Here is a 72,089-nt window from a genome sequence, read left to right as displayed (position 1 = left end):
TTTTGCTCAATTACATGGCAGTAAATATGGCAGTCTAGGTGATGTGGATGAATATCTACAAAAATATAAATTGCCTAGATTAACAAAAGAAGAAATAGAATACTTAAATAATTCCACATCAGAAAAAGAAATTGAATAAGCCATCAAAAAAATCCCTAAGAAAAAATCCCCAGAGCCTGATGGATTCACAAGTGAATTCTATCAAACATTCAAGGAACAACTAATCCCAATTATACCCAATGTATAACCCCAGTTATACAAACTATTTGACATAATAAGCAAAGAGGGAGTTCTACCAGATTCCTTTTATGACACAAATATGGTACTGATTCCAAAGCCAGGCAGGTCAAAAACAGAGTAAGAAAACCATAGACCAGTCTCCTTAATGAATATAGATGCAAAAATCCTAAATAGAATACTAGCCAAAATACTCTAGCAAGTGATCATGAGGGTTATTCATTATTATCAGGTGGAATTCATACCAGGAATGCAAGGGTAGTTCAATATTAGGAAAACCATTCACATAATTGACCATATCAAAAAGCAAACCAACAAAAATCACATGATTATCTCAATAGATGCAGAAAAAGCCTTTGACAAAATACAACACTCATTCCTATTTAAATCACTAAAAATGATAGGAATAAAAGGGACTTTCCTAAAAATAATAAACAGTATATATCTAAAACCATCAGCAAGTATAATCTGCAATGGAGATAAATTAGAAGCATTTCCAGTAAGATCAGGAGTGAAACAAGGATGCACATTATCACCTCTATTATTTAATATTGTACTAGAAACACTAGTAGTAGCAATCAGAGAAGAAAAAGAAATTGGAGGTATTAAAATAGGTAATGAGGAGTCCAAGTTATCAGTCTTTGCAGATGATATGATGGACAATTTAAAGAATCCTAGAGAATCAACTAAAATGGTAGGGGAAATAATCAACAATTTTAGGAAAGTTGTAGGATACAAAATAAACCCACATAAATCATCAGCATTTCTATATATCTCCAACACATCTCAGCTGCAACAGTTAGAAAGGAAAGTTCCAATTAAAATCACTCTAGACAATATAAAATACTTGGGAATGTATTTGCCAAGCCAAACATAGGAACTATATGAACATAACTACAAAACACTTTCCAAACAATTAAAACTAGATCTAAATGATTAGAAAAAATATTAATTTCTCATGGTTAGGATGAGCTAACATAATAAAATGACAATCCTACACAAATTAACTTATTTAGTGTCATACCCATTGAACTACCAAGAATCTTTTTTACTGAATTAGGAAAACAAAACAAAACCAAACCAAAAAAAGTTCATTTGGAAGAAGAACAAAAGATCAAGAATATTCAGGGAAATAATGAAAAAAATGTGAAGGAAGGTGGCCTAGAAGTACCAGATCTCAAACTATAGTATAAAGCAGTAGTCATCAAAAGGATATGTTACTGGCTAAGAGAAAGAAAGGAGGATTAGTGGAATAGACTTGGTGTAAGTGACCTCAGCCAGACAGTCTATGATATACCCAAAGATCCTAGCTTTTGGGGGGAAAATCCACTATTTGACAAAAACTGCTGGGAAAATTGGAAAGAGAGTATGGGAGAGATTGAGTTTGGATCAACATCTCCCACCCTACACCAAGATGAATTCAGAATGGTTGAATGACTTGAATATAAAGAAGGAAACTATAAGTAAATTAGGTGAACAAAAAATAGTACACTTGTCAGATATTTAGGAAAGGAAATTTTTAAGACCAAGCAAGAGTTAGAAAAAATTGCAAAATGTAAAATAAATAATTTTGATTACATTAAATTAAAAGGTTTTTGTACAAACAAAACCAATGCAACCAAAATTAGAAGGGAAGCAACAAATTAGGAAAAAATCTTCATAACACAAACCTCTGACAAAGGTCTAATTACTCAAATTTATAAAGTGCTCAATCAATTGTACAAAAAAATCAAGCCATTCCCCAATTGATAAATGGGCAAGGACATGAATAGGCAAATTTCAGATAAAGAAAACAAAACTATTAATAAGCACATGAAAAAGTGTTCTAAATCTCTTATAATCAGAGAAATGTAAATCAAAACAACTCTGAGGTATCACCTCACACCTAGCAGACTGACTAACATGACAGCAAAGGAAAGTAATGAATGTTGGAGGGGATATGGCAAAGTTGGGATACTAATGCATTGCTGGTAGAGTTGTGAATTGATCCAAACATGCTGGAGGGCAATTTGGAACTATGCCTAAAGGGCACTAAAAAACTTTCTGTCCTTTGATCCAGCCATAGAACTGCTGGGCTTGTACCCTAAAGAGATAATTAGGGAAAAAAGACTTGTACAAGAATATTCATAGCTGCGCTCTTTGTTGTGGCAAAAAAATTGGAAAATGAGGGGATGCCCTCCAATTGGGGAATGGCTGAACAAATTATGGTATATGTTAGTGATGGAATACTATTGTGCTAAAAGGAATAATTAACTGGAGGAATTCCATGTGAACTGGAATGAGCTCCAGGAATTGATGCAGAGTGAGAGGAACATAACCAGGAGAACATTGTACACAGAGACTGATACACTGTGGTACAATCGAATGTAAAGGACTTCTCCATTATTCACAATGCAGTGATCCTGAAAAACTCAGAAGGATTTATGTGAAAGAACACTATCCACATTCAGAGGAAAAACTGTGGGAGTAGAAACACAGAAGAAAAACAACTGCTTGACCACATGAATCGATGGGGATATGTTTGGGGGGTGTAGAGTCTAAATGATCACCACAGTGCAAATGCCACCAATATGGAAACAGGTTTTGGTCAGGGACACATGTAAAACCTAGTGGAATTGTGCCCCAGCTAATGGGAGTGGGTGGGGGAATGTGAGGGAAAGAGCATGATTCTTGTAACCAGGGAAAATATTCAAAATTGACTAATTAATTAAAATTTTCAATAAATAAATAAAACTATGACTATTATCCTTATAATTCTGAACTTTCCTTCAAATTATAAAATAGCAAAGACTAACTGGTTGAGTCTCAACAAGAATCAAGTTAGGACTCTGAGTCTGTTAAGACTTAGAGTCCAAACCAAAGACTAGGTTTTTCTTTGGTCTTTTTAGAGTTAAATCAATCTATAAAAACCACAATAAACAGGCAACAATGTTTCCAGGTTGGGAAAGGAAAACACTGAGCTTCTTCAGGTCTTTCCCTCAGACAGAGAGGCAAAGATGTTACCTCCTCCAGCCCTGAGGGAGAGTCTCTGAAGGGGTCTGAGAGTGCCAAAGACCAACTTCCAACTGCCAGAGAGAGTAATTGAAGTAATTGACACAGAAAAAAGATTATAACTGTCAACATCTGAAATCAACCCTCTCTTAGCTCTGCTTCAAACTCCAATTCTTTCTCAAGCCAGCCACTTTACTTCTTATCCCTAAACTAATAAAATAATACTCATTTTCTAATATCATCCTTACAAAGTTTAGTTCCATTCCTGGGGTGGAGGGAGTACTATCCCTTGTTTGTACTGTGCTAGGGATCAGTTTAGCTGTCTGAATCTCAGAATGAACACTCAACAGACTTGAGTTGCCTGGGATGCTATGGGGGAGTTTGTAGTTATTCAGTTCAGATTCTGTACAATCCCGCAGAGGCTGGACCTTGTTAAGGTGAGTTCTTCCTAATATGGCCTTCTCCCAGCTTCTGTTCCAGTTAGTTTATGCAGGACTACTTTCTTACCAATGCCACTTGTTCTTTATTGTATTGTTATCTGTATTGTATTGTTATCATGCTGAAGCTGGATTGAACCAGTTGTGCTCTTTCCCCTACCACTTGAGTTATAGTATATGCAAATTCTCTGAATCATGTTCAGAGTTCATTCCTTGAACTCCAGTGAAATGTGTCCCACTACTGTCTCTTGACATTGTTCTTGACTCATTTACTGCTTACCTCTTTTTTTGGTTGGTTCCACCACTCCAGCGTTCATTTGAGGTGTTTTTGTTCTCCTGTGGTCTCTTGGAGGGTGGTTGGTCGGCTTTGGATGTTTCTTGCTTTGCCATCTTGGGATGATCTGCCACTGCCACTGAGGTGTCTCCTGCTCCCTAGATACTATTCTTTAGAAAATAGTCAAGTTAATTTCTGCTTTTAAAATGTACACCTATCACTGTTACATGACTGGAGTAACATAATTTTATATAGAATATATATTGAGCATTAAATATGCTTTTTTAAAACATTAAGAGCATTGTATGATTTGGGCCACTTAAAGTATAAAAATATTGCTGTGTAATTTGGAATAAGCATTGGATTTTGGAGTCAGAGGATATGAATTCAAATCTAATTTCTATCATTATTTTTGTGTCTTTCAAGTCACAACTTTTCTGGGTCTCAGTTTCCTCATCTGTGGAATGATAGAACATGAATTAGGCAACTTCTAAATTCTCTGTCAGCTCTAAATCTCTGATATGAGCTCCTATGGTGGTCCTGTGATCTAATGTGGTTCACCAGATAAGGAAATCTGATCCAACTCATAAATGTATTTGCAACTCTGGAATTGATAATGATTTAATGAAATAGAAATAAATATAGTGTACTATATATTAAATGCCTATGAAGCAGGGGTTGAATCCCAGGAAGATGCCAGCTCTGTGAGGGACATCCTTCTAAGTAAGGAAATCTGAAAATCAGCCATTTCAGTTAACAACATGTTCATTGTGTGTTTGAGAAGGATATCTGAATGTAGATACTTAAAATATAATCAATATTGATATGTAGGAAGGAATGGATTCTAGGACCAAATAGGGGTCCATTGTCAACTACTTATATTGGTTGTGGGTTCTTAGACCTGAAACTGATCTCCCCAGAGTAATAATGATGGCTTCCTGACATAGAAATAAGCTTTTTCTGTTTCTCAAGGGTATCAAAGAGTGCTCAGTGAAAATTCAAGAGACCCCAAATCTCTTCTTACTCTAATTAATGACAACCATGTCTCCCCCCCACCCCTTTTCTATATTTGCCTGAACCACTTTGTTTTTTCTTCTGCATTTGTTTCCTTCCTTGTTTTCTAAGTTGATGCCTTTTGTCTAGCAGTGGTGTCCTATGATATCCAATAGCTTGATTTAGTCATATTTAGTGGTATTAAGGGAGCAAAACATTCTGAAACTTGATCCAGAGAGTCATCATTTTATAATGTTGCCTATAGAATTACTATGCATTCATTGAATTCTTTCAGTCCCTTGAGATTATTACCTGTAATATATAGAGATGCACCACTGAGGGGCAAGTAAAATATTTTAGGACTATTCAGTGTTATAAAACTACTGAAAAATAGAATGAATACTTTCTCTTATGCCATTTTAACATCTATAAGGACTAGATTATGCAGAATGTAAAACCATAGTTTAATCTCCAATCACTTCTGGTAATTAAATACCTTTGAATGGAACCCAGATTATGCAAACTTCATACCACATTCCATTCTATGACAACTGAATCAAAATGAGAATTTTTTAAATTTCTTTTTAGGTGGTCAGAAAGGAAGGAAGAAAATGAGCAGTGGAAGTAGAGTAAAGAAGGGTTTCTATAGAATTATTTTTTGCCTCCATTTCCATTTGGTCCGTTCTATTCCTTAGGAAGTTGTTTTCCTCAAGGTATTTTGTGCTTCTCTTTTCTTTTGGCCTATTCTTATTTTTAGAGGGTGATTTCTTCAATGAATTTTTCTCAGCTGTTGAGTATTGTGTGTGTGAATTCTCCTATTATTTGTTTTTTTTAACTTCTTTTCAAGTTCTTCCAGGGGTTCTTTTGAGGTTGACATCTGTTCACACTTTCCTTTGGGGCTTCACATGTTCCCTTTTTGGCATTGTTGACCTCTTCTGAGTTCATATTTTGGTTTTCCCTGTCACTGAAGTAAATTTTTAGGTCAGTGTTATGTTTTTTTTTGTTTGTTTGTTTTTGATCACTTTTCTAGTTGCCCCCTACTCTTTCTTCCTTCCCTTTACTTTAGCTATCTGTTGTCATTCTTCTCTGTTCCACTGCTCTAAGCTTACAGAGTACTTTTCTCTGGTACTTGGGGTAGGCCTAGCTACCATTTTTCACAGGGTATCTGCTGGTTTGCTCTATGGAGGTTTAAAGGTGTTTTAAATAGCTATAGCCAGTACCCTGTGTTACTAGTTCCTTTGTTATTTTATGGGCTGATCTGATTCTTGCTCTGCTTCCTCCATGTTGCTGCTAAGTGGTTTATGCTGAGCAGTTCCCTTTCTCTGGGCTCTGCTGCCTAAGGGAATTTACTGCCACATGGGAGTTCATAGATTCCTATAGTTCAGCCAGTCCTCCTCCCTGCTGACTTGTAGCCTCAGACCACTGCTGCCAGGTGGCAGTTTGTTTCTCTATCTTCTATACCTTTTATAGAGTGGCTTGGACTTGGCTTATTCCCATTCTTTAGCTTCATTGTGTCTGGCAGAGTTGCAGCATGTTGGACTACTCCAAATTCTGCTGGGTTTTGCCTATGCTGTGCTTCCTATGCTACAGTGAGATATGTTCCTTCAGATTTCCTTTGTTTTAAGGTAAATTATTTTCCTCTGTGTATGTGTGTGGTGTGTGTGTGTGTGTGTGTGTGTGGTGTGTGTGTGTGTGTGTGTGTGTGTGTGTGTGTGTGTGTGTGTGTGTGTGTGTAGGGATCAGAGAAGTGGAGCATTCTTTATTCCATCATTTTAGCTCCAAGCATGTAACTCCTATAGAAGTAATCAATACATTAACTTATGCCAGTGATGGCAAACCTATAGAATGCATTCCAACAATGGCATGCAGAGCACTCTCTGGGCATGCTACTCCCCCTCCCCCAAGTGCATTACTAGAAAGGCAGAGGGACTTGGGCAGAATTGTTCCTCTCCTCTCCATTGTGCCTGACAATATTTTTTTCACATCTCCTGCCTCTCTAAGCAACAACCCAAATGGGAGCTCAAGGCAGGTAAGGTGAGCAGCTCATAGGCAGTCAAGTTGGAGGGAAACAGAGCATTTGGGCCATTCACCACCCCCTCTTCACCAGCTCTGAGGACATTTTTTCACTTCACCCACCCTCTGCCCAACAGTCCAATGACAGCACTTTCTCCCTCCCTTGTGTGGGGTAAGAGAAGGGGCAGGATGTGCCCAGCACTCAGAGGTGATAGGGGTTGGGACATGACACACAGTCTCTAAAAGGTTCACCATCATTGATTTATGCTATAAGATTATTTGATGAGTGGATATATTAAAATTATTATATCTGCTATTATACTAAAAGCCCCTTTGAGACAGGTACCATATCTCAAAGATTTGAATTTTCAACCTATTCCCAATGTCAAACCCAGTTTATTATATATAATAAGTCATTTTAAAATTTTTGCTAAATTAAGTCAATTGAGGAAATGCTGCTTCTATAGTATTAGGACTTTTCTAGAAGATTTTAAAAAAATTTTAATAGAGTCTGCAAGGCTGTATATCCCTTAATCCTTTTTTTGTTGTCCATATTAATCTCTGAATATGTAATTTCTTCTAAATTTTTCAAAATATTTTTGTTACTTGAGTAATGAGAGCACTCATTAATCCAAATCCCTTCATTCCCCAGTTCTCAGAGGTACCAATGTAACTTTCAATATATCCTACAGGAAAGTTAATTCAGTAGTTGAATTTTTTTTAACTTTAAACTCCCTAATGCTAAATGGCATCATTTACATACAAACCATAGCTGATTAATGCCAGAGAATTAATTTACAACAAATTAATTGTTTCTGACAGCTATAGTTTTTTCTTACCCTAAATGTGTCCTTTGGCTATGAAAGGAACATAGAGATTAAATTGAGAGAAGCTACAATGTAAAGATGAATAGCAGTAAAGTAACCCAGAAATTCACAGGAGACAAAAATCCAAAAATAAAACTCCTGCCCTAGATGACTCTCTACTAATGGGCAATATATGAGCAAAAGTAAAAGGACTTCATGATCCCTTTAAATGATTAATAGTATAGGTATCACTAAAACTTCGTGGGGTGAGGTACCCTCCTACTCTCCATAACTAGAATATGGTTTAGGAAGAGAATACATTTTTCAAAATGAATAAGACAAGTAAAATAGGGAACAGACTGACAACCCATATATATTAGTTAGATATGTTCTCATAATGAAATATAGGAAATAAAAGAAGGAAGCATAACAAAAACGGTAGCAATATTGCCTTCAAAGTATATTAAAGACTACCCAAATAGAAAGATAATACATGAGAAGACTTGGAAAGTGAAATACAAACTTGGACACCTACTAAAGTGCTTTGTTTCCTTTCTATCACCCTGAAGCAAAGAAATCAATCATTTTCTGGTTTAGGCCTTTTCTAGACTTTTTCTGCTCCTGTAAATAGATGATTTGCAGCAGTTAAACTTTGTTAGAGAATAATGATAGTCTGAATAGATAACGATATTTTTTTTTCCATTTCTACCTTTTTTGGCTTAGCATTTTATTTAAAATAGTTCAGGTTGGAGTTGTTTCTATTACATGGCAAATTGTGTTGTTTTTATATTTTTCCATTGGAATTAATTTTAATATTTTATCTAATAAGTCATTCTAAATCAGGGTTTTTAACTTGGTGTTTTTTTTTTAATTAACTTAATTTCTCATATCTATTTCAACACAAAATCTGAAATGTAAGATCATTAAATCAGGTGAATCTGGTTATGATCAAACATGAGATAAAAAGATTAAACATTGATATTTTAGACATCAGTGAACTCAAATGAATTAGAACCAGTAAACTTAATTCATTTAATCATTATAAGTATTAAGTATTAGTATTGTAGTCTCTCGGTAACCGAGGATGACCATTGTCTTTGTGCGTTTTTGTGCACAAAGACACCTGTGCATGAAGATTTAAGTGGAAAATTCATTGCACAGAGACAGTCCCACTCTCTCTCGGCATTGGAAGTCTGGGTCCAATGGCACGAAAAGTCGTTACACCTGGAGACTTCCTCAGCTGCATTGGATGGCCGTGTTGTCCTTTGTGCTCCAACACGCCCTAAGCACTCCACAGTGCTTTGCTGCGTCGCCCTCTCAGCCTTTGAACCTTCTTGTTGGTTTCTTCCGTCTGTTCAGCCGAAGCAGTCTTCACATGCTGGGTGAGCAAAGCCCTGGTTCACCATGGGTCGGCGACCTGATGGCTACCCTCACAAGGTTTAGCCATCCTGTCGAAGCCATTGCCCGGGGTGTGGCCACTGCCGCAAGCTAGCAGCTACTTGGAGCCACAAGTGAGAGCTGGGTGTCAGGTGGGAGTCAGAGGCTGGTCATTATACAGATATTATTATTGTCAAGAATACCTTAGGGTGCAGCTGGGTAGCTCAATGGATTAAGAGTCAGTCCCAGAGATGGGAGGTCCTGGGTTCAAATCTGATCACAGACACTTCCCAGCTATGTCACCCTGGGCAAGTCACTTAACCCCCATTGCCTAGACTTTACCACTCTTCTGCCTTGGAACCAGTACACAGTATTGATCTAAGACAGAAGGTAAGAGTTTTATTTAAAAAAAAAAGAATACCTTAAAAGAAATGTAGTATCCCCCTTAGTCAATTGAAGGGTAAGAAAAGCAATACTGAGATACAATCTCAAAAATGATCATGATAGCTATTCAAATTCAAGGCAGATAATTCAAGATTCCTATGACAAAAAGCATTGCTCTAACTACTAATGGCAGAGGCCAAAGTTAATCAGTTCTATGAGGATCTACAACACCTTATAGAAATAACACACAAAAAAATATCACATTTATCATAGGAGATAGGAAATCAAAAGATAATTGGAATAGTAGGCAAGTTTGGCCTTGGAGTACAAAATGAAATAGGACAGAGACTAATAGAATTTTGCCAAGACAATTCTCTGGTCATAGCAAACACATTTTTTCAGTTAAAATGGTGACTACACATGTAAAATGATTGCCACATTAACTGCAATATAAGATAACAATAATGATAATAATAATGAAGACAGTTAGCAATTATATACTACTTTATATGTGACAGGCACTGTTCTAAGTACTTTATAAATATTATTATTTGTTCTTCACAAAAATCTTGAGAGGTAGAAGCTAATATTATCCAAAAATTACAGGTGAGGAAACTTGCAGGCAAATGTTGAGTGATTTGCCAAGGTTCACACAGCTAGTAAATGTCTGACATTGTGGGAACTCAGGATTTCTTGAATCCAGGTCCAGTGCTCTACCTACTATACCTTGTAGCTGCTCTAAATATTTTTTTTTGCTTAAAAAAGGCTTTAGTAGACTTCAAGCTTAGTATGAATTGCATAGAAGACAATCTAATAGTAGACTGTACTGAGATATAGCATCTAAGACTTGGAAAATGATTGGCAATTGTCTTGTTTCCCTTGCCCTGGTCAGATCATATGTAGTGTACAATAATTAGTTTCAGACTTCAAATTTTAGAAAATATATTAATATCCTAGAGGAGGGGTTTGTAACCACTTTTGTATTTTTTTAGAATTTTGGTGAAGACTGTGGACTTCTTTGCTGATTTTTAAAAAATTCAGAAAATCTAATACATGAAGTTTCAGTCATATTGAGGAATCAATAATATTGGAATCAATTATATTGAATAAAGATATAATTTCTCCCATCCAAATCAATGTAAATCCCCTTTCTAGAATCTATCTATGACTGGTAATCTTTACATCCCCAAGTTAAGAACCCTCTTCCACAAGAGTCAAGGTCTCATTGTCGCATGCAAATTGATTTAAAGAAAAGTATATGTTCAGCCTAGAGAAGACAAATTGAAGAAATAATGTACTTGAAGGGATATTACATTAAAGAAGGATTATACTCATTTTTTTGACTCTGAGGATAGATCTAGAATCAAAGGATAGAAGTTACAAAGAGGTTAATTGAGATTTAATATAAGGGAAAATTCACTTATCATTTAAACTCTTCAGTAGTAGAATGAGCTTCTTTATAGAGGTGGTAAAAATGTTTAAGAATAATTCAAGTTTGGGGGTGGAGCCAAGATGGTGGCATAGTAGCATATGCCTTTTGAATCTCCTTCCAAATGATCATTACAAAGTGTCTCAGAAGGACAGAAATCAAAACCAGATTTATAAAAGGGCTTTCCCACTGGATATAGCATGAAAGCTAGGAAGCAAGTGGTAATTCCCATTCTATAAGGTGATGAAACTGCACCAATCAAAGGGTAAGCTGACCACCCCTCCCCTACAGAACATATCATACCAGTTAGAGCAAGGGAAAGAGAAATCTCCAAATTCTCAGGGGCTGGCCAAAAGCACCACAGGGCAAAACACTTTAAAGCACAATACACAAAAAAATCACAAATTTACCTGCCCTCACTCAGGCTTCTGAGAGGCATGATAATACCAAGGCAGAGCCCTATGAGACAGAAGTTAAGAATGCAATGACCACCAACATACAGATATTTCAGTCCTCTGGAGGCAAAAGGAGAAAGCAGTAACAAAACAACAACAACAACAACAACAACAAAAAACAAAAAACAAACAAACAAAAAAATCTCTTGACACTGGAAAATTTATAAAGAGAAAAAGAACAAAATACAGAAGCAACAGCAGAGAGTGAGAAATAAACAAACACAACCAAACTTAAAAAAAATATAAATATATATATATATATATATATACATATATATATATATGTATATATATATATATATATATATATATATATACATATATATATATAAATTAGTCACAAGCTCTGGAGGAATTAAAAAAGGAGTTCAAGAACCAAGTAAGAAAACTAGAAGAAAAATAGGAAGAAAAGTGGGGAAAAGAAATGAAAGTAATACAAAAAGAAAATAACAGATTAAAAGACAAAATTCCCCAAATGGAAAAAGAGGCATAGAAATCAAATGAAGTAATAAGTAAATTGGAGACCAGAATTGACCTGCTGCAAGCCATGAAAAGGAGGATAGACCAAAGTGAAAAGGAAAATCAAAAGATGATAGCTGAAAATCAGTCTTAAAAGACTAGAATTGGACAAATAGAAGCTAATAATCTCATGAGACAGCAAAAATTAATAAAGTAAAATCAAAAAAATAAAAAAATAGAAGGAAACATGAAATATCTCATTGAAAAGACAACTGACCTGGAAAACAGACCCAGGAGAGACAATTTGAGAATTATTGGACTACCTGAAAGCCTGGAACAAAAAAGAAAGCCTGGGCATCATATTACAAGAAATTATTTAAGAAAACTTCCCTGAAAGACATTGGACAAATCCATAGATCACACACACACACACACACACACACACACACACATTAAATCTCCAAAAGACAACACAAAGGAGTGTTTTAGCCAAATTCAAATGCTTCCAAGCCATGGAGAAAATACTGTCAGAAAGAAACAATTCAGATATCAAGTAGCCACAGTCAGGAAGCTTCCTCAATAAAGGCTTGGAATATGATATTTAGGAAGGCAAGATAACTTGTCTACAACAAATCATCTACCCATCAAAACTGACTATATGCTTTCAGGGAAAAGTATGGGCATTTTATAAAATAGATTTCCAAACATTCCTAAGGACAAGACCAGAACTAAAGGGAAAATTTGATGTTCAGATACAAAATTCAAGAGTACCATAAAAAGGTAAACAAGAAAGTGGGAAAATATAGTTCAAGTTTGACTAGATAATTTTTAAAGTCCATTCCAACTCAAAGATTCAGTGATTCATTCATTTTATTTATTTTTCTTTTAAAGAATTGACAGACTTGGTGATATAGAGAACACTCATAATATTGTGTGCTGTGTACAGCAAGTTCCCATAATCATTTCATAGGATAGAAAGCCTAAATAAGCTGCTAACCTAGAAAAAAATAGTTTACAACTGCAAAACTGCTAACTTTTTACAGGAGTTATGGTCTCTGTGAAGGCCAAATATTGTTTAGAATTCTAGTATAACTAAGTAGGTTAATACTTCTTAACCTAAATAAATAATAGCAGTCAGGCCAGGTATGAAATTTTCAGCTGAAAGAACTACAGGGAACAATTAAAATTAAGCCTACAGACTACAAAATGCAAAATAATACTTAAAATGCAGATTTTCTGGATAATTAAGCACACTGCAAAATAAAATTGACTGAGTAATCTATAATCATGCCCTGGGATTAATAATACAAAAGGCTGAATGAAGTACATGGTTTGACTTAATAAAAAAATGTTTTTAGAGTTTAAAATAGCAAACTTATTTGAATGTTCTAAAAATAATTAAACATTTACTTGCTGTGATTCTTTATGACTCGTTCACCTCAGCCAAACTGGAAAAGAGCTGAATTCATATCATCATTCCTTTGGTTAGCTCGTGGCACAGAAAATCACTCCATTTTAAATTCACCAATGGTGCATGGATGCTTTCCCAAATTTAGCTTAAGCTTGTAACTTTTAGATATTTATTCCTTTTCTTATTACATATATATGTATATGTATATGTAAATGAATGAATTTACCACATCATACAAAATTTACTTCTAATGTTGGACTTCTGCTCTCTCCCATTTGAATGTAAGCTCCTTGTGAGTAGTTATTTTTTCATTCTTTACATTTATTTGATTGCTAAAGCCTTAGCACAATGCTTGACACATAGATTCTTGTGAGAGTGATTGGTTTATAAATTCATATCAGAACTTGCTAACTGGAATATTTTTTATGTGGGTGGAGGGAAACTTGGAGGAATAGGCAAACATATTCCATTCATTTTTTAACATCAGCATGATTTCTACTGGGGTGACTCTCATACCTGGCTTTTCAGCCCTGATCTCTCTACCTCAAACTCTAAACCTGTGGGCATTGACAGTTAACTTCTGCATTTTTCAGGGGTTCCCTTATTTACAAAAAAAAAATTTATTTGTAGCTTGGCATTTAAAGCTGTACATTATTGTTATGCAAGTCTCTAATGTTTTATCCACCTCCACCCCCACCCAAATTTCTTCTAGACAAATCATTATATTTCATCCCATAAATATATTCTACATTTTTCATCTTTACACGAAGGCAATACATAGAAGACAGTGGTGACCAGGGAAGGCTATTTTGGACTCAGAAATCACAGAGAAGGTGAGTGGAACCATTTTTTGCATCCTTTCTTCTATTATATCCCTACCATCATAGAAGGAAGTAGCAGAGGCATAGATTTCACCTTGATATATTGAAAAATTTCTTGACACAACTGTCCCAAAATAGAATCTGATATCTTAGAAATTTGTGGGCTCCACATCACTAGAGGCTCTCAGGCAAAAAAGCAGATAATTGATTGTCAGAGATGTAGAAGGGATTCTTGGTGGGACACACTTTAAATTCAATGTTCTCTGAAGATTTTTTCCCTTGTTAAAATTATGTGATTTATACTTCTTTTCTTATACTTTTATATTCTTTTTTCTACTGCAGTGATTGATATGCATACTAGAACTCTTCTATTCATTTATAGCTCTGTAATGGTAGAGATCATATCTTTTTTCATCTTCCTATTCCTTCAGTTGAATTAACTTAATTCAACTATAAAAATTAAAATTATATCTTAATAATAGAATATTATATTTAGGAGGTTTATTAAATGATCATTAGAAGTCAAGGAATAAATAGGATACAAAATAAAAACCATTTACCTATAACTGGTTAGCCATTTTCAAAATCCCCAGCACCACCATCACTACTGACTGCATGCCAAAGGAAGAGGCAGGCAGGACTGCCCACTGGATATTTATTCCCTGTCTACAGGAAGTATGTAACAACTGGAAGTCAGTGAGCTCCTGGGAAATGTAGGTTTTTTTAGCATAACAGATTTTTCAATTATACACAACTCAGCAAACACTTATTAAGCATAACACTATTTGTCATCATGGAGGTAGGTGCTAAGAAATAAGAGATTAAAAATACATAGGCCCTGCCCTCAAAGAGCTTCTAATAGGTAAGTTAGAACAGGTACACAGAGGTAGCTGATGGTACAGTGGAAAGGATTTTTTGACCTGGAATCAGAAAAACACATATTCAAATATAGCCTTAGATACCCTCTAGTTGTATGGCCTTGGGTAAGTCATTTCACCTCTGGCTACCTCACTTTCTTCATTTGTAATGTAGAGATAAATATAGACTTTATTATATAAATGGATATTTTGAACCCTAAACTTCATTCCCTAGAAGGCCTTTGTATTTCCCAGAATAACCCTATAATCTCTCCTGTGTCTTCACATTGGCAAGATAATGTTGTTGGTATTTAACTGGCAGTAATGCCACCCACATCCTCTTTTCTTGCATGATGTAGCAAGTATGGTGGTAAGATAAGCATGAGGATTTTAAATGGGCTAATCAGCCATGGGCACATATCCTCTTTATTCCTTGATTTCTAATAATCCTTAATAAACCTCATAAAATATAATATTTTATTATTAGAGATATAATTTTAATTTTAACAGTGACTGTATGAATCTATAGAGGTGATTGCCATCAGGCCCCAATTTTGGTTTTTTAAATGGGCAGGATGGGCATGTTATATTCATATTTACAGGAAATTGTGATGCCCTGCCCACACTACTTTACTCCCCCACTCCTAACCATCCCACCCCTTCCCCTTCTCTTACCTACCCCATTGAAAATGGAGCAAGAAGCCTAGAAACAGGAACACCAGATAATTCAGGTAGAAGTTTATTTCTGTAAAGGGAAGTACCCACTTTTAATAAAAATGGGGACATGATCTCAATAAGACACCATAAACATTTGAACCCTGAATATTTAAAAAAATTTAAGGAAGACCTTCCCTCATTTGGGGAAGAAGCAATATTAATTATTAAACAATTGGAGAACATATTCAAAACTTTTGACCCCACTTGAATGGATGTTGAAAATTTATTAGAAAAAATTTCTGACAAACAGAGAGAAAAATGAAGTCATCCCTCTGGCTAATCAGAAGCGAGGTAGGGGAGCAAATTATTGGCCAACTGAAGATCCACACTGGAACCCCAATGTTGAACTAGATTACACAAAACTAAACCAGGCCAGAGAAGCATTATTGACAGCCATGAGAGCTTGCTCTGATAGACCTGATTCATAGTCAAAATTTGAAAGAAACCAACCAGAAATTTATGAGACTCCCTCCCAGTTTATGGACAGACTTATTGATGTAGGAAATACATATATGGACTTTGATTTGTCCAGAGAAAGGAACATTAGACAAATACATAGACAATTTGTTGAGAATTGTTGTTCAGTGGTAAAAGACTACATTAAAACTAGCTGTCCCTCTGGAAACTACTGAAGGTGTTTGAGCAGATGAGCAACCTCATCAGACCAATGCATTCCAAAGCTGATTTTGGCAGTTCTGTAAAGGAGAGTTTGGAAAGGTGAGAGATAAGTAACAGTTAGTCCAAGCAAAAGGTAATAAGTACTTGATCTAGGATTACTTAATGGTGAGGTAGAGTGGAAGTGAGAGATGTTAAAGATATTTTTGAAATAAAATTAATAGAACCTAGGAACTGATTGCATATAGGTGGTGAAGGAAAGCAGAGTCAAAGAACTCTTGGATTTTTCAAATGTTTGTGCTACCAACACAAATGGGTATCCACTTCTAGACTTATTAAGTTTGAGATGTTGATGGGATTTTTATATTGGGGATGTTTAAAAAGCAATTAGAGATATTGTATTGAAGCTCAGGGGAGAGTTTGGGACACTTAATAAATGATAATTGATTTGTATGAAACCCCTTTGGGGAGAAAATGAAGGAATTTTTAATTGATAGATGGTTAGGTATCTTTGGTAGTCCTAAAAGGAAAATGAGCAATTCACACAAATTCATGGGTTGTAATTGATTTATAATTTTGTTGTTTCTGAGTTATTTTTTTCACATTTTAACTTTTAGCCTTTTTCCCTAAAGAAAAAAATGGGTCTTACCAGTACATTTCTGATACTGGTACATACCAGTACAAATAGACTAGTATATTATTATTTGCTTTATGGTATGTTTCATCTCTATACCAGATGATTTGCCACTTGAGGATGATTCCATCCTGAGGCCACCTTACAGAGTTTGTGCCTCATTGCCCTCTTTCAGATCTACTTCACATCTATACCTTGACCTCACAGGTACCCTCCTTATTATCCCTTTCTCCACCCCAGTTTGCCATTCCCCTTTTATGTGTTGTCTTCACCAAAAGAATATAATCTTTTAGAGAGTAGGGACTTTGTGTTTTCTTGTTTTTGTATCTCCAGAGCTGGGCACAATGTCTGGTACATAGTAGGTGCTTTATAAATATTCTACTCATTTATCCTACTTTTGTAAAAATGAAAAGGAGATAATTTTTTTTCAAATGTCATAATCAACTAACAGAATTATACATGCAGAAAATACTCAAATGAATCTTTATAGAACCTATCTATACTTATTTTTCCTTGTGAATATTCTCTGTGTTCTCTGATAAATCCGTTACAGAGGTTGATAAAGTATTCCAGGAGTTATTTTCTCCTAACTTAAGGATAACCTAGAAATGCCCTTGAGTTTAAGAGGATAAGCCACACAGCTTGGTACTCCTTGGATCCATGTGTCCTCATCTTTCACTTGGCTCTTTTATTCCATTACTCTGTTCTGTTTCCTCTCCCTTCCCTTTCCCTTCTAACTCATGCCTTGAGAACTATAATTGTATCAGCACTAATAATGCCTCAGTAAAGAGTGCATCAGTGGAATGTGCTATTGCTCTATTTATCATCTGTAACTTCTTAGAACAAAACTAAAAACAGCATTCATCTCTGCCATCATATTCTATCTGCATTATCTTTCTCTTTTAGAATATAAGCTCCTAGAGTGAAGAGACTACCAATTGTATGGGTATCACTACTTCATTACCTAATGCTTAGCAATCAGGGAGCACTTAATAAATGCTATTTATTAATTCATTTATTCATTAGGTGTTCACTGAACATCTCTTGCTCTTGTCATGAGTCCAACCTATCTTCTTTTTTTGATCATCTTTTCATATTATGACACATTTGACTAGTGTTTGAAGTTCTGTTTTGTTTTATTTTATTACCTGGTCACGCTCAATTCTTTAGAGACCATAGTGTTATTTTTATTTTAAAAAGATAGGCCTTTGTTTATGACAGATTTTTGAGTCTTTAAGTCATTAAGGGAACTTTATAGTTTTCCATCTATGCATACACACAATATGTATATATTATGTGTACTTTATACATACATATATATACACTTTATATATATATATGCATGATATGTATATAGATGTACACATGTCATTTGTATATATTCATATACATATCCCCATTGAACAAGTAGGGACTAAACTAAACAGGAAAATAAGGGGGGTCAGTTGCTTTGGAAAATTGCAAAGTTCCTTTAATGCTATATAATATGTTTTATATGATTTAAATATATCAAGTATATATTCACATGTTTGTATTTGTATATATATATATATATATATATATATATATATATACAGATACACAAATATAAACATTAGTGAATCAAAACTATTGATTAGAGGTTTCAAATACTTGGATTGCCATACTTGGGGAATACAGCTTGCCCTTTCAAATCTGATTAAATATAATTGGGAAATATTTAACAAAATGAATAAAAATACATTAGAACATGGATAATGTTAATACATGAACTTCTAAGTCAATAAGGAGCTGGCAGAGATCCTTAGATACAGTTTAGTGAGCCTTTCTATGTCATTTTTGAAGGCAGTGTTCTAAATCACCCATCCAATTTGTATGTCACATGGAGTATAAGTAGTCTTTATACACTTGGTTTTTTTGTGCATGGATTTTCAGTCAAATTCTTTTAGTTTGATAGAAACCTTCATCATAAGGATTAGCAATGATTGGGACTTGATACAACTAGAAAGTTATCATCAACCAAAAAGGAACAACTAAAAGGTCTCAGCATCGATAGGGAAGTCCTTTTTAATTTGGACTCTGAATACCTTTAGTGATTATTTTGGTTGTTATATCTTGTGTTAGAGACAAGTCTACATTGGTCTATCTTAGAAAAGTTGGTATGTGACCTACATTTTGTAAGGGGGGAAAAAAAGGCTAATTTTATAAAAATGTTGGACTGGATTATATTTAAAATAGGGCCACCAGGAATTTAATTTATTCCAAAGAGATTTATTTATAATTTATTTACAAAATATAGAAAGAGTAAGGTAAGAAAATCAGAGAGAGGATAGGGTAAGATATCCTATTAAGCACTAAGTAATTTACTCCCAGCCCCTGGCTCAATCCAGGCAGGGATAGTTAGTTTTGGCCGGTATTAGCAAAGCTGAGGATCTGGGGAAAACACTCTCAAGAGGCTAGTTTCTCCTGAGGCTAGTTTCTTCAGAAAATATCCAGGAAAGGAGTCAGCCTTTTCACTCACCACGTGTCAGTCCAAAAGGAAGAGGTTTAAGAATAGCCTCACCCTCACAGGAAATTGTAAATTCCTTTTAAAGACATTTTCTTTTCTGTCACTTCCTGTGCCTTCCTCCACTTTTTACATGAACAAATCATAGTCTAAAGCCTTCCTTAGGACTGCCCAGGAGGCAGTCAGTCAATTCTGATTCTTCACCCACTATTGCACACGTAGGTCACAGACCAGACCTCTCCCATTAAATGATTAAATGGGATGTTTACACTTTTGGTGATTAAATCTAAAAATGGGCAGGGGTTACAATTTAATCTTCACAATCAGGGGAGAGTTAAATTTAATCTTCACAATTTCCACCTCTGTTTGGTTGATCACAGATCCCTTGGGTTCATCCTGTACTCCTCTTAAAAGTGAAAATCTTCCACTTTGTTAACTACTAGTCTAAATCTTAAAACACACACAAACACAAACACATACATTCAAAGAAATTGTTATGATTTAGCTCGCCCCGTGTAGGATTTTCATTCTGAACCTTCAAAAGTAAAATCTTAAGATTCAGTCAGTTACCTACAACATCTTTAAGGGTACAAGGCTTGGAAACATACAACTGAGAAATTCACTCCTCAATTATATTATATACTCTCAGACTGTGCTACATTAAAAAAAAATGGAGGGAAATAGTTAACACACTTTTATATAGGACAATCTTTCATAGTTGTGAATGGTTGAGTTTTTTAATCAATCTTCAATATTTATATCCTTAGGTACTTTTGCCTTTCCAAATAAGTCACAGTTGCATCTTCCTTAGGACTTGTGTTATCTTTCTTATAGATTCTCCCAGTTTCTAAATAAGTAGTGTCACCTGTTATCACCATTTTAACCAAAAAATCGTGGGGAAAATATCATTTTATCTTGGCTTCTATTTCCATACTAAATCCCTTCCCTCGACCTGCAAACCTAGATGGCATGAGAAAGTGTAAATGGTGCATGTCAGTGTTAACTGCTCTGTCATAACAATCTGTGGCATGAATGCTGATCAAGGAGGAAGGGATGTGGAGAACCACCATTTCAGATATTACTTGAATTCAGAGTGTATGATGTGCATAAAATACAACCTAGATTTGGTGGTAACTTTTGAACAATTAAAATTTGGGGTGACTTGTTTGTTTAATGAAAATATACTGGCAAATGGAATATATTTCACAGTATCAGAAAGGTAGCTTAATTGCAGCTGAGTACATGGCTTTAGCAAATTCTGTAATTCCTTTTAAAGATCTCAGGGGTATCTTTCCTTGGGCTGCCTGGGGGCTTATCGGCATAGCTCCATTAACATTATAATGGGAAACAAGGAACAAAAGTCTTGAAACTTCACCCCTATGAGTCCAACCTTTGTTTAATTAAATGTATTGAGCCAAGCACATAAGCCCTATAGGTGCAAACATCTTGACATCATAGTCATCTCATGGGGAAGACATTTATTCTCATAAGTGTTGTGACATTTATATGCTTTGTATAGCTTAAAAGGGTATGCATAAAATTGGAGGACTTGTAAAACATTGATTCACTAGGCTGGTACAATGCCTGACAGAGGAAACCTTTAGAACTAGATTGGAGAGGTTCAGCCCCCAGCATTGAGCTTTTGTTTATATTTGGTATTTATTTACTAAGACCATAGCAGCCCTACTTTAAAAAAAAAAAAATCACCCACTGCTTTTTGGAGGAAAAGGATGGATAGGAGAAAAAATATCATTATTGAGCTTATAATTCAAATATTTTCTTGACAGCAGAAACCTGAATATTTTGCTAGTTAATTAAGGCAGAACAAGGCAATCATGTTTTTTTTGGTTGCTCATCATTTTAAAAGGAAAGCAAAGAACATAGAAGTATTGCTGCCTCTGTGTATAATTTTCTTTTATTAATATAAAAAAGTTGAAGAGTATTGTACCTTCATTAAAGAATTTACATATTCATTGTAAGTAGCCAAAATGTCTGAATTTGCATTTTTGTTCCACATTTTTAAAAGTTTATTAATAGGGTTTGTTTCTAGATATCTCAGACCCTCCCTTCCTTCTCTATACCACAGAAGGCATCATCCAGCAGACATACATAAATACACACAACCACATACATATACACACACATATAGTATCTTTTATGTTTCCATTTTTTTCAGTTCATTCTTTGGAGGTGAACATTCACAAGTTATTCTTCCAATATTAAATCTGTAGCTCTATATAATGTTCTCTTGGTTTTACCTGTTTCATTCTTTATTATCTCATGTAGTTCTTTTCAAGTTTTTTTTAATTCACCTCTTCATTTCTTACAACACAGTGGTATTCTATCACAACCATGCACCATGGTTTGTTTAGCCATTCCCCAACTGATAAACATCTCTGATTTCCAATTCTTTGCCATCACAAAAAGAGGTGATATAAATATTTAAGCTTCTTTTCCTTTTCTCCTGATTCCCTTGGGAAAGAGATTCCACAATGCTGCTTCTGGATCTAAGGATATACATTGTTTTATAACTCTCAGTATATATATTCCAAATTGCTTTCCAAAATGGTTGGATCAGTTCACAGCTCCACCAACAGTGCATTAGTTTCTCTATTTTTCTACTTCCCCTCCAACATTTGTCAAATTTCCCCAATCTGATGGTTGTGAGATTATACTTTAGGATTGTTTGAATTTTAATATCTCTAATCAGTAGTGATTTAGAGCATTTTTGCATATACCTACTTAGGGCTTTGATTTCTTTATTCAAAAACTGTATGTTCAACTCTTTTGCTCTCTTTAGCGTTTGAGGGATTGTAGTTATTCTTATAAATTTGGCAACATTTTCTCTGGCCACATTTGTTTTATTCATACAAACTCTGCAATTTAATGTATTCAAAATTATTGATTTTATATCTCACAATGCGCCATCTCTTGTTGTCATAAATTCCTCTCTTATTTCTTAATCTGATACTTATGTTTCCTATTCTCTCATTTGCTTATGATATCTCATTTTGTATTTAAATCATGTATCCATTTTTATCTTATCATAGTGAATGGCAGATATATTAGTCTATAACTAGATATTTGACAAACTACTTATCAGTTATCCCAGCAATTTTTTTACCAAATAGTGATTTGTTACCCCAATAGTCTAGATCTATACTGTTGTCAAATGCAAAGTTACTGTAATTTTTTACTATTATTTTCTGTATGTATGTTTTCTTTTCCATTGTTCTGTCTTTCTATTTCTTAGCTGGTTCCAGATAATTTTGATAATTGCTGCTTCATGGTTCTTATAGTCCTCCTTCTTTTATTTTTTTTATTACTTATTTTGGTATTCTTGATCCTTTGTAATTTCAAATGAATTCTGGTATTATTTGTTCTAGCTCACTAAGATAACTTTTTGCTAGTTTGATTCGAATACCATTGAATAAGTAGATTAGTTTAGTTAAGATTGTCATTTTGATTATATTTGTGATGACCATCCATGAACAATTAGTATTTCTCTAATTTTTTATATCTGACTTTATTTTTGTAAAAACTATTTTTATAAATATGTTCATGTAGTTCCTAGGTTTGTTTTGGTAGACATACCCCCGTGTATTTTAATCTGTCTCTGGTTATTTTAAATGGAATATCTCTATCTCTTCTTGCAGGACTTTGTTAGTAATGTATAAAATGGTGATGATTGGAGATACATTGTGGAAAAATGAAGTAGTAGGGCATGAAGTTTCCTCATCCTCCCAATACCCCCTACAAACAACAAAAAATAACTCCACCAAACAAGTGCTAAAAGCAGCAAAAACAGGAGTTAGAAGTGAAGATAAGCAACTAAAGTGGAAAGTTTCAGACTTCCCTGACCTTAGTGCCACTTTCTCAGTCCCTTGGATCGGAAACATTGAAAACAGAATGAAGTCAGCAAAGTTGCTCCTGAGGGCAGGACCAGCAACCTCACCTTGTTTGCTGAGCTGAGAGCTTACATCAAAGGGATGTTGCTGGAAACAGTAGGTGAAGGGCTCTGACAGTTTTGGCTAAGGAGAGCCCCATCCCCACTGGTCAACAGCTGGAGATTGAGGGAGTATCGTAACAGAGTCCACAGCAGCCAGAATCTAAGGGAAAGATCTCAAGCCTTTGCTGCTGACAAACTTGAGGAATAAGGACTGAATGCCTACTTTATCTCAGACTTATTTGTACTGGGAATTTATCACTAGCATAGTTGATACCTATAAAAGGAGATTGTTGAAGAAAGCAAGCCTTAGAACAGGTCAGCCTAAATGGAACTCAGGAGAGGTGATAAGAAGTGTCCATTCCCTTTTCATAGTGGGAATTCTAGACTTTGTCTTCAAAGATTACACAGTACAAAGAAATAGCCAAAAAGAAGACTTTCTTGTTTTTTCTTGGTATGCTTCCAGGCTGATTCATTCTCTAATCTTCACTTGGATTGACTGAGGAGTTGGAGGAAGTCTGGAGAGAGAACTGAACTTGGTACTTGTCACCTGGGGAATTGGATCTAATGGCAGTTCTTGAAATGTAAGAGCTACTGGTTAAAATATTGTTTTATTTTTGGTTGGCTCAATTGCACAACTGTTTAAGATGTTTAATAAAAGTTTTATAAACTTAAAAAAATGTTCAGAGAAAAAGGAGGCAAAGGGAAGAAGATAAGGGAGACACTGGAATAGAATAAAGGAGGAACTAAGCAAAGCAAAGCCCCTTAAGGGACTGAGGGACTAAGAGAAGTAAGAGTAGCTTAAGATAAAGGAAGGCAAAGGGATAAGAATTGGAAAGAATTCTGAAAAAGGAGTATATATCAAGACATAGGGAGATAAGATGAGGGAATAAGGGAGAGACTTGGGATAAGATAAGGGAGGGAATATTAGAAGAAAACCCATATGAGGAAATACAAATGTATAGTATGGGGGATTGCCCAGGACATCTACAGAGTCAAAATAGGGGACTCTTAAGGAGTCACAAGAACAAAAGACTGGAACGTTATCAAAGCAGGGATAATGAACATTTATTGTAAGCAGCACACAAGATTTAAAGCTCTTCTTGAGAGAAACAATCTATCTTCCCCAATCCTCCCAGAATGTGAACAGGGGAGTTAACCTGTTCTCAGGATTTCTTGGAACTGTTTATGCAGCCTTGAACTGAGATTTCTATGTTTTGGTGTACTCAGCAGAAATAGTATGTCACAAACACTTGGGAAGAGGAACTCTATTCCCATGAGGTCATGGAAGGTTCACTGCAGGGGATAAGGTAGGGACTTTTGGAAAGACTAACAGAATAAGAACAGAAAAGTAAGGGGGAGGAGGGATAATGGAGGGACCCTTAGAAAACTGGCCCAATTTTGAAGAAGGAGAGCAAAGGAACGGGATAAGGGAAGATTTCTAAGAATGGGTTAGAATTGAGATAACAGACAAAATAAATTGGACATGTTAGGAGGGATACAGCAAGAAGAAAGAAAGAGAAGGACAAAAAGGAAAAACTAAATAGAGGGAAATACACAGCTAATTATTATTACATTGAATATGAATGGGATGAATTCATCCATAAAATGAAAACAACACAGTGGATCAAAACCCCTAAACCAACAATATGTTGTATACAAGAAACACACATAAAATTGAGAAATATATAGAGTAAAAATAAAGGGCTGGAGCAGAATATATTGTGCCTAAGCTAATACAAAGAAAGAAGGGATAGCAATCATGATCTCTGAAAAAGTCAAAGCCAAAATAGATATAATCAAAAGAGATAAACAGGGAAAATATATTATGTTGTAATATACCATAGATAATGAAGTATTATCAATTTTAAATCTATGTGCATCAAATGTCATAGTATTCACATTTTAAAGGAAAAATTAAATGAGTTATATACAAAGATAGATAATAAAACAAAAATAGTGGGGACTTTTAATCTCCCAATGCAGAACTAGGTAAATCTAGCCAAAAATTTTTTTTTCATGTCCAGGGGATAAATACAACCTCAAATACATTAAATATAACGGATTTCTGGAAAGAAATTAATGAAAACACAAGAGTATATTTTCTTCTCAGCTGTACATGGCACCTTTACAAAAATTAGGGCACAAAAATATTGTACTTAACTATAATGAAGCAGAAATATTAAATGTAACTTTCTCAGAACATAATGCAATAAAATATTATGTAATATAAAAATGTAAATAAAAACTAAAAATGGTGACTAAATAACTTAATCTTCAAGAATGAGTGGGTTAAAGAAAAAAATATTGAAACAATAAATAATTTCATTAAAAAAGAATAATATAAGTCAAAATACCAAAATCTACTGAATACAGCAAAAGCAGTAATTACAGGAAAAATTATATCTCTAAGTGCTTTTATTAACAAAATTGAGAAAGAAAAGATCAATGAATTGTGAATATAATTAAAAACAAAGCAACTAAAAAAGCACAAACTAAAAATTCCCAACCAAGTTAGAAATCCTAATTTCAATTAATTAATTCAATTAATTTAGACTTTTTCTATGGTTACATGATTCATGTTCTTTCCCTCACCTCCTCCCTCATTCCTCCCAAAGCCAACAAGCAATTCCACCGGGTTTTACATGTATCATTAATCAAGACCTATTTCCATATTATTAACATTGGCACTAGGGTGATCATTTAGAATCTATATCCCCAATCATATCCCCATCAAACCATGTGCTAATTCATATGTTTTGCATTTGAGTTTCTGCTCCCACAATTCTTTCCCTGGATGTGGATAGCATTCTTTCTCATAAGCCCCTCAGAATTGTGCTGGATCATTGCCTTGCTGCTAGTAGAGAAGTCCATTATGGTCAATTGTGCCACAGTGTATCAGTTTCTGTGTACAACATTCTCTTGGTTCTGCTCCTTTCGCTCTACATCAATTCCTGGAGATCATTCCAAGAAATCCTAAAAATTAAAGGTTAAATAAATAAAATTGAATATAAGACAACCATTGAATTAATACATCAGTCTAGGAGTTGGTTTTATGTAAAAAAAAATTCAGTAAAATTGATTAGCCATTGATTTATTTAATTAAAAAGAGAAGAAAACCAAATCATTAAATTAAATGAAAAGGGTGAATTTTCCACTAATAAAGATGAAATTAAAGCCAGTTTTAGGAGTTATTTTGCTCAATTATATGAAAAAATTACAATTAGAGAGAATTAGAAGAGAAAATAATGCCTTCCTGCTGGGGACATCTACGGAGTCAAAATAGGGGAATCTCAGGAGTCGCAAGAATGAAAGACTGGAACATTATCAAAGCAGGGATAATGAACATTTATTGTAAGCAGCACACAAGATTTAAAGCTCTTCTCAAGAGAAATAATCTATCCTCCCCAATTCTCCCCAGAATGTGAACAGGGGAGTTAACCTGTTCTCAGGATTTCTTGGAACTGTTTATGCAGCCTTGAACTGAGATTTCTATGTTTTGGCATACTCAGTAGCAATAGTATGTCACAAACACCTGGGAAGAGAAACTCTATTCCCATGAGCTCATGGAAGGTTCACTACAATTCCCCCTTTTTGTTTATACCATCTAATTCTCTTTGGTACAGGATCCCATTAATAGTTTTTTGCATTACAGCAAAACTAGTAATTAAAGCTTTTAGTAAACAAGGCAAGCATAAGCAGATAAACAAAATCACAAGTGCACCAACTACAAGAAGAGTAATATCATGAAATAAGGAGGAAAACAATCCTTTTCTAGTTACAATCCAATTATACAAAGAATCTGCACCCTCCAGGAAAAATAAGAATATAATAATAAAACACTTTTTACACAGATAAAGTCAGATCTAAATAATTGGAGAAATATTAATTGTTCATGGATGGGCAGACCTAATCTAACAAAGATTTCAATCCTGACTAAACTAATGTTCTTCTGCAATGCCATCCCAATTACATTACAAAAAAAAAAAATTTTTTTGACTTAGAAAAAATAATGGATTGAAAAATCCATTATTTTTCCATCCAAAATTCCAATCCAAAATAATGGATTGACTTAGAAAAAATAATTGGATGTATTAAAAAATAAGAATATTAAGAATTTGGAAACAAAAAGGTAAAATAACAAGGTATAATAGTTTCAGATTTTAAATTGTAACATAAAGCAATAGTTATCAAAATTATCTGACAGTGGCTAAGAAATAGAAAGGTAGATAGTGGAACAGACCTGACATAAAACAAGCAGGTGTAAAAGATTATAGTACTTTTGTATTTGACAAAATCATATATCTAGGTTTTTCAGATAAGAAATCACTGGTTCACAGTTGCTGGGATGACTGAAAACTACTTTGGCAGAAACTAGTTTAAACCAATATCTTACATGATTTACTAAGATAAGATCAAAATGGATACATGTTTTAGACATAAAAGAAGATACCTTAAGTAAATTAGAAGAACAAAGAACATACTATCTATCAGATTTATGAATAGCAGAGAAATTTATGAGTCAACAAGAGATGGCGAGTATTGTGAAATGTAAAATGGATGATTTTGAGTACATTAAAATGAAAAGTTTTGTATAAATAAAACAAATGCTGTCAACATTAGAAGGAAAGCAGAAAAGTGGGAACATGGAGGTCTCATGTCTAAAATATATAGAGAACTTTCTCAGATTTATAAAGGTAAGAGCTATCCTCCAGTTGATAAATGGGCAAAATATAGGAAGACAATTTCTAGATGAAGAATCAAAGCCATATATAGATTTATGAAAAAAATGGTCTAAATCACTATTGATTAGAGAAATGCAAAATGAAAAAACTCAGTGATATTACCACACACACATCACACTGGCTAAAATGACAAAAGGGCAAGTGGACAAGAGTTGGAGCTGTGGAAAAAGAGTGACACTAATACAATGTTGGATGAGCTGTGAGCTGATCCAGCCATTTTGGAGACCAATTTGGAATTGAACTCAAGAGAGTTATAAAAATATGTATAGCCTTCTATCTAGCAATACCATTGCTGTGTCTGTTTCCCAGGGAGATCAGGGAAAGAGGGGGAAAAAAACCATATGCTTCAAAATATTTGTCATAGCTGATTTTAGAATGGCAGGGAATTGGAAACTGGGGTCTGCCTATCAACTGGGGAATGGCCAAACAAATTATGGTATGTGATTGTGATGGAATACTACTTTGGCATAGGAAATGAACAGACTGATTTGCAAAAACCTTGGAATAAATTACACAAAATAATGCACAGTGATATGAGTAGAACCAGGAGAACATTATACATGGTCACAAAATTAAGGCTGGAAGAATAAACTGTGAATGTTACCTATGGTGAACAGAAAGGGGGACATGAAAGGCTTAAATTACATGTTGGTGTCCTTGAAGGTATTTTCTATTATGTGAGGAGAATGGGATGGAGATTTATTATGCATAAATAAAGAAAAATAAGTTAAACATATAGGAGATTTGTGATTTCATTTGTATACTTTATTCTTTTTCTTTGTTATGGAAATGTTTATTTTGTAAAATTGGAATAAAAATGCTAATGATTTAATGTGGATTTATCTTATATTCTGCTACTTTCCTGAAATTATTGATAGTTTGAGCTAAATTTTGGTTGAATCTCTTAAGATTTTCCAAATATCTTTATTATATTGTCTGCAAAAGGGAGTTTTTTATCCCATTTTTGTTTATTTGTAATAAAAACAACTTACTAATAGATATTGGTTGTTACTTTATTTCCAATAATTTTCCTACTCATTGTAGAATAATTTTCTTTGAAAACTTTATCCACCAATTTCTAATGGCTTGATTTTTGAGATAAAAGTTTGTATTAGGTCTGAAAATAATTGGAACTCAATTTTGGTTGAAATATCCTTCTTAGGATATGATGGTACCAGCCTTTGACCTTTCAGAATATTTAATGAATTATATTATAATTTTTTATGTTGCAGCTGGGTGGCAAAGTTTTAGAGTGTCAGTTAGAAAGTCAAGTTAGAAAGGACTGAGTTCTAATCATACCTCTGAAACATACTAGCTGTGTGACAATGAACAAATTACATCACCTCTTAGACTGTTTCAGCCTGTATAAAATTAGAATAGTCATATAGTATATACCTCACAGGACTGTTAGGAGGATAAAATGAGATTAAATAATTTTAAGTCCTTTGTAAACCTTAAATCATTACATAAATGCTAGCTACTATTGTGTATCTGTACCTTTGACCTTTCACTACTTATAAAATTAGTCTTCTTGGTGTCCTTCTTAATTTCTTGCCTATAATATGTGTTTATTAAGTTTTTTGTTCAATGAATGCACACTGAAGTAGGAAAAAAATGGAAGATGAATAAAAATAGCATAGTAAGATGCTTGTTCAATTGTGACCAGCTCTTTATGACCCCATGGATCATGATGTCTATGATGTTTTCTTGGCAAAGAAATTGGAGCTGGTTAGCATTTCCTTCTCTAGGGTATTATGACAACAAGAGGTTAAGTAACTTGCCCAGGGTCACACAACCAGTGTGTGTGACTGAATTTGAACTCAGGTCTTTCTGACCCCAGGCCCAGTACTTTAACCATTGAGTTATCTAGCTACCTCTACTAGGATACTTTGAGCATTCTAGAAAGGAGTCTGCCTATGGGAATGCCTCGCAATAAGGGTTTAATAAATACACTGGACAATGAATTGAATTGGCATGGATTTATGTACTTAAAACAATAGTGTTGGGGTGACATCACACTGGAATTAAGAAGGTTGAGAAAGGTATCCTGTAAAAGATAGATTTTTAGATGGGATTTAGAGGAAGCCAGGAGGTGGAGTTGTCATGACTGAAAGGAGTCCAGGCATAGCTACATCTGACCCAGATCACCAGTGGTGGAGTTGGAGAGAATAATACGAACACTGTAGTCCCATCTGTGTCCCAGGCACTTAACAAAATACAAATTGTTTATCTTAATGAAGCCTTTATCTTCTCTGATGAAATGAGACAGATCATTGAAACTCAATATGAACGACACAGTTTTGTTTTGTTTTTTTAGTTTTAACAGTTATTGTGACATTTTTCCAAGCAAAAAGAAGTGTGATTTTTTAAAATGTCCTGTCCAGAGGAAGTATCTGCTTTAATTTACAGCATACATAACTCGGACTTCTGAGAATTTTTAACCTGCATTTGTTTATAACAAATTCTCATGTTATTTATTGCTTATTATATTCTTCCTTGCCCCTCGTAACCTCTATTTCTAATTTTATGTTCTCTTTAATTTCTTGATTTGCTTTTAGATCTACTAAGAAGGAATATTGCTTTTTTATTATCATGCATGTCATACTGTAAACTATAAATAATCTTTTGTTTAAATTATAACTTTATTCCTTTTTGTTAATTCATAATGTGGCTCTTAAAAGATGTCAAGATAATTTTCCTTTATACTGATAGTAATTATAAGAACCAAAAGAAGATGATTAAATGTAATTTAGAACATGTTTATAAATAACTTTTAAAAACAAGACCTCTAAAACTCCATTTGGCCTTTGATATTTGTACTGTTTTTAACCATATTTATTATGTTAGTCTGAATATTTCCTTCTCCAATCTCTTACCCAATATATGGTTTGTTTAAACTCTGAATATAAATAGTAATCACAGTGTCACAGGCACACATATTTGTCTCATGAGCTTCTTCTATTCAATGTTGCTTCAGTCGTGATAAAGAATTTGTGTTATGTTCTGGAATCTTGGGAAAACTGGCAAAAACCTCACACCGAGTTGATATTATGTAGTTCTATTTCATGGACGTACTCCATCAAACATTATATATTTGGCCAACTGAACTGCCATCCCAGATTCAGAGAAACAAAGCTACATGAATAATTGCAGCTCACAAAGCCAGCTTGGTGTAAGCAACTGACCAGTTTCGAGGGGTTTGTAGATGTCAGAGATTCTTCATTTTTTAACTAAAATTAAATGGAGGAAGCTGAGGCCTTTTATAAATGCACCAACATGCAGGCTAAGAAGGTCTCAGGTACCTTTTGGCCCAGGCCTCATCTGATCCTGATGCCTTTCAGGCTAGGCACTCCTTTTCCTCCTCCCAGCTTCACGCCCCTTCTCTCCATCTCCTGCTCTGGAAGTAGCAATAAAAACATGTCCTTTGTTTGGTGCAGTGACTGCCACATTATAAACCTTTAATAAATGCTTACTTCTATACTCATTTCATTAAGGGGAATAAAAGCATGCCAGAATCTTTTGTTTCATTGCAAGCTTTTCAATTTATTTTAAGAAAAATAGATATAAGGTACAAAAATCAACTGTCATGAAGTTGAAAGGCCAATTGCCTAAATTATTTTCACCAGGTGGCATTTTTATATTTGAATATATAGCATCCTGAATAGACAGGCTAAACTGTTTGCCTTTTGTCTAGGTTAGAAGATGCCAGTAGGAGCTAGGGAATCATATTAAAAAAAATTTTTAAAGCCAAATGATTAAGATTTATACAAAATAGTCTATGTCAAGAGCAAGTCAGTTTAGGTCATATTTTAAAAGTTATTAATACTTTGTATTATTGAAGGTGGAAAAAAGGTCACTTAAATCTTCATTTTTTTGTTTTTGTTTTTTATTTTTCTGTTTGTCAGTTTTTATGAAGTGGTACTTTCCATTTCATTCAATTGATATTGGGAAAATCTTGGAACTACCAGTGTGAAAACATCAGTGGTGAAAGGAAAATATGGTAGCTGGGGGAGTACTTTACTTGACATCAGAAGACCTAGGTCCCTTTCATCCCTACAATTTGCTATCTGTCTCCTAAGCTCTCTGTTGCTTAGTTTAATTATCTGTGAAATGAAGATACTAATAATATATATGCTCTCTACAGAGTGGCTCTAAGCAAGTTGCTATATAAGTGTGAATTACTATCAAATATAATCCATAATAAAATTTACATTTTTAATCAGAAAAACAATCAGTACCTTAAACATGTTGTTTTGGCCACATTTTGGGGTTAAAATTATATGAAGAGCATGAATTTCAGGAGGATAAAAAAAGGAAACTACACTAATAAAAATGGAAAAATATTAAGGGTGTCAGAGCAAATTTCATACAGGAATGTGGAGATTTAAGTGTAAATTCTGGCAACTGGATTGGCAAGTTTATGAGCACATTTACACATAGGAAGTGCAAAACAAAAGGATGACTTCAAGAATTTCGGATAGTATCCAACTTTAGTTTTATATGAAGAAGAGTGAAAGTCGGATTTTACTAAATGATTTTCTAGAAAAGAAGAAAGGTTAATGTTTTATGTAATGATAATTTGCTGAATGGTAATAATTGGTCTTAAGGAAGCTGTTACTTATAAACAGATGAGTGAGGAAAGGTGACTGTCTCACTCTCTACTCCTGGACTGATAACAGAAGACATATCTATGGAAAATGGGGATCCCCAGGGATGGGTAAGTTGAAGGAAGGTCTTCCCTATTGGATGATGGTGGGGTACTCCCCAAATACCTAAGCAGGGATCCCCAGGAAGACAAGCCCTGGGTGGAGCCTGAACAGGGATGACTAATCAGTAGCCTCAGGGAATTAACTTCCTCAATGCTCCTTGAACAAAATCCCTTTCTTCCAATCTGACTTCTGTTTAATAAGACTTTATTAAGCTCAAGGTATCTGGAAGAGGGAGAATGGTTTGAGGTTAATAGGTGTCCCTACCTTTAAACCCTTCAAGGTCCTTCTTTCTAGATGCTTTAGGGCAAACCAGAAATTCTCCTCCCTTATCCAGCTACTTTATAAGCTACCTAAAATATTAAGGGATCAAGGCAAGAGTAAGGCAGGTGCTATAAGGCTGGTGGGGGTGAGGTGGTGGCTCAGAGTCCATGGAGTCTGAGACCCCTCAGGTCTGATGGGACCGAAGTCTCCCTTCTGATGTTACTAGAGGTATCAGGTTATTGTAAAACTCTTTTGAGAAGTCCCAAGGCTATTTCTCTTGGCTATCTCTCTGCTGGCTCTTGAAAGATCTCAGGCAAGGCAAGAAGCCTCCTCTCACCTCCAGATCTAGTCTCAAAAGCCCCTTCTTCCTCTCAGGACTCCCCCAGGTCCCCATTCTTTTCCCATGCTCCTCTGCTTCCAATCGTTTTTGCCTGTCAATCAAGTCTTCTTCAACATTCCATCCTCAACCTTGCATCCTGCTCTAACAATTATTAGATTACTTCCTTTTTGGTGGGCTTTTATCAGACAAATGATTTTTTTTAAGTGCCTTAAAATTTTTTTTTACATTTCAATACAATAACTTAATACTCACTTTCTCACATTTTCCAATCCTTGGCTCTCTCTCTTCCTCTGCCCTCTCTGAGAAGGCAGGCAATATAATATGGATTATATATATTATCATACCATTCATAATTCCATGATTGCTGTGTTGTAAAAAAAGACTCAGATTACCTAAACTAGAGAAAAGTTCATGGAGGAAATTAAGTAAAGAATGGTGTGTTTCAATTTGAATGTTTACTCCTGTTCCTTTTATGGCTAAACATATTGTTTTGTTGTCATATCTCTTGGAGTTGTCCTGGATCCTGGCTTTGCCAGTAATAAATAAGTCATTAAATGATGACTCTATTGCAAATATTAATAATAATGGAAATAGATTTTGAATATATATGTATAACCCACTGGAATTGCTTGTTAGGGAGGGGGAAGGGAAGAAGGGAGGGAAAGAACATGAATCATGTAACCATGGAAAAATATTCTAAATAATAAATTAATTTAAAAAATAAAAAATAATAGCTAAGGCATTCACAGTTCACCATCATACGTTATTCTTGTTACTGTGTATGATGTTCCCTTGGTTCTGCTCACTTAGCTTTGCATCACTTCATATATAAGTCCAGGTTTTTCTGATCATCTTGATATTATTGAAGGGAAGGTGATGAACCCCTGAGATGACTGTTTAAAGGTCGGTCAGAATGTGTTGATGATCTAAGCCCCCAAGGGTATTAACTTCCTGCCCAGACAGAGAGCTGAAGGCTGCCCTCTGTCCTTGATCAATAAGGTGAATGCACAGGCAAAGCAGAGGTCTATACCAGATTTGGGCACACCACCAGAGTGGAGAATGAGGGGTGATTAGGGAGTATTGTGAAACCTAATCCTCCTGGGAGACCCTCTGATAAAACCCCCAGCTGAAGGAAAATCAATGACATCTGAACCAGGACTTTGCTTTACCTGCTTCTGATAGAGATCTTCCTCCCAGACTAAAACTCCACCCACCAATATTTTCTTTCTTCTTTAAGATATGACTGCTGCTGAATAAACAAACATTATTTATTTGGAAAAGGATAACTGATGGGATTAGGGAAGAGGTCCAAAAGGAGTTCCCTATGCTAAAACACAGATTGAGGATGGGTCCTTTTGGCTTAGGCCAACAGCTGAAAAGACCAGCCTGGAAGCTTTCTCTGTCTTCTGGATTCCCCAATGCTGACTATCTCAATCTAATCTTAAAGTGACAACAAATGTCTTCAAGTATAGCTGACACAAAGGGAGACTTTCTGTCTTCAGGACTGACTCAGGCAGCTGAATGTCCAGTCAGTCCACAAAGGTCTTGACAAGGCAGAGAAAAAGGATCAATTCACAGTCAATGTGGGCTTCAGATACAATTGGGAAATTCTCAGGAAAATGGTGGGTTTCAAATCCTGAGCTGAGAAAGGAAGCTGCTTTCAGTCCAAGGTTTGGAACTGAACTCTCCTTCTGCTGGGTGTTTTCCCAGCAGTCCCTGTCCCCAACATCCTAACTGCCCTGTCTGTCACTCTTGCTTTTCCATCATTCCATTTTAACTCTGGGTAAAATCTTCCCTCTCAATATCATTTCTTATGCTACAATGATATTCTGTTACAAGCTTATATCAAGTGATATAAGCTAAGTGATAGACATCCCTTCATTTCCAGTTCTTTGTAACTACCCCCCCCCCAAAAAAACTGCTCTATTTTGGTATAGGTAGGTTCTTTTCTTCTATCTTTAATCTTTGAGATATGGACCTAGTATTGCTATTGCTGGCCCTTTAGGCCTGGTTCCAGATTGCTCTCCAGAATGGTGGTATGAGTTTGAAGCTGCAGCAGCAGTGTTTTAGGGTCTCAATTTTTCCTTATCTCCTCTAACATTTATCATTTTCCCTTTTCATAATAATAGCCAATCAGATGGTTATGAGGAGGTACCTCAGAGTTGTTTTAATTTGTATTTCTCTAATTTATAATGATATGGTACATTTTTTTCATATGACAAAAGATAGTTTTAATTTCTTCACTTGAGAACTGCCTATTTAAGTGCTTTAACGATTTGCCAATTGGGGAATGCTTTGCATTCCTACGGATTTGACTCAGTTTGTACATTTAAATTTTTTGAGAAATGAAACCTTTGTCAGAGACTTAGCATAATGAGTTTTTTTCCCTTGTTTGTTTTGAGATAGATTTCTATGATTTTTGAGTGTAGATGTTCTTCCTACATTGTGCCAATTTTGATGAAAGTAGGGTTTAAATATTGTTCACTCTGGCTCCCCCAAGCCATATCTTATCTTTCACTGTATTGATTCTTGCATGCCCCCTCATGTGAGATAATTTACTTAAAATTTTCTTTCCTTTTGTGTTTTCTCAGCATATTCTTGATTTTTAAATATCCATCATATTCAACTTATTCATATTCAACTTCCCTGCTATCTATATATTATCCTATTCATTGTCCTAATTGTGATAAAATTCTTAATATCTTCAGTAGTTTTAAGTATCCTAAGGACTTTAGGCATTTTGGGTACTTTAAGTATTGTAGATTTCTTAAGAATTTTGTATTTTAAGTGATCTAGCTAATGCTTTTCCATTCAAGGAATTTAATCAGTTTAATCCCATTGATTTCTTCCCCTTGATTACTTTTAAGTATGTTAAGTATGTTACATTTTCTCTTGTACTATAAACATCTTAACCCCACTGATTTCTTATAGGGTTTTTTTTTTTCTGTTTACCTTTTATGCTTCTTTTGAGTGTTGAATTTGAACATTGAATTTACCTTTAAGCCTCTGGCCATTGTTAGGAATGCCCAGAATTCCTCTATTTCATTAAATGCCCATTTCTTCTCCTAGAATAGTATGCTCAGTTTGCTGGGTAGGTGATTTTTGGCCATAGACCTTGCAGAATATCATATTCCATATCATATGATCCTTTAATGTTATAGTTTCTAGATTCTATGTAATCCTGATTGTGATTCCACAATATTTGAGTACTTTCCCTGGCCTTTCCCCACACCCACTTATAGTATTTTTCTTCTTAACTTGAGAGTTTTGGAATTTGGCTATAACAGTCCTGGGATTTTAAAATTTTGCATTTGTTTTGTATTAAAAAAATTAAAAAGGGAAGGGAGTAGTCCACTACTCAAGACCAAAAGGTCTCCCCTTGATCTGTTCACTCACACTCACCTTGGGGAACAGATAACTTTTAATGTCAACTCAACCAGGTAATACAAAAGGAATAATGGGCAGGGAAGAATGGGAAAAGGAATGTGGGAAAAGGGGGTCCCTGTCTCTATCTAAACCCTTTCCCCTCCCTCCTTGAATTTGGGGAAGAACTCAGGCCTTGGCAGCCTGAGTCAGGTTGACTCACCCCTGGGCAACAGGAGCTGAGGTAAAGTCAGCTCAGGTTTCTCTTCGGAAAGTCCCTTCAATTGGGAAGTTTTCGGGGGAAGAATTTCCAGTCACCAGCAGGAAAAGTGTGTAACCCTTAGGAGAAAGTTGTTTTTTCCACCTTCTCTCTTCTGGTTCTCAAGACCCAGAGACCCCCTGCTCTCTCCGCCAGAGGCTTCTCCTCCTTCCAGATTCCCCTCCTGGGGCCCTTCCCTCGTCGAGGTGCTCAATTTCACATACTCTTTACTCTGTCACTTTTTCTCTAGTGCCAGCCTCTGTCACAGTTTCAACAGGTGATTGTTGAATTTTTTCAATTTCTATTTTCCCCTTAAATTCAAGAATATCAACAAACATACACCTAGGCAAAGAGGCCTGGCCCCATGTTAGTCTTAGAGGGAGAGGGCCTAAGGGCCATCTCCTTTAATCATCACCTCACTTCTCTCCACAGAACTCTGATGGCCAGGTTTCTACCAGAAACTGAGAGAGAAGGGGATGCTCTATTTGACTAGTGACTGTTGAGTACACCCCAGCCACTGATAAAAGGCTCCTTTTTTTTACCACATCATTAGCAGATTGGAATCAGTTTCAGAATTTCTAAGTATGCCCCAAATTCTCTCCAAGGAAGCACTATTATGTCTCATCATGACTCTCCTGGAGGCAGGCACCCCCCCCCCCCCAACCTCTTTCTCAGGAGGAATTGCAACCCAGGCTACTGGGCCTATATCTAAGGAGAGTCCCCTGTTGCCCTTATCTAGATCTTTCCCAATGACTAACTGTTGGAAATGAAGAGTAATTATTGTATGCCAGTCACCTATTCTAGGTAGACAGCTAGATGACTGTGTGAGTCTATAGATTTATGGATGAGAGGAAATTCTCTAAGAGGGATACAAATAAAACTGGTAAATAATATTGTTATGTCTTTTATCCTGAAGGAGGTGAATATACCTGTAATATTTTACCTGAACAGAGATAGATCCCTGCTATACATTGGTATTTATACATTAACGTAAGCATTAAGTTTGGTTCTACCCCATTTTATATGCATATTGCTTATATGTAAATAATCCACAAAATATCTTAGTGGTTCATTCATTCTTTCAGCAGACACTTATTAACCAATAGCAATATATATTAAGCGCTATGATAGATGTTTAGCACCTGAATGCATGATAAGAACTTCTTTGGTCTGTGAAAGTTTTATTTATTTAGATACAGTTTGAGTATTTACTGATAATTTATGTGATTTCCTTTCTGTTTTGGATTAGAAAAGTTGAGCTGCTGACAATGTACTTGATAGTTCAAAAGCATAGGAAGATTGATTTCATTGAATATTGATGGAATGCAATGATAATTGTAATGTAGGTGCCATTAGCTGAGTTAAGAATGGAGTGTAGTCAGATGGAAGGTTCAAAAATGGATTTGAGACTTTCTAGGCTGCTTTAAGATTTGCCATGTGTGGAAAGGAAACAAGACTGACAGTTGATGGGGGAAGGGCAATGAGAGTGGCACTTGGGTCTTGTGACTAGCACTTCCTTCCTGCCAGGAGTGGCAGTTGGTTCTTGTGACTAGCACTTCCTGCCGGGTTTGACGTCCTTCCTGGGGATGGAGGAGGGAGGAGCTCATTCAGCCCAGTCTGGAGTAGAGCACCTCTACTCTGTTCAGTCCGAAGACACAGGCTTCTGAAGGTTAGAATTGTTCTTGTTTGCTTTCTGTCTACTGCTAAGATTCTGAATTAGACAAAGCAAGGACAGATATAGAGTAGATGGGAGTGGGAGAAACCTGCCACCAGTCGGTGGGGCCTGGCCTCAGCTCTGTAGCTGAGGAAAAAACTCCAATCCCAACTGGTTATTAAACTTTATATTATTTGAATTCACAATCAGATAAGTGGACTATCTTTTCTGTGCATAGAGGGAGCTGAACATCAGTTCAGTCATTCAATGACAAACAGTCCTTATCAGATCCCTGCTGCTTCCTCTCGGCAGGGGGCATCTCTCTTCTTTGCCTCACCAAGCAATATTCCCTCTCTCCCCTCAACTCCTCCATACCCTACTATAGACCTACCATTATCCCCCATTTTTCCAATTCCCTATCTCTTTTCCCAAATGAATATTACAGTTTTTGGCAGAGCCAGCTAGGTTTCCCAACCTATTTTGTCAAGAATTTGAGAAAAATCGGGCCTGCATACATTTCAAAAGCCTGTGTGACTATGAAAAGTAACCATTTTGAGAGCAGTGTTGAGTGCAACTAATCTTCCTAGTGATACCACACTCAAAATAAACCACGGTGACTCTTAAAGGGCCAGATTTAACATTTTTTTTTCTGTTGTAAAAGGCTTTTCAAGATACAAGATGGCAAAGAAACTATTACTTGCCATGGGTTATCTACTCTGGATTGAATATTTCTTTTATATGTTTTACAACTTTTTTTGTCATGATTCCAGATTATATTTATTTTCTGCTTAGAATCTATGAAAGTTTGCAATGGCTGAATATAAGTATATATCACTTGATTTCATTCATTCCCACATATGCTGGAGCATTATTCTTCTTGACCCAATTATACTATGCCCTAAAAAAAGGTGTGCATCTAATTTATGGAAAAAAAGCAAAAGACAATGAAATGACTGTGATGATGTTAGCCATGAGGGAGGAGAAGATGCAACTAAAGCAAATGATTAAGCAACTGACTGAAGAGAAACAATGTGGCAACGGTACATATGTAAAAATAACAATGTAGTTAAGCAAGAAAATACAGATGGGGCTGAAGGTGGAATACCAATATTGCTACTAAGAGATCAAACAAGCCTACAATGAGACAGCGGCATAATTCATGTTAAAACACATAAACAATTTACAACCGCTGATTTTGAAAGTCTGAAAAATGGATGCCTTCCTGGTTTTCAGAACAAATGAGATGTTTAAAAGAATTTAAAAGAGGAATTAGGCTTTATGGTCCAGATTTCAAGGACACTGAAATTCTTCTCTCAGAATTATTTTCAAAAAGGGAAAAACAATTCCTTGATGAAACAAGAAACAATCCAAATTTAACATCATAATTAGAGGAAGGAACAGACTTAAAGTTATCTAATAATGAAAATCTACATTATCTAAGAAAGGCCAGAGAAGATCTATTATAGGCAATGACAAGTTTTTCAAAAAGACCAGATTCTTGGGGAAAATTTGAGAAATTGAGATAGGAAAGTGGGGAACATCCATCAAAGTTCCTCGATAGAGTTATTGAAGTAACACAGGATGTGCTTAGATTTAAAAACTGAACTGAACAAAATCTCCAACACATAAGGAGACAGTTTGTGAAAGGCAGTAACACACCTATTGGATCATATTTTAAACTTCATTGCCCAGATTGGGAAACACTAAGTCTGGAAGATTTAAGAAAAACTGCAACTTACATATTTTCAGGTCATAAAGAAATCCTAGAGGAAAAGTATGAAATAATCAAAGAGCTTAAAGCCAAACTCAAGGAGGCAAATAGCTCAAGTAAACATAAAGAATTTGAAGAAATAAAAAAATCTAGCCCCTCTGCAATCATACAAACCCACAAGAAATTACACACAAAGCAATAAAAGGAGAAATGTACCCAGATGTTTCTCTGTGGAAAAATGGGTCACATGGATCGAGACTGTTATTTAAAGGCACAATTATTCCATGCTATTAACAAACAGAGGTCCTGGAAAAGTAATGTAAAGTATAGCAGCAATAATATACAAACAAATACAAAATGTTGTGATTGTAATTTCAAGAATTCATTGCAAGCACCAAATTTAGAAACCACGGAGAGATACATCCAACAAGGAGCAAAACCACATTATTCACAAGTAGTCTCAGGTGCTGCCATACAAAGTCAGTTATGAAGCCAGTTGCATGGGGTAACATCAAAAAGGAAAAATTAGAAAGGAAATGGGAAAAATGAAAAGGAAGGAGACTGCATGCAAATAGAACTTGGAGTTCCAAAATCACAAAATAAAACTAAAGGACAGATAGAAGAAGAAATCCAATTAGATAATGATGTAACAGAGATTAAAGAGAAAATTTTTGGAACAGTGGAACAAGCTACAAAGAAAGAGGAAGAAACAGAACTGGCAACAGTCTGTAATACACAAACTGCAAATGAATTAATTGAAGCACATGAGCTAACAACAGAAGGGTCCAATAGGGAAGAAAATGAAATGTCAGAAAACATTCAAATTAGCAGACCTGGAAAAATGACATGGAAAGCAGGGATGATATTACAAAAGAAAATGCCAATGACATAATAGAAAAGTCAACCTTAAATTCTTATGCAGAAGAATTCCAACCAATAGTAACTTCACAAGGAAAAGCAAACACAAACATTATCATGCCATCCTTAAGTCTCCATGATAATACAATTCCCTTGCAAACTGATGATGAATTGCAAAATGAATGTTCAGAGCAACAAGAAAAGTCAGTAGCAGAAGAACAAAACTGGAATAAAATAGCAGGTCCACAGGAAGGAACAAATACACAAGAACCAAATTTATCAACACATAACACAGAGTTACAGCATAGTAATAGGCAAGAGCTTGCAAAAGACTTGAGCAATATAGAAATCACCAAGCAAGAGTCAGTGCAAGATACAAATCACACAGAATCACTATATTCAATTCTGTTTGATTCATAAAATGAAGAAGACCAAGAACCTTATGAATATATCAAACTTTACAATCAAGATCACAAAGCTTTACAAGAGGGGGAGACAGATGATTTCATTAACAACTCAAATCAAGAACAAATGATCCAGTCAGGAGAGTTAGTTAAGGACATAAACTACATAATCTACTTAGAAGAAATGCTGGCAGCATTGGGAGTCAAGAATTACCAAGAACCTTGTGAAAGGTATGAGGAAGTGGATAAAGACACTAAATTAGCAGTACAACAAAATCATATACCTGATAGAAAACAAAGAGAAGAAGAAAACAACGTAATGATCCTATCACATCTTCCTTTCTCTGACATAGAACTTCTAACAAACTAGACTGTCAATTAACAAAATATATATAAGTTTTACAAACAAGAATAGTAGAGTTGCATGAAGTGGGCTTGATACAACAAACAGTACCCCTGGATTACAATGTGCACAACATCAAACCAGGAGACATAGTATACTTAAAAATTTTCAATAGAAAATTGGCTACAGACATAAAATGGACTGGACCACATGAATTATTGCTTACTACCCCAACAGCTATAAAAATTGCAGGGAAAGCCTCATGTTTTCACTGTTACCACGTGAAACCAGGGAAAAGTCAACATCATTGTAACAGACATAGAAGATAATTAGACAACAGATAGTGCTGAGAAATGAAAACAAAAAACTGATTAACATAAAAAATACAACAAAAAATAATAATGACACAATGTTCAAGACAAATTTCCAGCCCAGAGAAAAAGCATTCCAGAGGAAAAGCATCCCAGAGGAAATGACTTTAAACCAGCCCTGAGGAAAAGCATCAAGAAAAGCTGCTAGATACAAAACAAAACAAAACCAAAAAAAAAAAAGCTGAAATGGAGAGCTAAGACTTTGAACTTTGTAAATTTCTTTATATAAGAAGAGGACAGGTGGAAAATGAGACTTATATGTAAGACTAAGTATGTTGAAATAATAAAACAAAATAAATTTCACATATTAGGGAAATAGCATGCATCACTACATAACGTGGAAGAAAGAAGAGATCCATCAGTCAACATGAGAAGTAGAAATGGGAAGAAACTTGATAAGTATTAATTCAACACAACTCTATTAGACACAAAACACAAAATCACAAACTAACATATTGAGATTCCTTGTTTAAATAAACAAGTGTCTGAAATTATATTTATGCAAAATATAAATATGTATATAGTTAGTTCCATAAGGTCTTAGGCAAATAGAAAGATCAATAGATATTTCTATTTGACTGACATCAGGATGTGGAACAATGTATAGTATTGTATTATATGTAAATAATTTCTATAAATAATGTATTAGTTTTAGTTATCTTAGCAAGAGTAGGTAGTACTAGCACTAAGATTCAAATTTCTTGTAATGGTTTTGTTTAAACATTTATTGTACTGAATTTATTGTAAAATGCAAAACTACCCTTACCCAAACTTTCCTGCAAAGAATCCTTAGAGTAGATTTAGTAAATTGGTAACTATAATATAAATAAGTGACCTTGGGAAGCTTACAACAAAAAAAGGGGATGAGTGTGGAAAGGAAACAAGACTGACAGTTGGTGGGGGAAGGGGAAACTGGGAGTGACACTTGGGTCTTGTGACTAGCACTTCCTTCCTGCCAGGAGTAGCAGTTGGTTCCTGTGACTAGCACTTCCTTCCTGCCGGGTTTGACTTCCTTCTTGGGGTTGAAGGAGGGAGGAGCTCATTCAGCCCAGTCTGAAGTAGAGTACCTCTACTCTGTTCAGTCCGAAGACACAGGCTTCTGAAGGTTAGAATTGTTCTTGTTTGCTTTCTGTCTACTGCTAAGATTCTGAATTAGACAAAGCAAGGACAGATATAGAGTAGATGGGAGTGGGAGAAACCTGCCACCAGTCGGTGGGGCCTGGCCTCAGCTCTGTAGCTGAGGAAAAAACTCCAATTCCAACTGGTTATTAAACTTTATATTATTTGAATTCACAGATAAGTGGACTATCTTTTCTGTGCATAGAGGGAGCTGAACATCAGTTCAGTCATTCAATGACAAACAGTCCTTATCAGATCCCTGCTGCTTCCTCTCGGCAGGGGGCATGTCTCTCTTTTGCCTCATAGAATAATATTCCCTCTCTCCCCTCAACTCCTCCATACCCTGTTACTAACCTCCCATTTATCCCCTGTTCTTCATATTCTCCCTATTTCTCCCAATAAATATTACACATGGAACGCCGATGAGGTCAGAGGAAGAGAATTTTGCAGGGACTCTTAAGAGGGTCAGTTGAGAAATCGTCAACCACTTCTGGGACAGAGACTTGGAGGTTGGTTGTTGCTAGCTTTCCCTCTAATCAGACTTGGATGAGAGTTTGTGGAAGATTTACAACTTCTTGAATCTAAATGTAAAAAATAGACTCGAATACAGGACTACAATCCCCATGAGCCTTTGCTCCACTTCCCCAGAATGCCTTGTAATCTCACCTGGGCCGAGATCGAGAAGATATTTAAGCAAAGGCTTTTGAAGGGCTCGCCCTTTTGGACTTCCGTTTTTGGAGCAGAGGCGTCTCTTCCATGATGTGAGGTTATTTTGTCTAGGCCTCTGGCCTAGGCACATGTTTCTTACTTGTATATTCTTAATCTTTAACCTTTAATAAACCTCTAAAAAATATAATACTCCTTGCAGAGAGAAACTAATTTCTACCTGCCTCAGTCTCCCCATCTCCCCTAAATTTTAATTTTTACATAAAGGAGTTGGGACACTGTTGTGATGGGAGAGCAAGAGAGTTGCTGAGCAGCATTTTGGACCTCCTCCAGGGGAGCCAGAGAGCAGCTGCTGGGAGAAACAGCTTGTTCCTCAGGCTGGCAGAGTTTGATCTTTGGCAGAAGGAAAAGGAAGTTTGGCAGATCTCTCTAACATTTGGAAATAGGTTTAGTAAGTTAGAATTTACAATTTGGATAGACAGTATAGAATTAAGGAGGATTGCCATTTGGTAATTACGAAGTCTTCCCTCATGGGAAAGTTGGGTTATGGGAATGTATGTAGAATTATTAGTTAACAGGGGATTTCTTATCAATACTTATTTCCTTTTACTTTTATACAATTTAATAGTCATAATAAATAGTTTTTATATCATTGGCCTAAGCAGAAGTTTCCCTTCAACTGTTTGAGCAACCATTTTCCTCAATAGTCAACCTCAAGAGCCTGTCCACATAAGTAACAACTATTGGTATTACCAATAGTAATAATCAAAAGGGGTCAATACCCTTTTCAACAGGAATTACTACAACAAATTTGCCTTTCTTGATTCTTAATAGAATTTTATTTGTAAGCTGAAAAATAATACTCCAGGAAAAGAATACTAATACTCAAAGCTAAAAAATTAGAGGAGAAGAGCTTGACTGGGAAGAAAGGACAGTCAAGAAATTTCTGTTTAACTTATACATTGGTTTTACATGTCTCCATTCATACTTTCAGATTGAGGTACCAAAAGGCAAACATTGAAGATATAACTTAAATTTTGAAAAGATGGTTACAACCAAATATTATTTAAGTTGACAGTTAGAAATATATTGAAATTTCTACCATCCTCCTCCCTCCCCCATTCCATATCTTTTTTCTCTATCCTCTTACCTACTGTTGAATAGGTTAGGAGCTATAACTCAGATCTATCCATTTAGCTACTTTGGGGCTTTAGGAAAGGGAAAAATGGTTTTGTGAAGGAGAAACTTGATAGTGGTGACTAAAATATTCTTTGATAATATTCAGGGTATATTAATTACCCAAGTTTTTAAGAGGGAAATAGATCTGGGGTTCTAATTAAGAGTTTGGTAAGTGTGAATCCTGTCTGACTGTCAGACTGCCTTGGGTGGAACTTTGAGCTAAGGTCTTGCTTAGGAATTCTGTGAAGCCTGAGGAGTTAGTTGGAAGTTCTGTTTAGTCCCACACACTCTCTCTCTCTTTGGTGTTCCCTGCCCAGAGAGGAGGCTAAAACTTTGTCTCTTGAGAATTCCTTGAACAAGAGTGACAGTTTTGGAAAGAAGAAAAAGTTGGAAGTTTTGGGAAGAGCTGTAAAAGGAAGATCAACAGTTAGAAGAAAACATGGTTCTTGTTCCTCTGTAGTTACAGAGTGGGGCAGGCTGGGCTCAGCCATTCAGGCCAGAAACCACTAGGCCAAAAAACTCTGACTCACTGGAAGTTGGAGAATTGAACTGAACAACTACAAGAAGGCAGTAACTTATAAAAGAATAATAATTATTAGAAGTAGGTTAAGGTAGTCAGAAATTGGGTTAAGGCAGTGCTAAGGAGAGAGATCAGGTCTGGTTTTTACCAGATGGAAGTGGTTCTCGTGAAAGGCCTTGAGTTGGGTGTGGTTTGAGTTAATTCCCTTCTTTTTAGACTTAAGAACCCCTTTCCTGATATTGCTTCAACCTTTTAAATCCTTATAAACCTTAACAAATAGAGGTGTTGTTTTTGCCTGCTGCCTCCTCAGTTTGTCAGTCCCTAATCCTTACTGTTCCCAGCCTATAACAACTTCATTACAAAGTTTGGCCAGCTGGCCCTTCTTACCAACAAACAGATATAGTTTCAAGTTATCCACAACAAGGTCAATATATGTGTAATCATTCATATTTTTTCTGACTTGTGTTTTGTTTACTTTAGAAGTGAGTTAATATTGATTAATTCAGTGTCCCCCAAAGCCATTAAACAGTATATAATCTTTGATCCAGTGCTAGAGCTATGCTTCCAAAGAGATCAAAGAAAGAGGGAAAGGACTTATATGTATAAAAGTATTTAGAGCACTTTTTCTGGTGGCAAACAATCAGAAACAGAAACGATATCTTTTAGTTGGGGAAAAGCTATATAAGTTATGGTCTGTGGATGTCATGGGATAGTACTGTGTTATAAGAAATGATGAAGGGAATGATTTTAGAGAAAACTGGAAAGATTTCATGAACTGATGTAAAATGAAATAAACTAAACTAGGAGAACAATTTATACATTAAAAATGCAATAAAAATAATTTTTAATGATTCAGGAACTCTGATCAACACAATGACCAAACACAATTCCAGGGGACTTATGATGTCTAAATAGATAGGCAATGGACTCAAAATGCAGACTGAGTTATAAATATATTTGTTTTTGGACATGGGCAATGCATGTGGGAATTTTCTTTGCTTGACTATGTATTTTTTGCTACAAGAGTTTTGTTTTGTTTCCAGTGAGAATGAAAGGGAGAGAAAAATTAGTGCTTATCAGTTGATAAAATATAAACTAAATTAAAAGTGACATTCTATAAAGAAAAAAATGTTGATTAATTCAGAAAAACTACAACAGGGTGGAATAGCCTGATGTTTGAGAATTATAGTACCCTTTAAGTAGGAACCTTTATGTTCCTGTTATTTTGCTATTATTAATAATATTAATAAAATCAATAATAATTAATTATTTATATAGTATATTAGCATTTAAAATTTACTTTTCTAGTGCAGATATAGGTATTCTCATTTTATAAGTGAATAAAATGAAGGTCACTTAGCTAAGTGACTTGCTTGGGCTTATATAGCTCATGAGTATAAAAACTGGGATATGGATCAAGGTTTTATGATTCAGTGCTTGGACTCCAAATTTCCATGTTACCTTAGGAACTTATAAGTCAGCTCCAGATGGGCCTACTTCTTAAAAGAATTAAAGTAAATTAATTGGGTCCAGCTACAGGTTTAATTGGCAGATGGCTACAGGCAGGAGAAAAACATGCCTCTTGTAACTTTATCAGTAGAGTATATACCTGGAAGGGATACAGAAATGAAAATTGGAGAGAGTGCCTCCAAGGACTAGATTTCCTATGAAGGGATGTCTTGTCTGGCAAGAAAAGTAAAAGTTAATGTCTGAAGGTGTCAGTCCAGATTCTGAGTACATGGCTGAGAATCAGCAGTATATATACATGAATCTTAAGGTGAAAGATACTTGTCAGGGCCTTGTCGTGAGGGTCTTAGCCATTTAAACATCAAAAGTAGAAGAATAGGTATCATTGCTAAAGTTACAAGATACAACCTGATCCTTTATAGCCTAGAATACCCTTCAAGGGTCCCTCTAATGCTTGCTTGTCCACCTTCTTGATATCATCTTATTTAGCAGGTTTCTCCAGGTGTTAAGTCAGAACCCCAGCAGATACATTACTAGATACATTACCCTGAAAGACATGCTTGTCTCTAAGTCCTGGTAGCACCAGTGGAAGCAGGGAGGATATTTTGGGCAGCATCAGCTAAGATGGGAAATATCCCCAGGTTATCCTAGGTGCCTTCTTTTTTTTTTTGTTTAAACCCTTACCTTCCATCTTTGAATCAATATTTTTTATTGGATCCAAGGCAGAAGAGTGGTGATGGCTAGGCAATGAGTGTTAAGTGACTTGCCCAAGGTCACACAGCTGGGAAGTATCAGGTCAGATTTGAACCTAGGACCTCCCATCTCTAGGCCTTGCTTTCAATCCACTGAGCTATCCAGCTGCCCCCAGGTGCCTTCTTTCAACAAGATGTTACTTAAAAAAAAAAATAAAGAAGACTTTGAGAATAACCTGCAAGTGATGGAGAAGGTTCTGACTCAGCTCATTGGTCTGAATAAAGATTTTCTACACATATGAGGTGAATTAAGGCTTTTCCTCTTTGGCTTTGCACATAGGAACATAATTAAGGCTATGGTTTAGGCAGCAAACATACCACCTATTTGTCTTTCTGGTTGTTTATCTCTAGACTTTCAATCATCCTTCACTGTTAAATATTTAATTAAGGACAAATCCTTTTTTTCTTAACACATGATGTCTTAGTTCCTTCCAGGAAAGAGAAAATCTAGATTTATTTTTTTTGTCCTCCTCTCCAGTGAAGTTTCTGATGCCTTTTTTTTTTGTATTCTTTATCTTTTCAGTGCTTGTATTTGGCAGTTCTATTGAAATGCCTTTCTGTAGGAATAACAGGTTGTTTTTAAAATAACAGACAGAATGCCTCGATTAAAATACAAAGGTATGAAAAAGCTGAAGAATCAGCTTCCTTGTAAAAATGTAACTGTCCCCTGCCTGACCCTTGAGATATGTACTCCTAAGGCTCTGTTTGACAGGGCAAAGTACTGGTGGGTATCAGTCTGTGTATGTCTTGAGGCGCCGCAAGAAAGAGCTCATCTAAAAAGTCTCCAAACATATTCAGCCTTTCCAGGAATTGGCTAGACTGAGAGTAGCCTAAAGTCAAAAAAGGGCCTTTCTGTCCATTCTGGTTAAAACCGCTGCCTACAGACTGCCAAGGAAGGTCCCAGTGTAAGCATCAGCTGGGCTGCTAGTCAGGCTAAGAAAGGCCCGGAGGAGGCCTTCTGAATCGACACAGACGAGTCACGGGGGCTAGAAAGCATTGCAGACCTTATCTAGTCTAACCTGCACTTTTACAGGTGAGAAAACGGACGGCCCGAAAGTGTAAATCATTTGCTCAAGATCACACGTGTAAATGGAAGAGCTGAGATGGGACCTGAGGTCCTCTGACTGAAATCTCGCGCTTTTTCCTTTGCCCAACCACGCCTTGCTTTTTTTTTTTTTTAATCCTCTCCTTTCAGCTTCAATTGTCAGGTAAAATGATTTTGTAATTTCATAGTGATAATAATGCTTTTAGTAACGATTTGTTGTTGTTCAGTTGTGCCCAAATCTTTGTGATCCCATTTGGGGTTTGTTTGTTTTTGGCAAAGATCCTTAAATGGGCTGTCGTTTCCTTCCCTAGCTTATTTTGTAAATGAGGAAGGGAGGCAGACAGGGCTAAGTGACTTGCTCTGGTTCACACAGCCAGTAAGCCTTTTCTGACTGCAGGCTGGCTGTTTTATCCTCTGTAAGCACCACTTAGCTGGTTCGCAGGTATATAGTGCTTAGTGTGTGCGAGCACCCTGCTAACTAAGCACCTTACAAATATCTCCTTTGATTCTCTTAACAGCCCCGGGAGCCAAGTACTATTATTAGTCACATTTAACAGCTGAGGAAACTGAAGCCAACAGAGGTGAAGTGACTTGCCCAGGATCACACAGGTGATACGTTTCTAAGGTGGGATATGAACTCTGTTCCTCCTGACTTCAGACCTAGTGATCTACATACTGCAATTCCTAGCTTCCATTATTTATTAAAATTGTTAGAATTTCTTATACATCGCATCTAGATGCCCTTTTAATAATTAATTGTTTTCTGACATTTTGTAGTTCATGTTCTCTCCCTCCCTTTCACAGCAGGTAATATAATATAGGTTGTACATGAACTATCATGCAATACATATGTCCAATGTGGGCTTTAAAATTAATATTCAATAACTATTATATTTTACACATTTTTATTAGTAATAACTAAAATTTGTAAAAGTTACCTGAATTCAGTCTGGTCACAGGTCAAAGAGAGGCAGAAGGAGGAGTTACCACCACTTAAATACAATTGTGTAAAACCTGAGGACAGAGAAAAAGGGAAAAGGATTCTAGGTAACAGAAAAGAATTTTGGGTAATGTAGTTCTTTTTTTGAGGTCCAAGAATTTCTAACTATACACCATGCTTATTATTTTGTGAAGTGAGATGCAAATCGTTTATACTAGAGAAAAATTCAGGGAGGAAATAAATGAAGAATGGTATGCTTCTATCTGCATTTAAATTTCCTCTGCTCCTTCCATGGCAAGGGAGAACCTTTTTCATCCTGAGTCCCTTGGAGTTTCCTACATCCTTCCATTGCTGATAATAGCTACATCATCCACAGCTGATCATCCTATTGTATGGCTGTTACTATGTGCAACATGCTGGTTCTACTCACTTCACTTTGTATCATTTCATATAAATATTTTTGTGATCATCTTTTTGGCCAATTTTTATGGTACAATGGTATTCCATTATAAGCATATACTACAACTTGTTCAGCCATTCCTTCAGTTTCTAGTTCTTTGCCAACACAAAAAGAGCTGCTAGAAATACATTTGTACAAGAATGTCCTTTTCCCCCATCCTTGATCTCTTTGGAATATGAATCTGATAATGTAATTGCTCAGTCAAAAGGTACCCACAGTTTTATGGCCCTTTGGGCATGGTTCCAGATTATTCCCCAGAAGAGTTATATCAGTTAACACCAGTGTATTAGTGGCCCAACTTTTCCATATCGCATCCAACATTGATCATTTTCCTTCTTTGTAATATAGCCAGTCTGATAGAGATGTGAGGTGGTACTTCAGAGTTGTTTTCATTTGCATTTTTCTAATTAATAAATTTGGAGCATTCTTTCATATGACAAGCTAGTTTTATTTTCTTCACCCGAGTACTGCCTATTCATGTCATTTGACCATATGGCAATTGGAAAATGTTTTGTATTTTTATGCATTTAACTCAGTTCACAAACATTTGAGAAATTAAGTCTTTGTCAGAGATACTTGATATAAAGATTTTCTTTCTAGTTTGTTGTTTGCCTTATAATGTTGATTGTGAAATAATGGCATTTCAATGATGAATTCAATGCAATATGACTGACAAAGGAAGAAATATAGCAATAGGATTGACATCATTTTCCCTCAAATTTTAGAATAAACTAATTTATATTTTTTGTAATATTTTATGTCTTCCCACTTACCTGTAAAAACAACTTTTGACATTTATTTTCCAACATTTTAAATTCCATATTCTATCCCCTCTCCACTCCCTGAGAAGGTAATCAATTGAAAATTCCCTTCTATACATCTTACATGTGAGAGCTAATCATGAGGAAGTGATTGATTATGTTAAAAAGGGAAAAAAAAAGCAGCAGTCTTCATTTATTCATTCAACAAATTTATTGATTATTCATTTAATTTTACAGCATTTTAATGTGGAGAAGCTTGTATAATGAAGAATTCATATCAGTATAAAATCCTATTAAGTACTTATTGTTTCAAAGGTATTATACCAAGTTTTGGGGGTGATCCCTCCCTTCATGAAGCTTACAGTCTAGAAACAGTGATAAACTGTATATATAAAGAACTCTGAAAAAGTATAATATTGCTTTTAAAAACAGCAATGCTATGTTAATACAGAAGAGGAAAAGAGTTTTTCCTTTAGGAGGCATCAAGGAAAGCTCAGTGAAGGACATAAAGAGATTGGAGTTGAAAGGAAGATGCTGTACAGGTGGGATTGGAGGTTTTGTACATTTCAGATAGAATAAGTAGGTCTTATTTAAAGAGTAGCAAATCATCTGGTCTGATTGGAGCATAGAGTGCCTGAAAAGGAGAGTGAGAAATGAGTTTGGTAGGTAAAAGCCAGGTCACTGAAGGCATGGTATTTCAGCCTAAAGCTTTTGGATTTTATTTACAAAGTAATGGTTCTGAGAAGGCTTTGGAACAAGGGGTTGGTCAGAGCTATGTTTCCAAAAGATTAATTTGATAGCAATCTGTCACATGAATTTGAATAGCGAAAGACTAGAGGCAGGGAGATGATTAGGAAGCTTCTAAGGTAGTTCACGATAATGGCTTAACCATCTCCTCCATAACATCTATCACAGCACTTTGCATAAAATAGTCATCTGATAAATATTTGTTGCATAAATGAATTAGAGTGTGAAAGCTGCAGATGAATCAGAAGGAGACATTTTGTGAAAATTAATTTGAAGCCCTTACAATGTGCCATTTCTCAGTTTTCTCTCTCTGTCATGCCATGAAAATGCAGAAAATCCTAATGATCTATTCCCCCACCCCCACTGGAAGAATGGAATCCCAATGGAAGAAGCTCATACAAAATTCCCAAGTCTTGCTAATAATGTCCTTAGTAATTTATCTTAATGTCTCTGCTGCTAGGGGAAAAAAAAAGTCTCTCCTGTATAAGCTAAATATGAAGACATACTGTTTATTCTTTTATCAATTCTTGTATTACTAGCTTTGGACACATTTTTAGTCAAACCTTCCCTCTTCATAATTTTAAAGTGTTAGGAAAGGAGGAACAACAGTACAACTAAAGAGATGTAAGGTAATAGCCATGGCAGGGATATGGCTTTTGATATAACCTCAAGTTTCTGAAAACTTAAGAAGAAAAGGATATTTCACAGCAGTCATAGGCACAGGGGAAATACTTCATCCCTGTAAAGGTGGGAGGCACATGAAGAGGTTATGGAATCATTTCTCTGAGGATCATTGAATCTCTCCAATCTGTCTAAAGAATGCTAATACTGCCAGCAACAGCAGGGTGGATTACATAGCTTCTGAAAGAGACTCTTTCCTGGTCCTATGGATTTATTGAGGCACTAGTTGGAAAACTTTAACAATAACACATAATTTAGGTGGAATAATGTATTTTGCTTAAATTTGTATAATTTTTAGAACAAAGGTGCAAAGAAGTTTCCTTTATTCTTGACATTATGGACTTTTTCTCATGAGCTTCTTTGACTGAGTTAATTTTATTTAAGGGGAGCTAGACTAGAGAGAAGAGGCTATTTGCCAAGTTAGAGTCAGGAACACCCTAGGAATAATGTCAGGAGGGCTATGGAAAACATGGATTAGGCTTACAGGGTGGAATGTGTGGGCAAGTGTGAAAGGTGGAAAACCAAGTGGAGAAGACTATCTCTGTTGACCTTTCATTCCACCTGATCATCATTTTCATAGGTTTAGTCAATCTGCTTTTCTGCTAAGTCCTAAAATCTGTAATTATAATTAAAAATAATTAAGTCATTTGGCTTTAGAGGAACAACATTTGTAGAAGGAAAGAGAAACAGTTGGACCATATCTTTGAAATTCATTGGTGCTTTATGTTAAAAAAAATATTCTAAAAAATGAGAAATCTTCACTAAAAATTAAGCTATACTTTGGAATCATTGTGATCACTTTCTTTAAAAAATCACCACACTGAAGCAATTTCATTGGTTGAATTCTTCTAGTTTTTTTGCAGATAGACCAGTAAATATCTTTAGGCTTTATTGGTAAGTGAAAAAATTGAAAATAAGTACTAGCCTTACCAGCTTTATGAGCTGTGACTACATATTGGTCTTTGATTGTAACTAAGCTTCATTGGTAAACATTAAAAACTACTTTTTGAAAGTCAGTTCTTTTCTAAGTGCTGGAAAATGAAATTAAATTGCAGTCTTCTGATTTCTGGTACTTTCTCATCCAAGATGTTCACCATACAAACTTATTTTCTTTGTGTTTAACGCTATGTGTATATTGTATATACAGAAGCAAGGCTCATTGTATTAAGGCAATGGATGGCTAAAACATTTGTGGATAAAGCTGCCTCAAAGGATAATTAGATGATTATAATGGTACTTGCTTTGAGATTGCTAATTAAAAAAATCTATTGCTCCAAAGCCTAATTATTTGAGTAATGATAACATTTAAGCAATTGTGAAACCTCAGTTACAATCTTAGTTTTTTAAAAGTAAAAGTAAATATGTTAATAAGACTTAACCAGAAAACATCCCAAAGATGACAGCCATAAAATTCTTTTATCTTATTTCCCAGATATTCTTAACCCAGAAACACTTCTCTCATCCCACACCTATGTACTCCAAGCCACTAGCAATGCCCACACACACATATATCATCTGAACCTATAATTGCTATGTCTTTTTTTGCTCATTTTTGCTCCCCAAACCCCAGCAGCCTTTTCCCTGCTAAGTCCTAAAATCATCAATCCTGCTTTCTCCTCTGTATACAGTTTGATGTTATAATGATCTCCCCTCCCCCTTTCTGAATCTTTCAAAGAAGATCTTTCTAATTAGACTTATAACTATTGAAACATTTTATAACCTGCATATGAAAAATCAGGTCTTTAGACTTGGGCATAATTGAATGGCAAAATGTCCTTCCTTGAACTCACCTGAGAAATATAACATTTTAAAAGGTATTTTAGGGAATTGCCTTGTTTGTCATTCTAGGCAGGGATGAGCTATATGATTAAGAGTAGTTTCTGATTCTGCTATCACCTATTTTACCAAATTATCTGACGTAAAAATATGTCCACAAAACCTTAAAATGTTTTCTTTCCTCAAAGTACAGCCACATGAGGAAAATCTTGTTAAAATATCAGCAAATTGGATAAGGCCAAAATGAATGTTTTGTGGTGAACTTTTAAAACCAAATGTGTGATCCATGCAATCAATAAAACACCATAATGGACTCCATTTGAGGGCATTACTTTCTGATTGGGAGCTATAAAACAGCAAGGATTGAGCCTTAGCATTTAATGGTAGTTTATTTTGTTAGGGGGTCCTCTGAGCTGAGAGCAATTGGAAGAAGAATACAGATGTGTTGTGAACAGTAGGGATGGTTTCCACTTGTGGGAGATTGTTGATCAGCTAGAGAAAAGTGAGAATTAATTTGTGATACTCTAGGAAATATTGGGATGACTAATATTCAATGAAGAAGAGGGTGGCAGAAAAGATGATGGTCTAAAAACAAATTTGATGAAATAGAATCCCTAAAAAATAATGCTATAAATGTTGGAAATGCTTGCATTTCAGAAGAAGCAATTTGAATAGTTCGTTCCTAGCTGTTTTAAGATATGTCACAGAGCTTGGATTAAATGATAAAGGTGTGACAGAGATAGATAAGCATGATGGTACAGTTCATTTGCAAGGATAAGGGAAAACAAATGTCAGCCTGGAACTGTACATTAATGATGCCTTTCTCAAAGGCAAAGGACCCATAGAAATTTTTAGATTATGTCAAAATTGCATCAAAAAGGTTATTATCCATGGCTGGACTTAATAGATGTTTCTTATATGTACCCAAGTTATTCATTTGACAATTTCTGCTTTTTCATGTTCTTTTTGTGTGTCAACTTGCAGGGGGATTGGGATAGTACTGTAGTGAGCAGAAGTCCTCAAGTAACTTTTTGGATAAAAAAGGATAATTTTGATACAGAAATAAATTAAAGTGTTATTAAAATTAAGAATAAAACACAAATTTGCTACTTTTTTTAAAATTAAGAATGAAACACAAATTTGCTACTTTTTTTCACTATTTTGCAAGTTTTTTGATGGCTGAACCATAAAGACTTCAAAAGAATAGCAGCAGAATTTATTCAATAAGTTAACAGTAGCTTGATTTTTAGACCATCCACTTAGGTGAGGGCTAAAGACAGAACCGTAGTTGTTACCCAGCCAAAAGAGAAGTGCTTTTCATTTGTCTTGCCTAGAAATGATGGGGTCTTTTGTTCTTTCCGCATTTTAAGTGATTAGAATGGGCAGGTTAGAAAAGAGAAAATCACCTTTGAATATGCAGGTGCAGAATAGGGGAGAAAGCTTAGATGTGTATATGTATGTGAAAGCACACATACTAGTGCATATGTGTGTGTATCCATGTGTGCACTAGCACACATGCATATATCTACATACATACCTTTGCCTTCACTTGGAGCTCCCACCAGTTTACATAGATTTAATGACTATTTCCATGCTAATGATTCTCTGATCTACCTGACTTGCCCTGAACTCCATGCTGGTCTGCCATCGCACATCTCTAACTGCCTTTCAGACGCCGCAAATCAGATGTCCAGTAGACATCTCACAATCATTATGTTCAAAATAGAAGCCATCATCTTTTCCTTCTGTTCCCCTGCCGAGCTCCTCCTATACTACTCGTACCCTGCTATAGAGGGCACTACCTCTCCGTCCCTCTGTTCAAAATCTCTCTAAGCCGTGCTAGATTCCTCTCCATGTCTCAGCCCCTCTCTGCAACCTTTGCAGCATCTCCAGAATACTTCTTCTCCCCTCTGAGGCTGCCACCCTGGTAACGCAGGCCCTAATCGCCCCACACCTGGATTATTGCACTGGCCTACCTCAACTTTTCCCCTTCTCCAGTCCATAACCCATTCAGCCTCTAAAATGATTTTCCTGAAGCACGGGCTTCCTTATGTCATCTTCTATTCAATCAACCGCAGTGGCTTCTTGTTGTTTCCAAAAACAAATACAAAACCCTCTGGCATTAAGAGCCCTCCATAAGCCTGCTCCCTGCTACCTTTCCAATGTTCTTATCTCTCATTTCTTGGAACATATTCTTCCATTCGGTGATACTGACCTCCTCACTGTTGCATGGAGAAGACTCGGCATCTCTTAGCTCAAGCTATTTTCTCTGGCTGCCCCTTAAACTTTAATGCTCCCTTTCCTCTCTGGCTTCTTTCAAGTCCCAACTCAAAACCCATCTTCTACAGGAAGCCTTTACTGACCAGTGTTTTTCCTCTGATAATTATTCCTAATTTTTAAAAATATAGCTTTATACATACACACACACACATATTTGTCTTCTCCCCATTAGACATTTTGTCTCTTTTTTTTGGTATCTCCAGTGCTTAGCACAGTGCCTGGCACATTGTAGATACTTAATAAATGTTTATTTTTTATTGATAGGTATATTATACATATATGTACACATGCATATTTATGTAATAGTAAACCAGCCAACATTTATTACATAGTCACTTTGCACTGAAGGTTGTACAAGGTGGTGTTATATTTTATACAGAAGCAATTTTTCACAGGTATCATAATGTAGGGGTGATTGCAAGTGCTTTGGGGTTCATTATAAACTAAAATGAAATTTCTGATATATGCCTTGGGCTTCATATTTTAATTTATTTGAACAGGAAAGGAATTTCAAGTTGCATTTCAAAGTAGACTCTCATGAGATGTCTGCATCAGTGAGTGTTATGGACTTTCAGTAGTAATTTCAAAATGATTCATGACAGGATTTGTTTCTGCCATTGAAGCATTTTTGGACAGGACATAGAACCTTAACACCCACTAGAAAGATAGTATTATTTTAGAATTATATTTTAAGTGCTGACACTATAAAAAGGGATGGATTACTATGTAGATGAATGATTTATCTCCTTGTTGAATGAAATCTAGAATGGCTAGGCTTTATGAATGTGAGTGATGTTAGTCTATCTATATAGTATTTATATATTTGCAAGGGACTTTATTTTTTAAAGCAACCATTTTAAGCTACATTACTTATTCCTAACAAAGTTCCTTTAAGAATAGGAAGTATAATAGCTCTAAGGGAAGGGGAGGAAAAAAAGTTATCAATATTAAATACCTACTATTAGCCGGTCATTATGCTAAGCACTTTAGACATATCTCATTTGATCCTCACAACTGTACAAGACAGGTACTCCTATTTTAATTAGTTTAATATATCTGTGGGCATGTATATTTATATATATTTATGTATACAATATTTAATTTAATATGTCCACATTTAACAATTGAGGAAACCGAGGAGTTAAATAATTTCCCCAAAGTCATACAGCTAGTAATTGTCTGAGAGCAGCTTTGCCCTGAGATCGTCCTTACTTTAGGGCCAGCATTCCTAGCTGTCTCTAAGGTTCTGCAAATAAGGCACAAAAGAAGTCATATGTTCTGAAGTCTTATTTTCAGCAGCACAGTGATTCAAGAATTTGCCTTTAAAGGAAGATCTGATGCAGCCTGAAACATACTATATTTTACTTTCTTCTCTTATTTTTTGTTGGAGATCTCTTCCACAAAGAAACTAATATGGAAATGTATCTTACATGATTGCATATATAAAATCTATGTCAGATTGCTTACCATCTCAGGGAGGAGGAAGGGAATTTAGAACTTGACATAAAAAATGAATGTTAAAAATTGTTTTTACATTAATTGGGGAAAAAAATAATATAAAAAAGAAGGTAGGCAACTGATGTCCTACCTCTGACACATACCTGCAAGTTACTTAACCTTATATTGATCTAGTGAAATCTCTAGGACTATAAATTGCAATGAAGTTGCAAACTTGAAATAATGAAAGGAATTCAAGTGGTATATAGTTTTGGTGCATATTCTGTGGATAATTTTACTTGTTCATCTGCCGGATTATCAGTACCTCCTCTGCTCTTCTTTCTTTCCTCCCTTGCTTTTGTAGTAGAAGATCCAGAGGTAATTATGGCAAGATCATCTATACTCTCTGTTGTAAGTTTTATAATCTCTGTATAGATCCTTTTTTCCCTTCCCAGATATATCAAGTACATTAACAACATTTTTTAAACCAAAGATTACATGTTGAATCATAGAGTGGAGATCTAGTTGACTTACCAAAAAAAAAAGTTTTCAGAATAAATCTACCCATTTTTTTAACCTCTACCTTCTATCTTAGAAACAATACTGCATATTAGTTCCAAGGCAGAAGAATGGTAAACACTCGGCAATGGGAATTAAGAGACATATCCAGGGTCACACTGCTAAGACTTATCTGAAATCAGATTTGAATCCAGGAACCCCAGTCTCTAAGCCTGGCTCTCAATTCACTGACCCACGTAGTTGCCCCCAACTTTTATAAGAGTTAAGGTCTCATGAAGATATTTTTCATCATTCTGTGTCACCTCAGTTTATTCTATGCTGAGTAATATTTTTTCATTAAAATTAATATTTAGATCACTACAATTACTGTTTTTTCCCTCCTTTGCATTCATTTTTTTAAATCAGCTACTTAAAGTCCAGACATCTCTTTAGAAAAATAAATCATTTTTAAATTAATAGTCTTTTTTCCTTTGAATACTAACTAAAATTTTCTCTCCTAGACCAATTTCTTCTCTCATACCTGATTTTATAGATATAAGACCACTTTCACTTTTCCTACTTACCTTTTTTAATTATCTCATTCTTCTCATCAGTTTTGGGGGGCTTAAAACAAGGGTCAACTCTTAAGTTTAAAGAATCTAACCTTGTCCAACTTCATGGGTAGCTGTGAAGCTGAAACATAAAGTCTTGTGCATAGAAGTCTACTTTAGATCTCTGCTAATCAAGATGTATTAGATCAACTGAGTTCTTCTAGTAGGATGACTTATTAACATCCTTTGTCCTATTCCTAAAAAGAAATGGTCCATTTTGCCCAGACTCCCCTGCATCATAGGCTATGTTTCCATTTGATGCTCTGTTTTATCAGTTTCAGCTACTTTGTACAGGAGAGTCAATTCTACATATCCTCTCCACTGTCGATCATTAGAGCACAGCAACCTACTACAAAGTGGAGGAACTTTAATCGCTGGCTGGGTTCAAGAGTAAAACTGACTGTGAGGACACTCATCTTTGCCCCAAACTGGTGTACCTGTAGTAGATCAGCCTACATGATAGGCTTCCCTGGGGGGAAGGAAGCCACTTTCATAGCAGCAGAAGCCTGCATGAGAGGAAGCTGAGAGAGCATAACAACTTTGTTGTATTTGATTGCCATAACTAGGATTCATTGGAGAAATGTTTGAAAGTGAAGGAAACTAAGAGTCATGCATTTTAGTTAATAGCTCTGATATCAAGAAACATTTGTTTGTTCCTAAGGGGATTTTAATTGCATTGATTTTTTTAATTTGCATCTTTTGTTCTGAATCCAACACAAAAAGTGTTCAGGAAGTGTTTACTATGCATAAAACTTTACATTGTTGTTGTTTTCTTTCTCTGCAAGATTTGGAAGTCAGAAAATGAATAACCTAAGATTAAGGCAAATTAAAACTCCTTATTTAACATCTATATGTTGACCTTTAAAATTTTCTTTGAGATAAATCTTGCCTTTTCTCCAAAGGGTTATGTTTGTCTCAACAGTTATTGTGTTTAGCCCATAAATAAAGGAACCACTTTTCAAAAGTAATGCTTTGAGACTAGTATGTTTCTTTTCATTATCATTGAGTAGATGATAGATAATTGTAGAAAAAAAGTATTAAATTGCTTTTCTGAAATTACAGCAATTGCTTTTGAATTCTGAGATGACACAATGAAAAAGTCCATTGATTTTCATCATAGAGCAGTTCAGTGAAGCTAGAATTTAATGAAATGCTTATAGTACAGTATGTCTGCATGTTTCTAAACAAAAGTGCCATACTTCTGCAGGTTCTTTGGCAGAATTACATAAAACAATCATATAGTATATTCATATAGATATTCATGTAGTATATATTAGCACTTCAACTGTTGATGCAATTTGACCTAGTTTATAGGCCAGAAGAAAGTTAAAAGAGAACAATAATACATAGGATTAGAGAAGTCATGTAAATAAGTATTAATCAAGCACTTACCATGTGCTAGATGCTATCGTAATTTCTGGATGTTCAAAGAAAGGCAAAAACAGTCCCTGCCCTGAAAGAGCTTACCGTCTTATTGGGGATGCAGAGTGGGAACATCTACATACCAAAATACATAGAAAATACAGATTATATAGGTATGTATACACACATATGTATAATAAACTCGTGATAATAAGTAAGAGAATATTACTTACTAAAAACTACTACAACTACTACTGCCACTTTGATTAGGAAAGAAAAAAATCCTTCGGTTCTCAATAGATCATTTCTTATGATTTCTTTTGAGTATAATTTTGAATCTCTATGTAAGTAAAACCAGTATGGCTGATCATGTTATGTAATCATTTCAAATATAGTAAAAATATCACAAAAAAGGCCCATCCAATTAAATTGAAAGACTTTCTACTCTCTGCTATAGGACTATGCATTTTAGAGGTTTTATTGCTCTTTCTGATTCTAGCAGCATGGAACCAAATACATGAATAGCAGAATGTATTACATAACTTGATGTGACCAGTGATAGATTTTGAGAATATAAATTTGATGTTAGGAATATAGAAGAAATAAGACTAGAAAAGAGGTTTTAATCTTCTGTTCTCTTTTTCTGTAATGTTGTAAACTCTCATCTCATATGTATATATATGTATATATATCAGTGAAAAGAACTTTTTATGCCTTTATTAAAACCTCAGTATCTGCATTTATATTTATGGTAGTGGAAACATAAAATTGAAACCTGAAAGTTGTGAAGGATATAAAGTCATGTTTTAATAGACAAACTAAATTGCTCCTTCAAAGAGCCAATAAAACTGAAAAGCATTCATTATAAATGTAATAAAAACTTATGAGTCCCATTTTATTAAAACTACTACCCAGTTTCCTGATGGGGCTGGCTCACTTCGGGGGTAAACCAGTGACATTTTATTTCTGGCAACATATTTATGTGTGATATGAGGTCTACTGAAATGAGATTGGTGGTTTTAGCATGATCCCTAATGGACAAATGCTCACATTATCTGAACTGAGCAAATTTGCAGCTCCTGATCATAATAAGTCTCAGATCGAGTTAATAGTGATATTGAATTAAGTTTATTTTACTTTCTAGTTCTTTCATTAAATAGAACATCTGTGAAAGAAAAGAAAACTTATGTTTTTTCTAATTGACATGTTATATCATACTATTTCTTTTATGGCAGCCAATTAAAACATGTATGGGTTGATATTAAAAATTGATTCCTTTAAAATGTTTTAACTTTCTTGTGATTATTGAGGGTGGTTATCTTTATTTTTGGTCAGGTATCTAGATTGATTTGATGAGTCATTGGAAAATTATTTTATTTGATTGCCTATAGTTTAAGGCTTGGTCTTTTATATATTCCATGTTAAATATATTTTCCCATTTTAATAGATGTGGTTTTTATTATGTTTACTTCAACATTTGTTTTTTCATGTTCTTTACATAGTACAATTGTCACAGTAAAGAAGCAAACTGCATTGAAATAATAGTTGATCTAAGTTATAAACATTGCTTTTCTTTTTAAAAAAATTATTATTGAATAACAGATTGAGAAAGTGAAATGCTTGAAGTACTAAAGAGAGAGCTGAAACAATAAATTATTTTGTGTATATTATTGTACTCAGGCTTTTAGTAGGCCTATGATTAAGCAGATTCATTTATAAAAAGAGTCCCATGTTATCTTTACTGGCTTATTTCATGTGTTTGGTGGGTATAACTTTTTAGAAATATTTGAGGATATTTGAGAAATATTTGAATTTATATTTGAGGAGAGACAACTTAAGAATCATTGGTCTACCAGAAGACCACAACAAAATAAAAATCCTGGACACAATACTACAGGAAATTATCCAAGAAAACTTCCCTGATATTCTAGAACAGGAGGGAAAAGTGGAGATTGAAAGAATCCACAGATCTCCTCCCTTACTTAATCCCCAACTGACAACACCCAGGAATGTTATAGCCAAATTCAAGAACTATCAGACCAAGGAAAAAAATATTACAAACTGCTAAGAAGAAGTCATTCAGATACCACAGAACCGCAGTGAGGATAACAAAGGATCTTGCTGCATCGACACTGAAGGACTGAAAGAGATATTTATATTCGTCAGGATTAAATTGATAATAATACAAAATAATATTCATTTTGCTTGGGAGGTAAGGTTGAAATTAGGTCTGTTACATAAAATTTTTACTAGTCAAAAATTATTTTATTTGCATCTTTTGTTCAGTTCACAAAAATCTTCATTCCATTTGCAAACCTGAAATCGCACTTCAAAATTGATCAAAGAAAGTACTTATTTAGCTGCGAACATGTAAATTGAAAATATATACATATCTATATGTCAGAAAACAAGGCAGTATTGATAATATGACTAATATCTACCAAGGATTATTAAACGTTTTCCCTAAACCTCCATATAGATGAGGTTAGTTTTTTTTTTTTCCTAAAAGATTACAGAGCCACATGGGAATATATGGTTGTTCAGGGATGACTAGTACCTCTGGGGTGAGGGTTTTTTGAGCCCTTTCCAAGGCTGATTATCTACCTTTACTGTCCACTTGACTGAACCCTCCCATGTGGCTCCCAGGAACTGTAGCAAGGTGGCCACACCTATTGGTAGATGGGCTAGACCAGGTTTAGGGTAATCGATCAGCCATGAATGTGTCATTGAATGTCTACCCCAAGCATATGAAATGTTCTCCTGGCAGAATGGGTGGGTGAAAACAATTTGTTCCAATGGCCATGAAGTCGGTGGAAACAGCCACTATGGAGTGCTTAGAACTTGGTCAGACATCAGTGCCACATCTACATCCAAAACTATCTCCAATCATCTTGAATTTTGACCTGCCATTGGGTCTTGATGACTCTGGAAGAGAAAATGAGGCCAATGATTGATATAAGTCTCCCTCACTTATGAAATTGGCAGAGAAGAAAGTAACCTTTGATGTCATTGGTCTTCTTTGAAAAGGAAGGACAAACAACAACAGACCCAGGACATGATTGGTTTAAAGGTTATGAAAGACTTAAGCTATGCCTCCCTTGATACAACTTCCTAGGTGCTTCTGGCTCTGTTGACATGACTTCTTAACCATGTAAGGGCATATAAGGTCAGAGCAAGCCCTTGTGGTTGGTTTGATTTGGTGGATGTCTGAATCCCACACCCCCTCTGCTGACCAGATAAGTTTCCATATGGAGATAAAGGAGGGAAGGATGTGATAGCATTCTATTCAGACTAAGAGCTGACTAAGATGCCTAATTAGAATCACTTCAGTACTATCCAAGAAGCCTTTTTATTTTACTCCCTTGGAATTCTAACTTCTGTCTTATTAATAACAGTAACACCTACCAGGCACAGCTTTAAAGTTCATCTTAATAATCCTGTGAGATAATAATCAGGTTGAGAACTTGGGAATTATTAAAAAGTTAAAATTAAAAAATCTTAGATGTTATCAAAACTAATGTGCTAATTACTATTCCCTTCTTGTATAATATTTGTCTCGATTTTTAGTCAAATATTGGTGGATTTGATCTCATTTCATTGTTTTTGTGCAATAAAAATAGTTGGCATTTGTAGAGCACTTAAGGTTTGCAAATTATTTTGCACATTTGATCTTTAATCCTCATAAAACCCTTTGAAGTAGATAGTACAAATTTTGTTGTTTTTATTTAACTGATGAAGAAACTGAGACTCCAGGAGGTTAACTTATTTACTCATGTTTAATCAGTTATTGAGAGGCAGAAATGAGTCTTGAAACCCAGATTCCTAAGTCCTACCTACTTGGGGCTCATTTATTGGTAAATATCCATATCAATATAAAGCTAATACATAATCATTTTAATAATGATAATACTAGCATTTATACAATGCTTTAAGTTTGCATAGTCTTTTACATATACTACCTCTTTTGATCTTCCTGACTCCAGGTCCAGGGTTTTCTCCATTGCTTCACCTAGCTGCCACCTAGTTAAGGGCTATTGAATCAGTTTTTAAAATGAAAGAATTGAGACTTAGAGAGATTAAATGACTTGCTCAGAGTTACAGGGTAATAAATGTCTGAGGGAGAATTCTAACCTAGGTCTTTCTAATTTTGAGCCCAATACTTTGTCCACTATGATGTCTGAGTAAACAGTTCAATTAATTTTAATACTGTTTTAAAATCTTTTTATCTTTCACTATATAGCCCCATTTAAGATTTCCTTGACTTACTTTACTATTTAAGTAGTAACTTCTGTAGTAACTTCCCCAAATTCTTTCTTGATCTTATTGGAATTATTCTCTCAGGTGCTAAAGAGATGGTAAGCACAGTTATGGTGCCTTGAATTCTGTTCATTTTATCTTTATTTGAATTAATATGAGGTTTTTTTTTCCCTAAAGAATTAGTTCTATTATCCTGCCTTCACTCCTTTCCCACTTCCTTGAATTCTTCTGTTCCTTTATAAAAGCAAATATTTGGCTTGTTGGACATTAGTAAGAGTTGCCATGTTTCATCAACATTCTCATTAATATCTAGGCCTCGGGGTCTTGTAAGATAATGTACTATTGTATCAAGAATTCTCTAGTGAGAGTTCATGAAACACAGAAGAAAGCTCATGCTTATTAAATAAAGATTAAATGTTGGCCATCGAGAAATTTATTTAATAATCATTCATAATCTACTAATTTATACTTAATCAGTCCATCAAGCACAAAGCATTTATTGGAATGCCTCCTCTGGCAGCAAGGATAGTAGGTTTTGGAGATGGCAAGAGCCCCTGTAATCAGAGTTTGTAGTCTAGCCAGGGGAGACACATGAATACATATAGTGTTTATACAAATTAGATACAGGGTAGTTTTAAAGGGAATATACTGTCAGGTTGGAGGTATTAGAAGAGCTTCATGTGGAGACGATGGTATCTGAACTGATCTTAGAAAGAAACTGAGGATCTGGGGAGATGGTGGTAAATCGATGAGGGCAGTGATGGGGGGATAGACAGCCTGTGCAGAGGTGATGGAGTCCCAGGTAGAAAGAATAGTGTAGATAGCTTGGTTGTACTGTGAGGTATATGAAGAGGAGTAGCGTGATGTTCTTTTATTTGCTGAGACAACCAGTGATATCACAGGGTGATATCTTGACTTGCCTGTGAGTCGGCTTTAAGTGAGACAGAGTTTCACAAAGTTGTCTGTCAGCCTCACTGTCTCTTCCAGAGTCATTAGTGTCCAGTAGCAAGACAGAAGTGAGGACACCCAGGGATGCCCTGAGATGCAGGGGATGTCCTTGCTATCTCCAATGTTTGACCAAGCTCTAGGTATTCCACATCTGTCTTCATAGCCATTGGAACAAATTGTTCTTATGCACTTATTCCACGTGGGGAAGTCTTCACAAGCTGGGAGATAAACAACCCTCTAACTTACTGATGAGTGGAAATCTTTTTCAATCACCCCCACCCTGCTTTAGCCCATCTACCAAGATGATTTTCCTGGGATTTGGCTGCTACAGCTTTTTGGAGCCATGGGTTAGTTGGGTGAAAGGTTGACATCAATAGTGGATAAGTAGTCATGAAAAGGACCTGTCAAGCCCTCATTCCAGAGGTGCTAGTCCTTGCAAACCCCATAGACTCTCATTAAATAAGGTTGTTAATTTAAGTTGGGTTAGGTTGTTTTTAGGTCTTAAATGCTGAGCAGAAGAATTATATTGGACTTTAAAGATGATGGGAAACCATTGGAGTTTGTTGAACAAGGAAGTGACAAGATCAGATCTGAGATTTAGGAAAATTACTTTAGTAGTTGAGAGGAATTAGGATTGAAGACATGAAAAATTTTAAATCCTCAGGATTTGGTTGAGTCACTTCTTGCCTGGTTATAAACAGCTATGAAACCCTGGAGCACTTACAGATGTTTGGGGTATTTGGCTTTATTCAGCTGAATCAACTTTTTAGGGGTTTCCCCTGTGCCACACTTGTTAAATATTTGCTAAATAATATTTGCTAATTTGCTAAAACTATTTAAATCTTTGGTTAACTATTGAATGATGCATCAGTGTCTCATTTCCCCCGCTATATTTCTAAATTACCAGTGGTTTTGCCAGATTCCTTCCAAAACAGATTGTACATGACATGTAGAGGAAGAAGAAAAAAGCTTTATTCTATTTTATTTTATTATTAACTGATTATATGAGATTATTGAGAGGAAAGAATCAGGGCCTACATAATTAGAAAGTTGGTAGTGCCCTCAAAAGAAAATAGGGAAGTTTAGAAGAAAGCAAACAAGCTTATCTTTTAGTTTAGAATTTAATATTTTATCTATAGTTCTTTTAATTTACCAAGTATTTCACATTTTGATTATGAGTTTTGAGGTGGTGTTAGAGACATTCCCATCCCATTTTAGCCTTGAAATGCTTAGCACCGTACCTGGCACATTTGTTGTTATTCAGTTCTTTTCAGTCTTGTCTAATTTTTCATGACCACTTTGGGGTTTTCTTGGTTAAGGTACTGGAGCAGCTTGCCATTTCCTTCTCCAGCTCATTTAACAAATGAGTCAACCAAAGCAAACAAGATTATATGGCTAGTAAGTGTTTGAGGCCAAATCCGAACTCAGGAAGAAGATTCTTCCTCATTCCAGGCATGGCATTCTGTCTACTGTACCATTAGCTGTTTTACCTATATAACTGGTGCCAAATAATTCTTGATTAATAAGTAGGTGACAAAAGATGTCATTCCGTCAAATACATTCGATTAAGTATGAAAATTGATTGGATGAAGAGAAATAAGGAGTCGTCCACAAGCCAGGAAAGAGAATATTCCAAGCAAACCCTTAAAGAATACTGAAGAAGTATGAGAAGGGCTTAGAATACTTCATAGAAGTATTCTACACACTTCCATCCTTATTTTAAAAGGATATCAAGGGATCTGGAGGGTTTGGGGACTTCTGATCTTATTGTTTACCTAGCATCATCTTCCAGAATAACAGCAGTTGAGGATAGTGTCTTCAGAAACCAGGAACAGATTGGGTTAAAATTAAACATGATTAAGTAAAACTTTGTGAGTACCCACAAGTGGGAAGAAAGAACATCTAGTAAATAAAACTTTCAGTTACCTCTGCCACATGGGCTCTTTAAACTGAAACCCACTTTCCCCTCAACTCCATTTGGATTTTTGTCAGAGCATGTCATAGACTTTTCAGAGAATATTTGTAAAAAAATTTAGCCATATCTAAAAGCTATTTAAAATTGTCTGACAAATTATTATCTGATAATATTGGAGAGAACGCATTGGTAGGGGCTCAAACTGTTAGCATTAGGGAAGGAAAGCCAGGACTTCCAAGGGCTATTGATAAAACCTTGAAGAGAAATAGTCATGCTCTGGAAACTTAATTTCATCTGTAAGAATGGGAGATGGCATAAGGCCTCTTAGACTCTAAATGAACAAAATATAGTATGCTTTTTAAAAGAAGGAGTAAATTTCACCATTATCTCTATGATTCTGGTGTTATAATATTAAAGGTTAATATTAGAGGGTATAACATTGCTGACTCAGTTCTAAAGATTAATTATCTTTATGTATTTAAGTTCTTATAATACCAGGATCAATTTAGATTAAAAAAATTAAACAAAGTTATACAATGCAGCATTCCATGTAGACTTAGGCAAATTGAATTTAGTGAGTTGGCCAAGGATTAGATGGCCTTTTAAAAAAAATGAATTCAGCCCGTTCTATTAAACTCTAAAATACAATGTCACACAAATCTTATAAAAACCTGCTTTTTAAAACTTTCCTTCATAATATTAAAAGCATAATAATGAAACAGTTGATATAGAGGTCTTAATATAAAATTTGTAATGAATTGTTGATCCTTTATATTTGATGAATATATTGCTTTTCTCCTAGGGGTACTTCTTGAAAACAGCTTTATTATTTTATATAAGTAATTGTAGCTAGCTGTATTCTGACTAATTAGACATCTGAGGCAGCTCATAGTTAGTCATGACTTTTACCAGGTATGTGAATACAAGAATCAGTTGAAAAGGAATAGACAAGGTTCCCCAAATACATTCTCAACAACATAGCTGATATTCTAAAGTTATTCATTGAAGTTTGGTTTTTACCACCCTTGTTGCTTTAAACTAAATTATGTCAAGTAGATAGATCTAATGAGAGACCTTTATAATCTCATGTAAGTATAAACGCAAGCCCCCAATTTTTTTCTTTTACATGGTGATATTATATATTATAGAAGGTAGAAGTTACATAGTGGACACTAGATGATTATGTATTATATTTTAAATAATGCAACTGAACCAGTAGGTATCCAAAGTATTTTGTTTTTCATCTTTTCAGCAAATTCATATTCTGTTTCCAAAGCTCATTGAAATACGTTAACTCATGTTATTTGTGCTCAGGAAAATATTTCCTAGAAATTGAAAATATGCTCATAAGTAAAATTTAAAATTTAGATTTTATTATAAATTTAGTGGTATGTTTAGAGAATGTCACACTGGACTGAAATTCAGTGTCTCTAAGCCCTGAACCTTCCTGTGGAATTTGATGGGTGACCCTGAGCTAAGTAAGCGAATTCTGTGAGAATTTTAATCTTTAGTTTAAGGATAGAAATAGTTGAATCTGCCTTCCTGAGCTATGGTGAGACATGATTTATAAAAGGTATTATAAAGAATTCCATATATTATAAAGTCTTCCACATAAAGTACTGTATATTGTTTAAGGTTGGGGTTTTTGAACCTTGATGGAAGCAAATTAACTTTTGAAACAACAAATCATTTAATGATGCATATTTTCAGAATCATTTATCTAATTTAGTTATATATGATAGTTATAAATATTTGTGAATATATCAGTGGCAAAGATGTTAGAATATTTAATTGGAAAAGAAACTCATTCACTGAAGTTTGGTAGAGAGTATATTTTTGTCCCTAACCTGTTGTTATCTTAAGGATTATCAGGTCTTCCTATCTTTGCTTCATCCTTCAACTGATCAAAACCAGAATAAGTGAAATACTGATTAGTGTCTCTAGCAGGAAGCCTTACAAGCAGAATTTATGGGATAGTGAAAGGTATACACCTTTTAAAAGCCTAGTGAGTATAAAATAGAGCATTTCTCTGTTAAATATGATGAAACATAATTATAATTGCATTGAACAATGAAAATTAAAAAAAAAACACAGTTCTGAAAGTAGAACAATATTACATTAATAAAGGGACCAGAATATAGTATCTATTTACTATATCTAAAATGAATAACTGGCAATTTTTTATTTGTCCCTTAGAGAACTAGTATCTAAATGGAATGAAATGGAAAAGCTTTTGAGGGTTGATAATGTTTTAAAAAATCATTTTGTGACTTGTGCTAAAAGATTTTAAGTCAATTTATGAGTAGAATACAGTTCACATATAGATAGGTAAGACATAATATGGCTAAAATAAATTTGATAAATGCTAGTTATAAGTTGGTGAAGTAGAGAGATCTAGTTCTGAGACTTAAATTAATATACTTTTGGAACTCTTGTGTCAGAGAGTGTCTGACCCAAAGTACCCATGTATACAATTTTTAATTCTTAATGAATTCCATACAAAATGAGAATTTCCACATGCAAACCAGAACTGAAAAAAGATCATATATGACATCATGAACTTGTTTGCTTTTCTTTTCAGTTACATAATGAATTCAATGTTTTTGTTTTTTTTCCAAAAAATCCTTCTTATCTCCCCTTTCCCCCCACCCTGCCTTCTGTTCTCTTCTTTGTATTCCAGGAATATTTCAACAGATTTTCTCATTCTTTTTGCTCATATCTTCCAACCACGTAATCTCAAATAATTTTTACATGGTATCCCTTTTAATATTGAGACATATCTTACTTACAAATAAGTATTTCACAAAGTTTCAGACTTCACTGAAAATTTGAAGGAAACAAAATAGGATTCCAAAGCCATTAATTTAAAAAGTAATGAGATTTTTGTGATTAACGATTGTCTCCCAAAGATCTTTATAAAATTTCAATCTTTGCAGTCCTGAATTCTCCGGTTTCTCCCCTAGGGCACCCAGCAAGTGTCACCTTATACTGTGACTTGAGCAGTTCTTACATGCCTTTTAAAGGTTTTCTTAGGTCCCAACTGTCAGTGGCCAACTATAATAGGTCTCATAGTTCCTCTTCAGTTTCTTATGAATATCTAGCTCACTCCAAGAGGGGAGCACTATTCTAGGCAGATCTTTTTCTGCTCTTGGGTAGTCTTTGTATCCACAAAAGGGAATGGTTTCAATCCCCCCCTCCCCATAATGTAACTGGAGAGACAATTTCTCCTCTGTCATATTCAGTTTTAATAAGATAGTACCAGACTCTTCTTACTGAAGTTATTTCCTTTAACCATTATCTCTGAAATCAAGAAAGCCTGCCTAGGAAGTAGGACCCCTTCTTTCTACATCTTCAAAAGAATTTTGGTCTTCAACTCTAGGTTCAGATATTTGGATGACAAACTTTGATATCTTTTCTTCTGATCTTAGGGAGCTTTGTTCCCTTCCCAAAGCAGCATTTCTACTTGTTTAAGATCTTATAGATTGTCTAAAATTCTACCCCATTTATCTATTTTTTAATCCCAAACAATTTCAAAAGCAAGTGGGTATTATTATTCACAAAACTTCATTACCAGATGAAATTGGATGTTATCCAGAGTGAAAGGTGTATATTCTCAATCCCCTAGTTAGGACTCCCTTTGGAGACATATTTGATTAATTGGAATTTAATGGATAGGGAAAAAGAAAAAGTATTAATGTCATTACAAAAAATGAAGTATGAAGATGGGATTAAATCTCTTCTGCCTGTTTGTTTAGATTTAATCACCAGAAGCGTATATACCCTACTTGTCCTTAAGTGGGGAAGGTCTGTGATCCACTTGTGTGAAAATGGGTGACTAATCAGAACCCACTGACTGTCCCCTGGGCAGTCATAAGCAAAGCTTTAGCTGTAACTGAACTTTCCAAGGCTGCTAGTTTGGCTATGATATCTGCTTGGTTATTTCCCCAGGAGATAGGATCAGCCACCTGTGTGTACAAAGCAGTGAAAAACAGCTATGGCTTTGGGAAGCTGGATGGCAGAAAGAAGTTCAGTAATAAGGTTTGTGTTGGCAATACATTTTCCAGCAGATGTTAAGAATCCCCTCTGAAGCCATAGCATGTTGATGGCATGACATATGCTGAATATGTAACAGTAGTCTGTGTAAATCATGACCCTCTTATCCTTTGCAATGATACAGGCATGTTTCAAATCTGTGAGTTCTGCCCCTTGTGTGCTTACATTTGAGGGTAAGGAAGCTGACCACAGAGTAGCAAATTCAGTAACTACTACAGCTCCTGTATAGTGCACATCATCCCTCATAAACAAAGAA

At 35.2% G+C, this 72,089-nt stretch overlaps 1 long non-coding RNA gene across 1 annotated transcript; it reads left to right on the top strand.

The window, feature by feature from the left end:
* The first annotated feature begins 13,906 nt into the window (after positions 1-13,906).
* LOC130454579 (uncharacterized) lies at positions 13,907-50,263 on the top strand. Its single transcript, XR_008912251.1, has 3 exons — positions 13,907-14,099; positions 23,808-23,925; positions 49,626-50,263. It is a non-coding gene; the product is annotated as an uncharacterized LOC130454579 (long non-coding RNA).
* The last annotated feature ends 21,826 nt before the right edge of the window (positions 50,264-72,089 follow it).

The sequence above is a fragment of the Monodelphis domestica genome, chromosome 5, assembly GCF_027887165.1.
Source record: "Monodelphis domestica isolate mMonDom1 chromosome 5, mMonDom1.pri, whole genome shotgun sequence".
NCBI classification, from domain to species: Eukaryota; Metazoa; Chordata; class Mammalia; order Didelphimorphia; family Didelphidae; genus Monodelphis; species Monodelphis domestica.
Note: the sequence above shows the minus strand (reverse complement) of the source record. Positions and strands in the feature narration are given on the sequence as shown.